We start from the raw sequence: 72,089 nt of genomic DNA on the forward strand, positions 1-72,089 counted from the left end.
TGTGTTCTCAACTCCACCTGTATTATCACCATGCCATACCTCCATCTGACTGCTTTCTTCTGACTCTCAAAAAGTGTACTTTGTGTTAGGTGAGAGTTTGAAATGTTACATATTGTTTCAATAAGGTGAAAAGCAAAAGAAATAAAGTGATTGATTTTTCCAGCTGAGAGGAATGGAGGAAAGGCTTAGCCCCAATAGGAAATAAAATATGAAATACGTTCCTAAATTGGAAAATGAAAAGACCATGTTTCTGCAAAACATCAATGAAAGCTTATAGTATTTAGCAAAACTTTGGGTTATCACAGTTGGTTTATTTTATTTTTATATCTTATGTATTTTAATTTATTGTTATATTGGATGCAAAATAATATTTCATCTGATGTTTTATTGAATGAAACTTTATTATCATCAATGAGTTGCTCCACTTGGGTTTATTTATTTGTTTTAATCACATCACTCATTTTGTTGATAATACAACCAATCTGATATATTTGATGGGTACATTTGAGTATCCTTATGAAACATGTAGTGATGGATTTATTTACTTGCTTATTTATTGGCTTTTTAGATATGCATGACAAAAAAATCTCTTTTGACGTAATTATAAAATATGGAATATGTTTTCTTCTAATTCAGTTCCCAGTACCTTTCCTCCCCCTTCCCTCCCCTACACCCTTTGCTCTCTACTCTACTGATCTTTCTGCCATTTAGCCATAGTTCTTTTTATTTTTTAAAATTTCTTTTGAGTGTACACAATGGCAAGATTCACTGGTATATTCATATATATTCATAGGACAGTTATGTCCCATTTATTCCACTGTCTTTCCTATACCTATCACCCCCTTCCCTTCATTCCTCTGTGTCTAATCTACTGAAGTTTTTTATTCTTGTCACCTTTTTACTCATATCCCTACCCTATTGTGGATCAGCTTCTACATTTCAAAACATTCGATCTTTGGTTTTGGGGGATTGGGGGATTGACTTATTTTAGTTAGCACGACAGTCTCCAGATTCATCCATTTACTGATAAATGCCATAATGTGATATACATTATAACTAATAAAAACCATATAGATTCTTAATCTGTGGTAATGACTATTTCCCTTAATTAGGGTGCAGACTGGTATTTGGAAGATTAAAAACATTAGCAGAAAAAGAAGACAAAAATGAAAACATTTTATTATTATAATTTATTGAAAGTAACATTGAGTGAATATTGACTCTCTATATTATTTGCCCATATGCACACTTTCAATGCTATGGATATCAGTTCTTTGTTTGTTTGTTTTTTCTCCACCTTTTGGATTTCTATTATTACTTTTTTCATTTGCATCATTTATTTTTTTCTTGAATCTTTTCCTTCAATTTATTTGCTCAGTTTGATCTGAACTAGATGCGCTTCCAGTTTTTCTGTTCATTTCTCTCTTTAGGTTTTGCATTTTTTACTATAGACATTTTATCATCTGAAATGTAATAATTTACATTTCTGTTTTTTTCTTTCAGTACAGTAGAACAGAGGTGATTGAGTTTTGTCTGTTTTTTTTTTTTTTTTTCTTTTTCTATGCCTTTTTGGAACAACCTTTTGTTTTCAAAAGTGACTCTTTGGTCTGTATAGTAAAGTATGATCTTACAGTAGACAACATTGGCTGTAGGTCGCGGAAGTGTAGTTTGACCTGTCTTGTTCTTTTATACTTCATCAGAAAGTTTAAGTTTTCCCTTAGTTTCTTCATTTCCTTCACCCTTCTCTGCTATTTTTTTCTGTATTTGTGTGATTATATCTCAGAGTCACTTTTTATCAGGCTGCTGCCTTCAGTCAAGCACAATGATATACCCTTTTCCTGAATACCAAGACACAGAATATGCACACTTTGACTTTTAGTCTTGAACTTTTTCCTTCAAGAAGTGAATTTTCCTATCCTTTTCCAAATACTCATCCCTTGCCCTTTATAACTGTGTCTTAGTCTTTCATTTACATCCTTCCTTGTAGTTATAGCTGAAGCTATCATTTCCCTTAGTGTTACTGCTCAGATTTCTTTTTAAATAAGTATATAAATTTCCTCAAAGCTTTTTATCATATTTAATTAAGGATTTTTAAAAATAATTGATTTTGGATTAATATATTTCTCTAAATCATTTTCCTATCTTAGGTAATGTAAAGTAAAAGAAGAAATTTTTAAAAATGCTCTGATAAAATGGAAGTTCTGATGGATTCTTTAAGGTTTTCATGAGAGAAAATGTTCCAAGTTATCATATCCTTCCTACCATAAGCTATAGCTAATCTTGAGAGATTAGAGAGAGAGAATAGATCTTTTCTAGTAGGTGTCTTCCTTGGGCCTGTCCTCAACCTGTTTAGTCCAGTTTTGACAAGACTCCTGTTAGATCAGATTAGGGAAAATCTTGTCATTCTCAATGTGAGATCAAATTCCTTACCTATGCCCTTAATATCTGATAACCCTAGCCTCCTTCAACTAAGAACCCTTTAAATCCATTTAACAAGAAATTCTCTGCTCTTCATGTCTCCACTGATCCTCTTCACTCTGCTTATTGGTTATTCAGAGTTGATCCTAAACTCTTCCCTATTATGTACCTATTATAATAGTCTTGAAAAGAGGCTTTCCTAAGCATTTTAGTAAGTGTTAGAAAGACTTTTCTTCTGCTATCTTTTCCATTACTTTAAATTCAACATCTATTATAGTACCTGGCATGTATAAAAGTACAAAGAGTATTTCCTGAAGAAACAAATAAATCCATTAGCATCCAAGGGCGTTAAAGTTTGAACATATATGTACACATAGAACATTTTGGGGAGATGTATACAGGTAAGAGAATACAACAAAGACATCAAGACCTCGGGATCTGGAGCCTAAGTGCAACAGTTTGACTCATGATAGTGGCACTGACCAGTTGTGTGATTTTTTTGGATAAGTTATCAATCCCTTGAAGCCCCAGATTTCTCAGTGGTAAAATGTGGCTCATAGTAATAATTATATCATGCAGTTATTTAGGCAATAAAAAGATGAAATATGTGAATCCTTGAAAAATAATGGACAAAATATTAAGTCAATATAAATAACAATATAAATAATGTCATTTTTATGTGCCTTGGCTCTCGTTAAACTACTAAGTGCATATTGCCTGCACTGAAGTTTCTATTCCATTTTTTTTTCACATTTTTTAAATTGGTCATTGTAGTTGTGCGTATTGATAGTATTTGTTGTTACATATTCATATGCACACACAATATAACAATATAATTTGTCCAACATCACTCCCAGGATTTCCCCCCTCCCTCTCCCTCCCCTCCCTCTTGCCCCTTTCCGCTACTGATCTCCCTTTGATTTTTTAGGAGATCTACCCCAGACTTTGTTTTCCTTTTTTTGCTCTAGCTTCCTCATATGAGAGAAAACATCCAACTCTTAACTTTCTAAGCTTGACTTATTTTGTTTAACATGATGGTCTCTGGTTTTATCAATTTTCCTGAAAATGCCATAATTTTATTTTTCTTTATGGCTGAATAAAACTCCATTGTGTATGTACACAATATTTTCTTTATTCATTTATGCCTTGATGAACTCCATCATTTTCATTGTATCTTTCCATTTGCAATTAAATTTTGTTGCAGTGAAGATTTCTAAGATCTGTTACCTTGCTATTTTATATCTTCTTGCTTACATAGTAACCCAGATTAAGCCTAGAGGAACACAACAACATTCTCATGTTAGGCATTGCTGTTATCATGGTTTTCTTACATGGTAGTTTTTTGATAAGTGGAGCTTTAATGTGTTTTAATTAAGAGATAGTTGATGCATATTTATTGTCAGTGAATAATAAAAAGAAAACCATTGTATCAGCTCAGCTTAGCTCTAATATTTTGATACTTCCCTGCATACCTTGCATTTATCAGTGCAATTAGAAATATTTCATGCCAGAAAACATGTGAGGAGGTCACAGCAGTTAACCAGGCTCTCTGTTCAAGATTCAGAAATCTTTAACAGATTAATCTTTAAACTTGACAAAGAATTATTTCCACGCCATTCACTAACTTAATTTTGGCATATCAAAATTAAAATATATATTTCTATACTTATTTTGATTACCACAGAAACGTCTTCAAAGTCAGTGATTCAGGCTTTCATTTATTTATTTACTTACTTACTTATTTATTCTGGTAATGGGGATTGAACCTAGAGGCACCCTACTATTAAGCTACATCTCCAGCACTTTTATTCTGAGACAGGGTCTTTCGAATTTGCTGAGGCTGGCCTGGAGCATGCAATCCAGCTGCCTCAACCTCAGTAGTAGCTGGGGTTAGAGGAGTGGACCATTCCACCCACCTGAGCTTTTTTCTTCAATTCTCTCTTTTCAAAGTTTAAATTTAATAACAGGATTAAATTGCTTAGAAATGTTATTAAAGTAATAGTAAGGTATTTTTGATTGGGAGAGAAAATCATTTTATTAGTGATTTAGTTATATAATATTGTAGAATGAAAGACATCTTTTCAAATGGATACAGTTCTATATTTAATTAAAATAGCAAATTATTATAGCAATAAAAGTTATAGTTATAAGATTTAATTGAAGTGACAGTATATAGTCTAGTGTAATTTTTTAAAATTATGCCATTTATACTTGATATTTTAAGAAAATGAATTTCACTTCATTGATTAACTGCATAATATACAAACTATATCTATGCAATCTACTATCTTTAAATCTCTATTTGACTTGAGGTAGCTAGCATCAATGGGTTAATTATGCCAAGGTACAAAAATGTTTTATAGTATTAACAGTTTTAATCGTTAGCTTATAGGACAGCTTTACAGAGTTTTATTAAATTTCTAACCCTCAATGCAATTTGTTTTTACAGATTCTATACTTATAATATTATATCTCAAAAGATGCAATGAATTGCTTATTATTGTTGGAAATGGAGTTTAGCACAGAATACACATTTTAAATCCAAGTTATAAAAGTCTATTACACTTCTTGGATGAGGTTGCAGAACATTACAAGTCAAAGAGCATTCACTGGGAAAGTCACAAATTCCATTAGTTGTATGTTTCTGGAAAGAAATCAGCAAATTTCATTTAGCTATAGTTTCTGCATTAATAGAAAATTAATATTATATTAGTTCACTTTGTGCTACTCTAGTAAAATATATCAGACAGGGCAATTTGTAAAGAATAAAAATTTACTTTCTTGGTTCTAGCAGCTGGGGAATTCAAGATCAAGTCACTAAAAAAGAAGTTTGAATTTTTTTTTTTTTTTTTAAAGAGAGAGTGAGAGAGGAGAGAGAGAATTTTTAACATTTATTTTTTTTAGTTCTCGGTGGACACAACATCTTTGTTGGTATGTGGTGCTGAGGATCGAACCCGGGCCTCACGCATGCCAGGCGAGCGCGCTACCGCTGAGCCACATCTCCAGCCCAAAAGAAGTTTGAATATTATTCTATATCCATTAATTAAAACAATATTTTGGCAATTATTGCTATAAATTTTGAAATCACTGTGCAGTCCTTAAATACTTTCTACATATTTTGTTTTTGTTAAGGTCTGTAAACAAGTAAAAAATAACACCTGGTACTTTGCCAGAGAAATGTTAGAGTTCGTAAACAAGTCTGGATGGTGCCTGGCAAAATGTCAGAGGGAGTAGTTTGAGAAGTAACAAAAGCGAGCCATTAAGTGTGGAGATTCCTTATTGGTTGATTGATGTATCTAGTTTATGCTAATTAAGATAAGCTGTGCAAAATGTATAAATAGCTCTGTTGTCCTACAATAAACGGCTCCCATTCCTGCTGTATCAACGTGCACAAGTTATTCGTCACCCCCCGGTTATTTTGCTGCAGCCGGACTGCGGCAGTTTTACAATAATTGAAGTGATAGTCCCTTCCTTAGAGCAAATCTATTTCTATGTCTAAATATTTCTGCAGTTCAAAAATGAGGATGGCATTTTCACTATTTTAGAACATAATAGTGAATATCATCAATCATCAGTCACATAAATCAAAAAGAAAAATATTTGAATTCTAAAATAGTAAAAATGGATGCATCCTATTCATAGACAGTTCACAGAATTTCCCTAGGACATTATTGTTGTTAATAGAGTTGATGCTTTTTTTTTTTTTAAACAAAGTTTTGTTTTAGGTTCTAGATTTTCTTATACTAAAATATATGGTACTTTAAATGTTTAATATACTCTTTTTTTAAGATCACATTTGTTTTTATTAAAGTAACCCAATTTCTGCTATAATTGTGCCAGTTATAGAAAGTAAATGTTTAAATTATAAAGTCATTCACACATCCTTCAGAAATGTCATGTATAATAGCATCTCTCAGTACATTATGACCTAGCAGTTTCTAAAAGAGCTGTACAAATCCTAGAAATGTAGTATTTACATTAACATTGCATGCAATGCTAAAAAAATGTATTGCTATTAAACCCATGAATCATTTATTCCTATTCTTCTCATTTGCATTTTCTAACTTGTTCTTTGTTAGGGGTCTCAAGAATATTTAGACAATGCCTTAAATAATTCTTAAGGAGAATGCAGTCTAGGCCCAATGGACATTTGAAATACTTGATTCTTCTGCGATTATACCTGCATTCACAGTGCCATGATTTTGACTAAGTGGTAGTTACTTATTTTTGTTTTTCCATAGTATTAATGAGTATTTGGATTAGTTGAATTATTTCATAATGTGAGTACTTAAATCTGAAATGGTGACGCAATAAGCAGACATGCACACCTGTAATCCCAGGGGTTTGGGAAGCAGAAGGAGGAGTATCTCGAGTTCAAAGCCAGCCTTAGTAACTTATCCACGCCCTTAGCAACTCAGTGAGACTCTGTCTCTAGATAAAATCCAAAAAAGGGTTTGGGAAGTGGCTCAGTGGTTAAGCACCACTGGGTATAGTCCCCAGTACCAAATGAAACACTAGAGCAAAACAAAAAGTATTGGAAATGTAAATTGATGATTTTAATTACAATGTTTTGCTATTAAGTTACTTATGCATAATATTTGTATTAGGATTATTATTAAATTCTACAAATAAAATTCTCTCAGTCTTTTAAATTGTTGACATAATTCCAAAACCACTTTCAAAGATTAGATTATATATCTACACATTTGAAACATATTATGAGATGTTTAAATTATGATAAGGTAAAAATGTATAAACATTCAAAGTTTAAGGCAATGCAGAAAGTGATATAAAAACACGTGTCATACCTTTTTTATGACAAAATCTGTGAAAATACAGAATCACATAGCACACCTTCAGTTATGATATAAATCCTGAAAGCTGAGATAGGGTTGTATCAGAAAAAAAATCCTTGAAACCCACATAATGGTTTTAAATATATAAATCTATAGGCGCTACAGTTAGTCCCATGTATAAAAGCAACTGTTGCTTGACAAATAATTATATTCTAAATTATAAGTCATATGTAATTTTTTAAATATTTTTCCATAAAACCATTGATTGGTTTTTGCAAAATTCCCTCTTTAAAATAAAAACCTTCTTTCATAATGGACCAGTATTATAGTGTTTATAACTCATCTTATCCAAAACAAGAATTGTTAATTCTATTTTCTCTTTTACTTTTGAAAGCTGTACAGTCTTTAAAAAACTGCTCAAGATACTCAGAAGACTTCATAAAAAAAAGAATAATATTTTAAGAGGAAATCAACTTTATTATCTGGATAGATCTCTCATTATAGGTTCACATAAATTTTCATTGTGTATATATCTTAATATAGTATGATAGATAGGTTTGTAATTTTTTAAAATTATTTTGAACAGTTTGGTTTTAGGAATATAAGTAGAACACCTTCTCAATTCAATTAAATCAAATTGTCTGAGAAATTAATCCTATGAGCTGTTTAGGTCCAGGTAACTTTATATTTATTCTTAGAATAAAACTAAAGGTGAAATCAAGCTGAAATAAAACATTTTTCATAACTACTACTTGTTGCTCTGTGTCATTTGTTCCTCAGCCCAAAAATACCCAACCTCTGTAATTCTTCCTTTTGAAATCTCATTCATGTCTCATGACTCCCCTGCAAGCATCTTCCTTTAGAAAGTCCTTTCCATCCTGTATTCAAGAAGTTGATTTTCCATTCTTTGTGCCATCATTTCACTTTGTACTTCTATTTATCAGTCATTTATTTAAACATTGCTACTCCTTAAATTGTAACTGTTGATAAAACCATCTCCTTTATACTACTATTTACTTGGTAAGAATAAGACCTGTTATAATAATCTATATACATTATGATATATATTTAATATTTATAATGGTCAAAATTATAATACTAATCAATTTTAATATTTAGGAATATTCATAATATTAATATACTACTGGAATGTATCACAATATTCAACAAAACTAATACATTCATGTTCTATTGCTACTGTAGTAAATTACTTCAAATTGGTACTGCAAAAGATACAAATTTATCATTTTACAGATATATAAGTAAAGAGTCTAACAATTGGCCTAAAATATAAGATTGTCCTAAGGGCTTTATTTCTTTCTTGAGCCTCTAGGGGAGAATCTATTTCCCAGTGTTTTAGTCATCTTTTTTGCTGCTGTGACCCAAAGACATGAGAAGAACAATGAGAGAAGAAAAAGCTGATTTGGGGGCTCACAGTTTTAGAGGTCTCCGGCCACAACAGCTGGCTCTAATCCTTGGGGCCCAAGATGAGACATCATGGTGGAAGTGTGTGGATGAAAAAGCAGCAGGGAGCATGGCTCCAACAAGGAGAGAGAGAGAGAGAGAGAGAGAGAGATCTCCCCTCACTGACACCATTAAATACCAAGGTTTGTCCCCATAAACTTACCTCCTCCATCCACAACTTACCTGCCTGCAGTCACCACTCAGTTAATTCCTATCAGGGGATTAACACACTGATTAAATGTAGGCTCTGATAACCAAATCATTTTCCTCTAAATTTTCCTGCATTATTTCACACATGAGTTTTTTTTTTTTTAGGGGGAGACCTATTATCTAAACCATAAAACCTAGTTTTCTCCCAACTTCTTGAAACTATGGTCCTTTCTTTCATTTTCAAACCCTGCAATGTAGCATCTTGACCACAGTTCTTTCATAGTTACCTTTCCTTCTGACTACAGCCAAGAAAGGTCCTCTTTTTTTCTTTCTTCTTTCTTTCTTTCTTTCTTTCTTTCTTTCTTTCTTTCTTTCTTTCTTTCCTTCCTTCCTTCTTTCTTTCTTTTTAATAATTCATGTAATTAGATTGAATCCACACAACTAATTCAGGATAATTATTCTTTGTCAATGTCCTTAAACTTAATCACATCTTCCATGCAAGGTAATATAGTCACAGGTTCAAGGATTAGGCAGTAGACATCTTTGAGAGGTTGGTATTTTGCCTATCACGATTAGATTTCTTCACAGTATAACAATTGATGTAAAAATCAGTGAAAATGAAAACACAAGTAAAACCAAATATGATATTTTTAAAAGACCAAAGGAATTAATTCATTAAAAATGTTTCAGGGCTCTAGGTTTCAGTTTTATTAAGATATGGATATAATAACAATGAATAAATAGACTCTTTTCATGAAGACTTTATTAAATGGACACTATGAATGTGAATCATAAATGAAAAAAGTGCATATTGTGATTATAAGTATTGAAAAATGCTATGAAGAAATACAAAGCTGTTTTAGGATATGAAGACTGGTGTATCTAAAGGAAGCATCTTTGATAAAGTCTTTATAAGAAATTAATTTTTTCTTAATTTTTAAAATTTGTTTTAATTAGTTATACATGACAGTAGAATGCATTTATGCACTTTGATGGGATATAATTTCTCATTTTTCTGAGTGTACATGTTGTAGAATCATATTGGTCATGTAGTCACATATACACATACAGTAATAATGTCTGTTTCATTCTACTGTCTTTTCTATCCCCACATCCCCTCCCCTTTCCTCCCATCACTTCCCTCTACCCAATTTCAGGTAATGCTATTCTTTTCTAGTTCCCCCCACCTTACTGCCTTGTTGTGAATTAGCATCCTCTTATTAGAGAAAACATCCGGCCTTTGGTTTTGTGGGATTGGCTTATTTTGCTTAGCATAATATTCTCCAACTCCAACCATTTACTGGCAAATGCCATAATTTTTCTCTTCTTTAAAGCTAAGGAATATTCCACTGAGTATACATACAACATTTTCTTTATCTACTCATCTATTGAGGGACACCTAGTTGGTTTCATAGTCTAATTATTGTGAATTGAGCTGCTATCAACATTGATGTGGCTGAATCACTATAGTATGATAATTTTAAGTCCTTTGGATATAAACCAAGGAGTGGGTTAGCTGGGTCAAATGGTGGTTTTATTCCCAATATTCTGAGGAATCTCTATACTGCTTTCCATAGTAGTTGCACCAATTTACAGTCCCACCAGCAATGTATAAGGATATTCACCACATCCTCACCACTATTTATTGTTGCCTTTATTCTTGATGTTTGCTATTCTGACAGAAGTGAGATGAAATCTTAGAGTAGTTTTTATTTGCATTTCTCTAGTTACTAGAGATGTTGAACATTTTTCATGTATTTGTTGATCAATTGTATTTTTTCCTTGGTGAAGTGTCTGTTCAGTTGCTTAGCCCATTTATTGATTGGGTTATCTGTTATTTATTTATTTTTGTGTGTGTGTGTGTGTGTGTTAAGTTTTCTTTTTTTTTTTTGAGTTCTTTATATATCCTAGAGATTAATGCTTTATTGGAGATGCAAGTGGTAAAGATTTTTTCCCAATCCGTAGGCTCTCTCCTCACTTTATTAATTATTTCCTTTGCTGAGAAGAAGCTTTTTAATTTGAATCTATCCCATTTATTAATTCTTGATTTTACTTCTTGCATTTTAGGAATCTTATTAAGGAAGTCGGATGCTAGGCTGATGTAGTGAAGATTTGGGCCTACTTTTTCTTCTAATAGTTATAGGGTCTCTTGTTCAAATGCTTAAGTCTGTGATCCACTTTGAGTTGGTTTTTGTGCAGGGTGAGAGACAGACAAGGATGGTCTTTCTTTAGTGTTCTGTAGTTTTCATTATAGAGGTCTTTTACCTCTTTTGTTAGATTGATTCCCTGTTTTTTTGTTTGTTTGTTTTGTTTGAGGCTATTGTGAATGGAGTAGTTTTCCTAATTTCTCTATCAGTGTATTTATCACTGATGTATAGGAATGTGTTTGATTTATGGGTGTTGATTTTATATCCTGTCTACTTTGCTAAATTAATTTATTAATTCTAGAAATTTTCTGGTGGAATTTTTTTTTGATCTTCTAAATACAGAATTATGGCATCAACAAATAGTGATAATTTGAGTTCTTCTTTACCTATTTGTATCCCTTTAATTTCTTTCTTTTTTTCTAATTGCTCTGGCTAGAGTTTCAAGGATGATGTTGAATAGAAGTGATGAAAGAGGACATCCCTGTCTTGTTCCAGTTTTTAATGGGAATGCTTTCAATTTTTCTCCACTTAGAATGATGCTGGCCCTAGGTTTAGAATATATAGCTTTTACAATGTTGAGGCATGTTCCTACTATCCCTAGTTTTTCTAATGTTTTGAACATGAAGGTGTGCTGTATTTTGTCAAGTGTTTCTTCTACATGTATTGAGATGATCATATGATTTTTGTTTTACAGTCTATTAATATGATGAATTATATTTATTATTTCTGTATGTTGAACCAACCCTGCTTCCCTGGGATGAATCCCACTTGATTGTGGTGCACTATCTATTTTTAATATTTTTGTACACGATTTGCCAGAATGTCATTGAGAACTTTTGTATCTATGTTCCTCAGGGATATTGGTCTGAAGTTTTTTTTTCCTTGATGTGTCTTTGTCTGGTTTTGGTAACAGGGTGATATTAGCCTCAAAGAATGAATTTGGAAGGCTTTCTCCTTTTCTATTTCATGGAATACTTTGAAGAGTATTGGTGTTATTTCTTCTTTGAAAGTCTTGTAGAACTTGGCTAAGAATCCATCTGGTCCTGGGCTTTTCTTAATTGGTAGGCTTTTGATGGCATTTTCCATTTCCTTACTTGAAATTGATTTGTTTAAGTCATGTATGACCTCCTCATTCAGTTTGAGTAGGTCATATGTTCTATAAATTTGTTGATGTCTTTGATATTTTCTATTTTATTAGAATATAATTTTTCAACATAGTTTCTATTTATTTTATATATTTCAGACATGTCTGTTGTGATATTTCCTTCTTCATTTTGTATTTTAATAATTTAAGTTTTCTCTCTTTATTTCTTTTTTAGCATGGCCAGGGTTTATTTATTTTATTTATTTTTTTTCAAAGAGCCAAATTTTTGTTTTGTGAATTTTAATAAATTGAAATTTAAACAGAAAATTTAATTGATTCAAATGAGGATTGAGAAAATCTGGAAATAATATTCTTCAAAGTATTAGGATGCCAGTAAGATTTTTAAAAGGAAGAGGAGGAGGAAGAAGAGGAGAGAGAATATGTTTAAGGAGGCAAAAAAGTAAAAGTGTGCCTGGAATATTGTGAACTAGGAGAAAAGGTCAATTTTGTACATCTGAAATTCAAAATCCAAATGAAGATATTAGGTCAGATTTTATGGACATTCTGGAATAGAGTTGGAAATACTCTTTAGCAAAGGTTAATATATTAAACCCTGGGATTTAGTGTAGAGGAGCAAATGTAGAAGTTATGATGAGATAATAAACAGGTAAATGTCACATCCATAAAACAAAGAGAAAAATTGATTAATTTTATAAGTATACTTAATTAACCAGCAAGAGCAATTAAAGCAGTAGAGTCTAAAAATGGATATGAGTTCATTTTAAATGTGTAAGTATTCATATATTGGAACATTAATGTAGTAGATAAGTCTTTTGCTTCAGTATGGTCTCATTAATAGAAGTGATATAGAAGTAAAAAAAATGAGTCATTTTTCAAAAAAAAGACCTACTCTACCATTTACAGTTTTTTTTCCCACATCAAATGTGTTTAAATTCAGTAACTTGCAGACTATTTTGTTTAAATACAAAACTATCCCTTTACAGTCTTACTTAAATAATAGATGTCATATTCAATTAGGTAATATAATCATAAGTATAACTGGCAAAAGCACTTATAGAGATAAACACGGTATTTGAAGTAGAAGTATAGGAAGACTAAGTTGTTAAAGTGCAGTGTATCAATGAAAAATATTCAGTAATCTGTAGGGTTTTTTTGTAGAAAGAATTAAAAGCATCAATTTAAAAAAATGAGTAGGATGAAGGATAAAATAATTTCTAATGTATGACAAAATGTTAATTTTAAATGACTATGGCATATATTACATGATATTTTAAAGACATTGTACCTAATTATCACCTAAAACTAATGAGGTCCATTAGGTGATAATTAAGAAAATTATTGAATAAAAAAGATAAATATATTGTTAAAGATACACAATTAGTAATATAGCAAATATTTGAACATCAGAATTGTAGAACTCAAAATTCCATATTGTTCCCTATGAAATGACTCTATAAAATGTAATGTAAATGAAAATGTAAAGCCTTACAAGTAAAGACTTGTAAGGCTTAAACAAAGTTTTGTGTAATTTTAAGATCCTATTGCTTCCTATTAGTTTGCCTTTTAATTTCTGTAATCAATTATTCCAAACTTATAATACCCTGATTTTTAACTTAGAATATAACAACTTTGGGGAAAGATTATTAGTTAGGTTTTTTTTTGAGATAAGAAACAAGACTAAAATTATTCTTCAGCCTTTAACTCTAACAAAAAATAAAGATGTTATTTTTCAGAAAGCATCTAGTTTGACATCCTGTGATCTTCTAGGGTAAGCTTCACACAATCATCATGACTATATAGCCACAGTATTTTAGTAATTTGAGTTTTCACTCTTTTTCTCTTTGTTAGCATGGCCAGGGTTTATCTATTTTATTTATTTTTTCAAAGAACCAACTTTTTGTTTTGTGAATTTTAATAAATTGAAATTTAAAGAGAAAATTTTGAAGTTGAGAACTGGCACTTATTTGAATCACAGTTGTTGCTGTGTTATGCAATGAAATAGTGGAATTGCATGTCTATCATGAGAAAAAGAAAACAAATGTCACAAATATAGGCAGTCAGCTTTCAGTTTTGACCCCCCCCCCAAAAAAAAAAAAAACTGTGATGATAAGGAGGTTCCTCTCTTTTAAAAACATTTCTTTGCAAATTTTAAAATTAACTAGTTTGGAGAATCATTAAATGCCATATGAATTTTTCTGCTGACTTCTGATAATCTCTAGTTGTTTTTTTGAATTGCTGGTAATAAGTAGAAAGGTTTCCATTTTCACCTAAAAGCTTTTTAGTTCTTATACCATGTGGGAGGTGTTTTGCTAGTCACGTTGCTGTTGGCCCAGCTCTATAACTTGTTTTTGCTTTCTCTGTACAAATAATGCAATTTATCATGGACAGCCATTTTACAATGCTGTTCAAACACTGCCACAGATTCTTTGATGTTCCAGCAAGGTGATAGGGCTGTGATTTGCGATCCCATGTTAGATGAGCTGTTGAGATGGAAATAACACATACACACAAAACAAAACAAAAACAAACAACAACAACAACAAAACATACACAGGCAATACATGCAAAACTAGAAAACGTACGAAAATAGTCAATACATGACTGGCCCATACAATTCCATCAACTAACAGTTTTATAGATAATAGGAAAAAAAGAGAGAATGACAAAAGAATTGTCATATAAGCAAACAATTCACAGCAAAGAAAACCCAAATCACTAACAAATATGTGAATAGATAATCAATCCAGTTGTAATTAGAAAAATAAAAAGAAAAATGAAACTATAAGACATCACTTTATTTAAAAAAGTTTATAGATATTAAGAAAATGGTCAGTATGAGCCTTGGAAAAGATATGATAGGGGTGCATGAAAAATCATGATAATGGGAATTTAGGACAACAGAACTTTCCTGGAAGACTAATCTAATCAACATATTGTTACTCATTATTTTAAATAAGATGCTCTTATATCAATTAAGAATAAAATTGTTTTTATTTACCTATACATTCATTTTCTAGTACTATTTATTTCTCCGTATAGATCCTATTCTTTGACCTTCATTAATTTTATTTTCTCTAAAAAAGCTTCTTTAACATTTGTTGTAAGACATGCTTACCGGGGCTGGGGTTGTCGCTCAGTGGTAGAGCGCTTGCCTAGCACATGCAAGGCGCTGGGTTTGATCCTCAGTACCACATAAAATTAAATAAAATAAAGGCATTCTATCCAACTACAACTAAAAAGATATTTTTTTTAAAAAAAGACATGCTTACTGGTAAAGTGTTTGAATACAGAAGTATAAATCCTCAAACTTCATCTTTTGTCCCTATGAAATGTGCAAAGTACAAGCTTTGCATTAACATGAAGTTGTAAGGAACATTTTTAATAATATTGAAATTTTCTTATGGACCAAGTATAAATACAGTTTAACAAATATTAAAGTATGGGTTAATGTGAATTGACTGAAAATATTCTTTGATGAATCATATCTAAATTAATGGAATACTCCAGATGCAATAAAGTCAGGTACTTGAATTGTTTAATGACTTCCTTTCTAATATCTCTATTTCCATTAAATTATTTTCAGAAAGAAGTAATGTAATATGTAGACTCATAAAATGTACTCCAATGATTTTTTCGTTCATACAGCTTTATTAAATTGCTGTGCCATCATCATTTAAAAAGTTTTTAACTGAAGACTAAAAATGATTTGATAACAGTTAGCAAAGAGAAAAATCAATGAAGTAGAAAAAACAGGAAGAATGTTAATTATGGTCAAACATATTTCCATTAAACAAAGTCATTACATTATAATGAATCATGTTAATTTTCCTCCATAATCTTTTTAGAGAATATTAAAAGTCATATAAAATCCCAGGTTCTATTCTTCCATTTTTTTAAAGTATAAATTCATTACTAACTCCATCAAAAATATTTTTTTCTTTCTCATTTTTCTCACATTTATCCTGTTATTTCTCACTTTTCTTCTTCCTGTGTTTTACTAATAATCTATTCTTTTTCGTGAATTAATGTATAGTACTGACCCAATTCAAGACCATGTGTGCTGATATTTTCTTTCAAATGTTGTTTTGAGCCTACTATTCCTAGTTATTTTCTATAACTTACATACAGTAAACTACATATATTTAAAGTACAAAAGTAAGTTTGGACACAATTGTATCTCCTGAAGCCATCACCAGGATTAATATAATTAATATATCCTTCATTTATAAAATTTATCTTGTTCCATTTTTAATCCTCCTGGTCTATTTTCATTTTATCTCTATTACACAAGGGCTAATCTGTTCTTGCCATATTATATTACTTTTCTCTTCTGAGAATATATAAATAAAATCATATATTGTATACGCTATATTCTTCTTATTTTCATTAGCACAATTATGTTAAGAATCATCTATGTCATAGCATATATAAGTAGTTTGTCACTTTTAGTTGATTAATTAAATTATGAATATATCCAAATTTCTTTAATCATTTACCTGTGATAAACATTTAAGGTAGTTTCCCTGTTTTTAAATAGAAGCAAATCTGTTATGAAAATGATACATTAATTATAATTACAGTTGAGGTCTTTAACGATACCTGTGTTACAAACTGATAGACACCTGGCATAAAATCAACAAGGATGTTGATTTAAACAAGTCAAGATCTGAATGAGATAATCAATTGGCACTATATAATTTACAGCTATGACACTACACAGAGCAAATCAGAATCAGCTTATTTATATATTTATTTATAATAATTATATTTTAACATACATTGACCACTCACCAAGAGAAACCATATAAAGAACATAAACCCCAATTTTTAAAAAATGCAGTACAATCTCTGAAAAAAAAGAATTAAACCAAACATGGATCAAGAATCACAAGTTTTCTAACCATCTAAATAATATGTATGTCAAAGAAGTAAAAAATGATCTAAAAATAACTAAATATAAATGAAGACACAACATAAGAAATACATGACTTTTTTCAAGAAGTGATTTCAGAGAAATTTCTGCTTTATCATTATATTGGAATAGAGAAAAAAAACTCCAAATATATAAAAATACAAGCTCATGACTAAGAATCCATCTAAATAGAAGCAAGATGAGCTGAAAGAAAACAGAATGACAAAAATAATATATTTAACAGCAGAAATAAACAACACTGAAAAACAAACAATAAAGAAAACCATTGAAACATAAAGCTCTTAATAAAAGTCAAAGTTGGTGTCTCTAGCAAAATTGACTAAAGTAAAAACATTAGTCTTCAATATCAGGATTAAAATAGTAGACTACCTTACAAATATCATAATCATAAAAAAATAAGAAAATACTATGAAGAATATTGTAGTCAAAATTAAATAGCTTAGAAAAAATGGACCAATCCCTTAAAAAAAGAAGAAGAAGAAGAAAATAAATAGCAAACAGAAAAACAGAGTGCCAATTTAACTAAAAGGAAGTAGACATTTTGAATAAGCCTAGCCTAAAATACTAAATAAATCAAATTATTTTTATTGATTTTTTTAAAAACAATAAATGACAGCAGAATGCATTATAATTCTTATTACATATATACAGCACAACTTTTCATGTCTCTGTATATAAAGCATGTTGACACCAATTCTTGTCTTCATACATGTGCTTTGGATAATGATGTTCATCACATTCCACCATTTTGCTAATCTCCTGCTCCCTCCCTTTCCCTTCCACCCCTCTGCACCATCTAGAATTCATCTATTTCTCCCATGCTCCCCATCCCTATCCCAATATGAGTCAGCCTCCTTATATCAGAGAAAACATTTGGCATTTGTTTTTGGGGGATTGGCTAACTTCACTTAGTATTCCCTTCTCCAATGCCATGATTTTGTTCTCTTTTATTGCTGAGTAAAATTCCAATGTGTATATATGCTACATTTTTAATCCATTCATCCACTTGTGTGATCCTTGATGTGACAGGTCCTGCAGGTGGGAACTGCTAAGTGAGAGGGGATGGAACTAAAGTTTGGAGCCTAACAGAGAGACCAGGAGCTGGGAAATCTCCAGGCAAGAGAGGAAACAACACCAGGCACCCAAGTCAGATGAGCAGTCCCAAAAAGAGACCCATGTGGTGAAGTCTTCCTGTGGGGATTGGAGGGTGGCACGCCCTGCTTCCAGATGCCCTACAACAGGACTAGTTTTCCCACCCTGATTACCTACACCATCCTGAGGGCAGAGACACCAGCTTAAAACAGACAACTCCACCTATCAGATGAGAAGAGAATCAGAAAAGATACACATCTATAAAACTAGCAATAATCCTGGTTTCTTCTTTTGAGTATTTTTTCCTCTCTTTCTCTTCTATCCCTCTATCCTCCAGCCCTCACATCCCCAATATATGTGAAATCAAGACCTTTGCATGAAATAGGATTTTGAGGACAGAGTCATCTGAATAATATAATATAGAAGTGCTGTATATGCCCTTTTTCTTCTCTTTTTCCTTTTTTCATTTTTCTTCCCCCTCCAAATTTTACTAGCTTAAAATCCTATATTTTTAATATACATATGTGTGTTCATTTTATGTACTCCACTGTCCTCCCATGTACTTGTCTACTCCAAGTTACTTCCTGTCTATTCTCTTGCTACTAACCCTCTTCATTAGATTTTGCTTTCACATTTCCTAAGATATATTATATATACCCTCACATCTTTCCCCTTCAGCATATCATCTTACACACAACCCCCAGTTCATTGTCCACTATCAGAAATTGTAAACCTTTTTATGAAATTATTAATTATATTTTAGATAATAATTGAATCCAACATTTCTGTACATTGAGACTAAACTGTAAATGTCTTAATAACAACAAATTGTTCATAGGAGATATATTGTTGATATTAGGATCTCTTAACATTGTCCTTCCCCACAAAGGAGGGATCTTGGAATCCTACAAGAGCACCACAAACCTATAGGGTAAAAACAATATGACCCCAGTACCACAGAACTGGAAAGGAAGACACATGAGCAACATGAAAAGACAGGGGAAGAAAGTATCACAAACAAATCAAGACACCACATCATTAGAATCATTGGCAGCCACAGCAGAAAAAATTACAGAGAAAGAGTTCAGGATATAATTAAAAAAAAAATTCTGGGGAAATAAAAAGGTTCTGGTCTCAAGTATTCACAGAAAATTTAAGGACAAACTTACAGCAAATTTGTATAGTCACTTCCAAAATATTAGAGAGAATGGAATACAAACCAACTGATGTTATGATGATAATATTATTCTTATAGCAAGACCAGAAAAAAGAAAGCTGTCACTATTTATAAAAGTCATAGTTTTCTTCAGTGAAAATCATCAGAAATCTACAAAACACTGAAATTAAAAGTGCAGTTCAAAAATTTTGCAAGACAATTTCAAACACATTAAAATCAGTCCCATTTCTACAACCTAAAAATGAGCATGCAGAAACCCAAATTCATTTACAATCACTGAAAGAAAAGGAAATACTTTAATATCCAGTTAACAGCATGCATAAGACTATTTTTCTGATAAAATTCCAATAAAATAAATCAATTAGGGCTGGGGATGTGGCTCAAGCGGTAGCGTGCTCGCCTGGCATGCGTGCAGCCTGGGTTCGATCCTCAGCATTGCAAACAAACAAAGATGTTGTGTCCGCCGAAAACTAAAAATAAATAGATAAATATTAAAAGATTCTCTCTCTCTCTCTAAATAAATAAATAAATGAATAAAAAATAAATAAAATTAATTAACACATGAACAAATGGAGAGACACTGAATACCTGAATAAAAAAGCTTAAAATAGTAAAGATGTCAATTTTCTCTATGCTGACCTTTGAATTTAATTAAAGTTCTACCAAAACATGACACATTTTGTAGAATTAAAGAAGCTTACTGTAAATTTTATAATCAAAGGTTTAGGACTTAGAATATCTAAATCAGTTATGACAATAAAATAATAAAGTGGAAAAAATTACTCTAGTCAGGCTTACTGCATAAATGCAGAAATCAGTATTATTATTGGAAATAGGCAACGAGTGCAATGAAAAATAATATTAAAAACCTATACATGAGTTCCTACCCTCCTCCTAAATTACTTTTAAAGAATATGAGCAAGCAATTTAGTAAAGGAAGAATAGTCTTTTCAGCTTTGGCAATATAATACTCATAAGCAAAAATAAACTCTACCTAAACCTCACAGCTTTTGAAAAATCAGCTCAAAGTGGATAATATACTGGGATATGAACATAAAACTATAAAACATATAATAAATAAAAAAGTCTTTGGGATCCAGATTTATGCAAAGTGTTCTTAGACTTGAAATCCAGACCACAATCAGTAAAAGAAAAACTTTGACTTCATCAAAATCAAATTATTTTAATTCATGAACGTTCTTGTGAAAAGACTGAAAAATCAAGCTTCACAATTGAGAAAACACTTGCAATCCATGTTTGACAAGAGATAATTACTGAGAATTCAGAAAGAACTCTCAAAACTGTCAAAGAAAAACACAATCCAATTAGAAAACCCACAAACTATATGAACAGGCTTTTCAAGGAAAAAGATATATAGAAGGCAAAGAAGCCATAAAATTATGTTCCCCGTCAGTAGACATTAGGAAAATACATGTGCAAACCACAATGATGAACAATATAATTTATTATGTATTATCTATCATCTATCTATCTATCTATCTATCATCTATCATCTATCCCTTTAGATGCAAGAGCCAGGTAAAAGGCATTAAAGGCATTATGATTATTTTATTCATAAAAAGAACTCTCAGCAGGGCTCAGTGGTGCTCACCTGAAATACCAGGTGTTCGTGAGCCTGGGGGAGGAAAAGCAAGGCACTAAGCAACTCAGTGAGACTCTGTCTCTAAATAAAATATAAAACAGGGCTGGGAATGTGGCTCAGTGGTCAAATACCCTTGAGTTAAATCCCCAGAAGCCTCTACCCTCCAAAATCTCACTAATAATAATTGGTATAATGTTATTTGAAAGTGTTTTTTTAAAATTAGTTGGAAATGTATATTTTGAACAACTAAATGAAAAGTCTAACTGATACACAAATAAAAGAAAATATAGAACTGTAGAATCATATAAAATTTACAAATAAAACAACAAAAGGAAGAAAATAATTGAAGATAAAAAGAGAAATAAGGAATGAGGGCAACAGATAGAAAATAGTGAATAATAAAGTACATATTAATCTAACTGTATCCATAGTCTGTTTGAACATCAATGCTTAAAATGCACCAGTTAAAAGATAGCAACTGTCAAAATAGATCAAGAAACAAGATCCAAATAAATGTTGTCTACACAAATGACACAGTGTAAAAAAATTAATCACATGACTATTAAAATAATATTCTATAAAATATCATAGTATACCTTCTAATATATTAGCATTTATATAATGCATATATCTATTAAAAGTAAATGGAGTAACAGATACTACGAGAACTCTAATCAAAAGAAAACAGAAATAACTATATTCATATTGAAAACTGCAAAATTCAGAAGGAAATTTATCAGAGGAAAGAGAGGTATTAGATAATGATAAATGAGCAAATCTTCCAAGAAGACACAACAATCCTTAATGTCCATGCACCTAACAAGAGTGTCAAAGTATGTGAGACAAAAACTGAGAGAACTGAAAGGAAAATAGATGAATACACAATTACAGGTAGAGGCTTCAATTCTCCTCTATCAGAAATTTACAGAAATATCAGGCAGAAAATCAGTAAGGGCATAGTTGAATTCAACAAAACCATCAATCTAATGAATATAATGGACATCTTTGATTCCTTCATCTAAAAAGAAAAAGCACATTGTTCTTGAATTATGTGAAATATAAAACAATATAGACTACATTCTGAGCCATAAAACACTACTTAATAAATTAAAAAATAAAATTATACTGTACCTATTCTCAGATCCCCTTGGAAATGAACTACAAATAAATAATAAAAAATAATTCGAAAATTAAAAAAGTATCTAGAGAATAAACAACATACTTCAAAATAATACATGAGATGAGTAGTATAAAAAAATTATAAGTACCAGCACAACATGATAGTGCATGTCTGTAATTCCAGTGACTCAGGAGGCTGAGGCAGAAGGGTCAAAGTTTAAGCCCACCCTCAATAACTTAGTGAAGCCCTGCCTCAAAATACAAAATATAAAGAATTGGGGACATAGCTCAGTGTTAAAGTACCCCTGGGTTCTATCCTCAGTACCACAAACATATATAAGTATTCAATAGAATAAGTCAAACCAGAATGTATCAAAATTTATGAAATATATATATATATATATATATATATATAAATGTTTATGCATAAATAATATTTACATATACAAATATATGTAAACAGAATATATCAACATTTTTGAGATGCAAAGAAAAGCAAGGCTTAGGAGAAATTCGCAGCACTATATACTTGTATTATCAAGGAAGAAAGACTCAAAAATCAATCAACTAAGGTTCTACATTTGGAAATCATAAAATGAAGAGCAATTTACATCCAAAGGAAGAAAAAAGAAAAAGAAACAAAACAAAAATCAATTTTTGAAAACAGGAAATCAACAGAGAAGTCAGTAAAACCAAACATTGGTTCTTTGATAAGAGCAATACAATTTATAAGCCTCTAAGCTGGCTTAACTAAGAAAAAAAGAGAGATGACACGATTGATTAATATCAGAAATGAGGGAGGGATCACCGTTAGAGTGCATGGACATTAAAGGAAAAATCAATACCATGAATAATTCTATGCCCACATATTTGATATCATAGTTGAAATGAACCAATATTTTGAGAGACACAATCTGCCAAAACCCAGGTGAAAGAAAGAAAGAAAGAAAGAAAGAGAAGAAAGAAAGAATCTAAATGAGCCAATATCTTTTAAAAAATAAAATCAATAATTAATAAACTTCCAAAACAGCACTAGCACAACATGGATGCTTTGGTGAATCCAGCAAAAAAGAAGCAATTCTCCCAGTTTTCTACAATCTCATTCAGAATACAGCAGCAGAGAGACTACTTACCAGCTCACTCTATAAGACTTATATTAAAATAACACCAATTGCAGACAAAGACATTAAAAGAAAAGACAAAACTCAGTCTTTCTGATGCAAACACTGATGCAAAACTCCTTAATAAAACATTAGCAAATCATAGGCTGGGGTTATAGCTCAGTGGTAGAGCACTCACTTAGCACATGTGAGGCACTGGGTTTGATTCTCAGCACTACATAAAATAAATAAATAAAATAAAAATACTGTGTCCATCTACAAATAAAAACAATTAAAATTAGTAAATCAAAGACAATAATGTATAAAAATTATTATATACCATGACCAAGTGGGACTTATCTAGGTCATGAAATGCTGGTGCTTTTATACAAAAATTAATTAATGTAACAAATCATGTCAATTAGGCTGAAGAAGAAAAATCACATTTTATAACATTAGATACAGAAAAAAAAATTAAAAACCAACAACCATTTAAGATAAAAATCTTTTAGTCAACTAAGAATACAGACAAAAGTTCTCAACTTGATAAGGAATGTCTGCAAAACCCTACACATCACTTTATAGTAAGGGTGGGATACTCAAAACTTTCCATAAAGGTTGGAAGACAAAGATGTCCATTCTCAATATTTCTCGTCAACTAAGGTAAATCTTACCTAGTACAGTAAGAATACTATGTGTGTTTGTGTGTGTGTATGTGTGTGTGTGTGTGTGTGTATATATGTATACATGTGTGTATATATATATATATACATACTATGTGTGTTTGTGTGTGTATGTGTGTGTGTGTTTGTGTGTATATATATGTATACGTGTGTGTGTATATATATATATATATATATATAAAATGTATATATATATATATATATATATAAAATGTATGTTGAAAAGGAAGAAAAAGGAGACCCAACATGGCTGCCAGCGAAGAGGCAGCACATACAATGCCTCCATGGTAAGGGGATCAGAGAGACTCATTAGTACACCCACATGCGTCCTGCTGAGAAACTTCAAGCAAAATTCCACTGAAAGGAGACCTACCGGGAAGTAGTAAGTTTCATTGGAGGTGTCAGCTTGTCACAGACTACTGAATCTCGGCAACCCAGAGCAGGGGCACAGTCCCGCCGGGGCCACCAAATGGCCGCTGCCTACACGTTGCAGTGAACATAGGAGTGGACACTGACCGCCTGGACCCCCGCGGGCCGGCTCTGTGAACCGTAGCCGACCGCCACCCACACGCTGCAGCGTTCTTGGGAGCGGTTGCTGCCTGACTGGGCCCCCGCGAGCCGGCTCTGTGAACCGCAGCCGGCTGCAGGCCACACGCTGCAGGGAGTTTAGGAGCGGGCGCTGCCTGCCTGGGCCCACACCGCCCGGCTCTGTGATCTGCCACCGGCCACTGCCCACACTTTGCAGCGAGCTAAGGAGCGGTCGCTGCCTGCCTGGGCCCCCGCAGCCCGGCTCTGTGAACCGCCGCTGGCTACCGCCCACACGTTGCAGCGAACTTGGGAGCGGTTGCTGCCTGCCTGGGCCCCCTCAGCCAACCTGTGAACCGCTGCCAGCTACCGCCCACACGTTGCAGCAAACTTGGGAGCGGTTGCTGCCTGCCTGGGCCCACACGGGCCGGCTCTGTGAACCCCCACCGGCCGCCACCAAGCGGCCGCTGCCTACACCCTTGCAGTGAGTGGGGGAGCGGGCGCTGCCTGCCCGGCCCCAGCCGGCCCGACTCTGTGAACCTCCTCTGGCGGTTTGGAGCTGTAGACGACCACCCTCCACCTGCCAGCCCGATGCTGCAAAGGACCCCTGACCAGCTCTGCAAAGGCCCCACCCACACGGCGAACAGCAGGAATGGAGACCCGCCCAATCCAGGAGGAAGAACTGCTGCACAGTGATTGACTCCCGCCTACTGAGAGGAGAAACTTGGCCTGGTTGGCATAGCTCCATCTACTGGAAGAGCAGTTAATCGAACTCTAGGACTGCATTTATAAATTTTTTTTTTTTGCTGTCTTTTTAAATGTTTTTTTAATCCATCTTATTTTATTTTATTCTATTTTTAATTTCATTTTCCATTTCTACTATTATTATTTTTCTTTAAATTCCTTTTAATCTTCTATTTTTTTCTATCCTTCTTTTCTCCTGTTTTTACATTTCTTTTCAATTTTCTTATTGCCCCTTCCTTGAATTCTACCTGCTTACTCTCATTCTCTTTAGTGACTTCTTCCCATCTCTTCTAATACCTTTCCTCCCAAGCATCAAATATATTTATAGGAGTAAACAGTAACTCAGCAGTCAAACAGAAAAAGAAACAATATGAACAGCATGAAAAAGCAAGGAAGAAAAGGAGTGCAAACAATGCAGGGCAGCCTAAATATTCAGGAGGATATAGAGTCACCAGAAAAATGGTCATATAAAGAACTCATGGAACACCTGGGACAGATGGAACAGAACCTTAAAGAGGATACAAGACAGCAAATTCAAGCAGTGAAAGAACACAGTGAGAATGAATTACATAAACAGATAAAAGAAGAAGTTAAGCATCTTTATCAGGAGATAGAGATTATAAAAAAGAATCAAACAATAATCTTAGAAATGAAGGAAATTATAAACCAAATTAAAAACTCAAATGAGAGTATCATTAATAGAGTGGAGCAAGTAGAAGCCAGAACGTCAGATAATGAAGACAAAATATATCATCTGGAAAAGAGTCTAGCCAACTCAGATAGGCTGGTTAAAAATCATGAGAGAAACATACAAGAGATATGTGATAATATAAAAAAAACAAATTTAAGAGTCATTGGGATAGAGGAAGGGATAGAGATTCAAACAAGGGGAATGAGTAATCTACTAGATGAAATAATGACAGAAAACTTTCCAGAAATAAAAAAGGAAACAGATATACAAATTGTAGATGCATACAGGACACCGAGCATACAAAATCACAGTAGACTAACGCCAAGACACATTGTTATGAAGATATCCAATATACAGAACAAAGAGAAAATATTAAAAGCTACAAGAGAAAAGAGAAAGATTACATTCAGGGGTAAACCAATAAGGTTAACAACGGACTTCTCAACTCAGATGCTGAAAGCGAGAAGATCCTGGAACAACGTATTTCAAACACTGAAAGACAATGGATGCCAACCAAGAATTCTGTACCCAGCAAAATTAAGCTTCAGATACAACAACGAAATAAAAATCTTTCACGATAAACAAAAACTAAAAGAATTTGCAGCCAGAAAACCAGCGTTGCAAAGCATCTTGAGCAAAACACTTCACGAGGAAGAAATGGAAAACAATAATCAAAGCCAACAGTGGGAAGTACCTCAGTAAAAACAGACGGAGGGGGGAAAGCTAATCATGGTGAAACAAATGCAATTAAAAAAAATAGATAAATAATCAAACATGGCTGGAAGTACAAACCATATATCAATAGTAACTCTAAACATTAATGGTTTCAACACTCCAATAAAGCGACATAGGCTGGTAACATGGATCAAAAAAACAAATCCAACAATATGCTGCCTCCAGGAGACACACATGACTAGAAAAGACATACACAGGCTGAAGGTGAAAGGTTGGGAAAAAATATACCACGCACACGGTCCTCGAAAGCAAGCAGGGGTGGCCATCCTCATATCGAATAAAATCAACTTCAAGACTAAGTTAATCCAAAGGGATAAGGACGGACATTATATACTGTTAAAAGGAACCATTAAACAACAAGACATAACAATTATCAATATTTATGCACCAAATAATGGTGCTTCAAAGTTTATAAAACAAATTCTCCTCAAGTTCAAGAATCAAATAGACCACAACACAATAATTATGGGTGACTTCAACACACCTCTCTCACCATTGGACAGATCCTCCAAGCAAAAGTTGAATAAAGAAACTATAGAACTCAATACCACAATCAATAACCTAGACTTAACTGACATATATAGAATATACCAACCATCATCGAATGGATATACTTTTTTCTCAGCAGCACATGGATCCTTCTCAAAAATAGACCATATATTATGCCATTGGGCAACCCTCAATAAATATAAAGGGGGTGGAGATTATACCATGCATTTTATCTGATCATAATGGATTGAAACTGGAAATTAATGATAAAAGAAGGAAGGGAAAATCGAATATCACATGGAAAATGAACAATATGTTACTGAATGATCAAAGGGTTACAGAAGACATAAAGGACGAAATCAAAAAATTCTTAGAGATAAATGAAAATGCAGACACAACATATCGGAATCTATGGGACACAATGAAAGCCCTTTTAAGAGGGAAATTCATCGCCTGGAGGTCATTCCTCAAAAAAAGGAAAAACCAACAAATAAATGAGCTCACACTTCATCTCAAAGCCCTAGAAAAGGAAGAGCAAAACAATAGTAAATGCAGCAGAAAGCAAGAAATAATTAAAATCAGAGCGGAAATCAATGAAATTGAAACAAAAGAAAATATTGAAAAAATTAACAAAACTAAAAGTTGGTTCTTTGAAAAAATAAACAAGATTGACAAACCTTGCTAACAAAGAGAAGAAGGGAGAGAACTCAAATTACTAACATAAGGGATGAAAAAGGCAATATCACAACAGACGCCACAGAAATACAGAAGACAATTAGAAATTATTTTGAAAACCTATATTCCAAGAAAATAGAAGATAGTGAAGACATCGATAAATTTCTTAAGACATATGATTTGCCCAGACTGAGTCAGGAGGACACACACGATTTGAACAGACCAATATCAATGGATGAAATTGAAGAGGTAATCAAAAGCCCAGGACCGGATGGGTATACAGCAGAGTTTTACAAAACCTTTAAAGAAGAATTAATACCAATACTTTTCAAGTTATTCCAGGAAATAGAAAAAGAGGGAGTTCTTCCAAATTCATTCTATGAGGCCAACATCACATTGATTCCGAAACCAGACAAAGACACATCAAAGAAAGAAAACTACAGACCAATATCTCTGATGAACCTAGATGCAAAAATCCTCAATAAAATTCTGGCGAATTGGATACAAAGACACATCAAAAAAATTGTGCACCATGATCAAGTAGGATTCATCCCTGTGATGCAGGGATGGTTCAATATACGGAAATCAATAAATGTTATTCACCACATCAATAGACTTAAAGATAAGAACCATATGATCATCTCGATAGACGCAGAAAAAGCATTCGACAAAGTACAGCATCCCTTTATGTTCAAAACATTAGAAAAACTAGTGATAACAGGAACTTACCTTGATATTGTAAAAGCTATCTACGCTAAGCCCCAGGCTAGCATCATTCTGAATGGAGAAAAATTGAAGGCATTCCCCCTAAAATCAGGAACAAGACAGGGATGCCCTCTATCACCACTTCTATTCAATATAGTTCTCCAAACACTGGCCAGAGCAATTAGACAAACGAAAGAAATTAAAGGCATAAAAATTGGAAAGGAAGAACTTAAATTATCACTATTTGCAGATGACATGATTCTATACCTAGAAGACACAAAAGGGTCTACAAAAAAAACTACTAGAACTAATAAATGAATTCAGCAAAGTGGCAGGATATAAAACCAACACGCACAAATCAAAGGCATTTCTGTATATCAGCAACAAAACCTCTGAAATGGAAATAAGGAAAACCACTCCATTCACAGTATCCTCAAAAAAAAAAAAATACTTGGGAATCAACCTAACAAAAGAGGTGAAAGAGTTATACAATGAAAACTACAGAACCCTAAAAAGAGAAGTAGAAGAAGATCTTAGAAGATGGAAAGATATACCCTGTTCATGGATAGGCAGAACTAACATCATCAAAATGGCGATATTACCAAAAGTCCTCTATAGGTTTAATGCAATGCCAATCTAAATTCCAATGGCATTGCTTGTAGAAATAGATAAAGCAATCATGAAATTCATATGAAAAAATAAAAGACCCAGAATATCAAAAGCAATTCTAAGCAGGAAGTGTGAATCAGGTGGTATAGCAATACCAGATTTCAAACTATACTACAGAGCAATAGTAACAAAAACAGCATGGTACTGGTACCAAAACAGGCGGGTGGACCAATGGTACAGAATAGAGGATTAGAGACTAATCCACAAAGTTACAACTATCTTATATTTGATAAAGGGGCTAAAAGCATGCAATGGAGGAAGGATAGCATCTTCAACAAATGGTGTTGGGAAAACTGGAAATCCATATGCAACAAAATGAACCTGAATCCCCTCCTCTCACCATGCACAAAAATTAGCTCAAAATGGATCAAGGACCTTGATATCAAATCAGAGACTCTGCGTATGATAGAAGAAAAAGTTGGCTACGATCTACATATGTGGGATCAGGCTCCAAATTCCTTAACAGGACACCCATAGCACAAGAGTTAATAGCAAGAATCAACAAATGGGACTTACTTAAACTAAAAAGTTTTTTCACAGCAAGAGAAACAATAAGAGAAGTAAATCGGGAGCCTACATCATGGGAACAAATTTTTACCCCTCACACTTCAGATAGAGCCTTAATATCCAGAGTTTACAAAGAACTCAAAAAATTAGACAATAAGAAAACAAATAACCCAATCAACAAATGGGCCAAGGACCTGAACAGACACTTCTCAGAGGAGGACATACAATCAATCAACAAATACATGAAAAAATGCTCACCATCTCTAGCAGTCAGAGAAATGCAAATCAAAACTACCCTAAGATACCATCTCACTCCAGTAAGATTGGCAGCCATTATGAAGTCAAACAATAACAAGTGCTGGAGAGGATGTGGGGAAAAGGGTACTCTTGTACATTGCTGGTGGGACTGCAAATTGGTTCGACCAATTTGGAAAGCAGTATGGAGATTCCTGGGAAAGCTAGGAATGGAACCACCATTTGACCCAGTTATTGCCCTTCTTGGTCTATTCCCTGAACACCTTAAAAGAGCGTACTACAGGGATACTGCCACATCGATGTTCACAGCAGCACAATTCACAATAGCTAGACTATGGAACCAACCCAGATGCCCTTCAATGGATGAATGGATTAAAAAAAATGTGGCATTTATACACCATGGAGTATTACGCAGCACTAAAAAATGACAAAATCATGGAATTTGCAGGGAAATGGATGGCACTAGAGCAGATTATGCTTAGTGAAGCTAGCCAATCCCTAAAAAACAAATACCAAATGTCTTCTTTGATATAATGAGAGCAACTAAGAATAGAGCAGGGAGGAAGAGCAGGAAGAAAAGATTGACATTAAACAGAGGCACGAGATGGGAGTGAAAGAGAGAGAAAAGGGGAATTGCATGGAAATGGAAAGAGACCCTCATTGTTATAAAAAACTACATAAAAGAGGTTGTGAGGGGAATTGGAAGAAAAAATAAGGAGAGAAATGAATTACTGTAGATGGGATAGAAAGAGAAGATGGGGGGAGGGGGATAGTAGAGGATAGGAAAGGTAGCAGAATACAACAGTCACTAGTATGGCATTATGTAAAAATGTGAATGTGTAACCGATGTGATTCTGCAATCTGTATTTGGGGTAAAAATGGGAGTTCATAACTTACTTGAAACTAATGTTTGAAATATGATATGTCAAGAGCTTTGTTAGGTTTTGAACAACCAATAAAAAAAAGAAAAAAGAAAAGTAAGAAAAAATATGGCTCATTTGTAGGTAACATCTTCATGTATGTGGAAAATCTAAATGAATTGATAAAAATTCCTGAAAATAACAATAATTACATCATGGTTGCATGTTACAAGTCACTTGTTTTCTTATATACTAACAGCAAACACATAGAAATTGGAAAAACTAAAGCACAACATAATTTATATTAAATTCCCCAAAAATAAAATACTAAGTTTTAAATATAAAAAAGTAGAAAAACTACATGAGGTTAAGAACATTTCATAAGGAGAAAGATGTCACAAAATAATTATTAAAATGAAAATATTACACATTTGTAGATCAGAAGACTTATTGTTGTCAATTCTTAATCAATCAATTTAAAGAAGTCCCAACCAAAATTCCAACATGTCATTTTGGGAATATTGACAAAAACTGATTTTAAAATTCATATGATGAGGTAATAAAACATGAATAAATAGACAACAAATTATTGAGGAACAAAGTATGAGGACTGGTAATACCCAAATATAAATTATATTATGAAACTACATTAATCATAGTGGTGTGAGATTGTCAGAAGAATAGTTGAACACTGAGAGGATCTAGAAATCTAGAAATATATATCCACATTAATTGTGTCAGCTAATTCTTGACAAATAAACAAAGACTGTACACTGGAGACAGGATTCTCCTTTCAACAAATCATCCTTGAATACTTAGATATCTACAGGGAAAAATATGAAACTAAGCACAGACAGTATATTCTTTAAAAAATAACTCAAAGTGGAGCATATATCTAAATGTAAATATAGAAATATGAAGCTCCTATATAAATTTGGATTTGATAATTCTTTATATATGACACCAAAAATATTCATGAATTGAGTTGCACAACATCCTTAATACTAAAAATGTCTTCTCTCTAAATGACACTGTTAATATAATGAAAAGACAAGCCACACACCAGGAAAAAAATATTTCTCAAAAGTCTCTTCAATAAAAGACCCCAGTGTTTTAAATGCCTGTACCCACATAAAATTCATATGTTGAAATCCTAACTCTCTAGTTGATGGCATTATGAAGTTGGACTTTGGAGCTTATTCACCCTCTCCAGAATTTCATAATAGACCTAATGTCATCTACTATGAATATAGTCCTCATCAGATAGTGATTGGAGTCAGTACTTCATTTTAGACTTCAAGACTCCAAAATTGTCAGAAATTTTTAAAAAATGAAACCCACAGTTTATGATATTTTTGTTATAGCAACCTGATCATACCAAGATATGGACAGTTTTCCAAATTCACAATAAACTCTGAACCACCAAAACTCTCATTCATTGTTGGAATGAATGTAAATTGTATAGCCATTTTGGAATCCAATTAAGTATTTCTTAAAGAAAAAAACATTGTCTTATTGTATGATTTCACAAACATACTCCTTGATATTGATCCAAAGGAGTTAAAAATTTACATACACACAAAAACCTGCATTAAGATATTTATAGTAAAAGTATTTGTAATTACTAAAATATGGAAGTAACCAAGACGTCCTTCAAGAGGTGAACATATAAATAAGCTGTGCTACATCCAGACAGTGAAATATTATTTAGCACTTAAAAGAAATGAGCCATTAGAAAACCTGGAACTACACTAAAAGAACATTGCTATGTGAAAGACCATGATCTGAAAAGTCTACACACTGTGTGATCACTAGTATATGACATTCTGAAAAAGTCAAATCATATAGCATTAAAAAGATCAGTGGTGACCAGGGAGCGTGTAGAGACAAATGAACACAAGTAATTTTTAATACAATGAAATTGCTCTGTGAGATTTTCCAGTGATGGATACAAGCTATTACACATTAGTCAAAACTAAAAGACACTAAGTATAACACCAAGATACCATGAACAACCCTGATAATGAACCCTAATATAAGCTATGGACTTAGGGTGATAATATGTCAATGTAAGTTTATTAGTTGTAACAAATGTACCACTTTTGTGGGAGGTGTTTTACTAGGAATAAGTAGAAGAAATTTATCAAATAACTAAAATTTAATCTTGCTAACCTCCATGAAAATCAAGAAAAACTAATAGGATCTGCTAAATTCTTACTCTCTAAAATATTATGTTCTAAATATTTGATTTAATTAATATCATAAACTTAAATTTTAATATAATTGTATATTATAGGCATTTTGAATTTATTCCTCTCCAAAAGATATTGCAAAAATATGCCTGAAATTTTAGCTACTATACATTTACTTTAAGATCATGTCCCTATAGGGCAGTTATTTGGTCCTATGTATAATTTGAAAATAATGCCAAAGTAGTTTCTAATGTTAGTGTCTTCTATTTATTTTTCCTTATTGTACTATTTTCTTTAGGCCAATGTTCAATAGAAATGTTGCTAGTTAGCACCTTTATCTTTCTAACCTTGAGGAAAATTTATGCATTCTTTCATCTTTTATATGTTAGTATATTAAATTACATTGATTGACATTTCTATTAATAAAGTAACCTCTATTATTTATATAAATTCAATCTGACCATTATGTAGTGTATTTTTTCTTTGATTTCTTGCATCAGGTTGGGTAACTGGTATCTTATCTGAATCTTCAAATATATTAGTATAGTGTAATACATTTATTATCTGTTTAAATTCACCAACACCTGCAGTTAAGTTCTCTTGCTTATTTCTAATTCTGTTTACTTTCAATATTTTGCCAATTAATATTTCAGATGCTTGCTATTTTATTACCTCAAAAGAGAGAACTCTTTAAAAATGTATGTAGTTTGTGATTTCTCATTCATTACTTTCATCTACTTCAATTTTCTATGAATGTAGCTATTTGGGTCTTCCTTTCTTTTTTATTTATTTTCTTTTTTTATTGGTTCTTTTTATTTATACCTATCAATAGAATATACTATTGTTCATGGAAATGTTCCTTTCTGATCTAGGAGGCCTTGATTGGAGGTCCTTGCCGATGTCCTGTTTTATTCACCACTGCATTTATGTGATGCCACACGCTCTGCAGGATATTTCCAAGCCAATCAGCTTGGTGGGATACTACTGCTGACCTGATTTTTTACTTTGTGAACCTCCTCTATTGCATGACTTTGGCTTAAGAACTGTGTGAGATTTCTGGGGTTGCTATAACAATCACCAGAACCTTGGTGGCTTCAAACAATTCAAATTTTTTCTAACCAATTCTAGATTTTACAAGTCTAAAATTTGTAACACTGGACCAAAATCAGTTAGCAGAGTTGCTTTTCCTCTAAAAGCTTTAGAGAAGAATCAGATCCTTCCTTCTTCTGGATTTCAGTGGCTGCTGCTATTCCTTGACACATAGAACTGCATAAATTCAATCCTGCCCTCTGTGGTCATAGTGTAACATGAAGTGTGGATGTCAGGTGGGTTCTTTGTTTTGCAAATTAAAAGAATGAAATCCAGAGATACAAGGGTGAGAGCAAAGTAACCGTATTTATTAAGAGTAGTAGAAAGAAAGCAGAAATCCCAAAAAGGGAGGCTGTTCCAAGCAAGGGATGTCAATGGGTGTCTGTTTTCTAGGGGTTTTTATGGGTTTGGTCTGTCCCTATAGATGACTAGTGAGATGTAGGATTCAGTAAGGTGTCAATCAACTCTCTCTACATTGTTTTCTTCAGTAAATCCATAGAAAAGTGATTACTAAGCCTTACTCAGCACAAGAGTGGCTGTGAGGGTCTATTGGAAGAAGAGGAAGTACCTTTTATAGTTGGTCTTGGCTAGTGGCTAAGGAACTATCCTTGTGGCTAGGAATAGCTGGGGTCAGAAGCTTGTCTTCCAATTCTCTATTCCTTCTTATTTTTTTCTCCAAAACCCTTTGCATGGTTGCCTGTGTGTGGTCTATGTTTCTGTCTCAATATTACCCTCTCCTCTTCTGTGAGTTCTCCTTTTTCTGTCTGTCTTAAATATCTCTTGTGGTGATGTATCTGATTTCATATGACAGATAATCACTTCCATCCCAAATTGAATCACACCCTTTACAATATAAGGAATTGTACTTTGTTTCTGGAAACTACACGATGGTATCCTTGGGGACATTTTTAAGCCTACTACAAGATTCCCTTTTAACCTGGCCACAATCTTCTCTAAGATACAATCACTTCCATTTATTAATATTTTACTTAAATAGACTCTCCTGTCCTTCACCATTGACCAGCTACAAAACTACTATAATGAGTCCATTAATGGAGTGACCATAATTGCAGAGGCAGAAATTAGACATGGCCAAAAGCATGGACTCATGACTGTCAAGTTTAGTGTGGCTGCTGCTCCTTCTCAATACCCAGCTAGTCAGACACAAACGAAACCCTAAGTAACTGGTATGGCATTATTACTCCAGTAGATGAAAACATCCACTTAGTAACAAGTTGATAGCATTGTGAAGGCCCAGAATTTTCTTTTCATGAGATCTATCTCTCTTCTGGGTCCCAGTTTGCATTTTCAGCCCAGAAGGCTCACCCAACATCATTTTCCAGGTACTTAACAAATATCTAATTCACCAGAATGAAACCTGCAATATAGTATCTAACCAAGTAGCTCCTGGACCATTAGAAATATAAGATAGTAATAATTTACATAGTGTCTGAAAAAATAAACGTTCAAAATATTTGAAAAATAAATCAAATATGTGTCTTACATTCTTATGATGTAATGTTATCCAGATTGTGTCAACAGAGACCAAAAAAAAAAGTTCATATTTATTATTTCCAGGCTATAGATGAGAAAAATTAGGCTCAAAAATCGTACTTAAGTCCCTAATTTTACACAGTCACTATGCTGCTGAGTAGGTTTATAACACAAGTTTACTCAAAAGCCTGTCCTTTACCAACACTTCTTGAAAATATAATGAGCATTTTTTCAAATAGAAATGCAGATCACTTTTAAGGTAACATATGATTTGTGTGAATGATCCCATTCCAACATATTTTCTTAAACTCCAGGCTTTATAATTATAATAAATAATGGAACCAATAGTAGTGATGTTTCTCAAATCATAAAAGAATATTTATTGGTAATACAAAAATTCATAAGTAATTATAGATGTCTAATCATGAAGTTTTAAATCTCTGGCTCAGAGATGTGGACTTAGCATAATATTCTATACTAATAAATTGTAACTATGCTTTGAAAGTAAGCCTATTTTCCAAACAACAAAAATTATTTTATGTAGCAGAGAAATTTTTCCTGTAAGATTTTCAATTTAGCAATTTTCCTATGACAATCACTAAAGAAGGCTTACCTATAACATGATCACATTATTTTACTTAATGTTCTTTCAAGTAGTATTATAGTCAGTGTTTCATTACTGTGACAAAAGTAGCTGACAGGAACAACTTAGAAGGGAAAATGTTTATTTTGCTTATGGTTTCAGAGGTTCAGTCCACCATAGATTGACTACTGAGCTCTAGGCCCGAGCTGAGGAAGAACATCATGGAAGAATGATGTAGAATCAATCAGCTTCGGATGTGACAGCCAGAAAGAAGAGAAAGAGTTCTATTTACCAAAGACAAATATAAACCCCAAAGTCCCACCTGCAACAACCTACTTCCTCCAGCCATACTTATCTAAATATAGTTACCACTCAGTTATTCCATATCAGTGGATTAATCCACTGATATGTTTTTAACTTTTTAGTCTTATCATTTCACCTATGTACAATTTTGCATGGTCTCACACATAAATTGTTGGAGACAATTTATATTTAAACCATTACATGTAGCATATACTTACTATACATTTATATATTTTCTAAACAAACTACAGCATCTGTAATGGTTAATTTGAATTATCAACTTAATAGAATTAAGAGATGCCAAGGATTAAGAGGATTATGGGTTTGTCAGTGAGGGTGTGTCTAAGAATGATTTGCATGCATGTGGATAGTCAGCTGAACTGGAGATCCTCCCAAAGTATGGACAGCACCAACAAATAGGATGATGGCTTCAATGGAATACAAGTTGGAAGAACAAGGAAGCAGCAGCAGATGCAAGCTTGATTCTTTTTGAATGGGTTCTTAGTTGCTGCTATGCTTCTCTGAGGATATCATACTCTCACTTCTTTACACTTCCAAAGTGGATTCTCCAGAAGCCTTTGGGCTCAGACTGGGGTAGCACCATTGAACCCTCTTATTCTGGGGCTTCAGCCTCCTCTTGGACTGTGCAGTTACTGGTTCTTCCAGCTCTCCAGCCTGAAGATGGCCATTGTGGATATCCAGCTTCTGGTCATGTAAGCCAACCTAATAAGTCCCCCTTTTATACTTATACTTCCTGTTGATTCTGTTCCTGTAGAGAATCCTGACGAATATAGCATCTATAATTTTTCATAAATAAGAATGCAATTGAGAACACTATTTATTGTCTAACAATCTATTTCAAATGATGTTTGTAATTCGTTAAAAGTTTAGTTAATAAGTTGTTGATGTTATTATTATTATTTTAGTACTGGAGATTGAATCCAGAGGAGCTTTACAACTGAGCCAGATCTTCAACCATATTTCTTTCTTTCTTTCTTTCTTTCTTTCTTTCTTTCTTTCTTTCTTTCTTTCTTTCTTTCTTTCTTTTTTTATTTATTTTATTTTGAGACAGGGTCTCACTAAGTTGCTGAACATGTGGCTTCTAATTTGTAATCCTCCTGCCTCAGGCTGCCAAGTGTTTAGGAAAACATGGTGTGCACCACCATGCCTGGCTAAAGTTTTTCTTTACCACAGTGTTATGGTTTAAATATGGTGTGCCCCAAAACCTCACATGTGAGACAATGCAAGGAGGTTTGGAGGAGAAATAGTTGGGTTATAGCCTTAACCTAATCAGTGAATTAATTCCTATGGGATTAATGGAGCGGTAACTGGACAAAGGTGAATTATGATTGGAGGAAATGTTATCTTGGGGGTGTGTCTATGGTGTATATATTTTGTAACTAGAGAATGAAGTCTCTCTCTGTCTCTCTCATTCATTCATTCTCTCTCTCTCTCTCTCTCTCTCTCTCTCTCTCTCTCTCTCTCATCCCTGATCGTCATGTGAGCTGCTTCCCTCTGCCATACTCTTCTGCCATGATGGAGCCAGCTGTATACAAACTAAGACTTCTGAAACCATGATATCTCAAATAAACTTTTCATCCACTACATTTTTTATGGTTGGATCTGTTAGTCACAGCAGCCAAAGAACTGACTAAAACACATAATAAATTACAGAACCTACAAAATGGGAGAATGTGTGTTTGTGTATGTGTCTGTACAACATGCAAACATATACAACCATAAAGATATAGTTATGATTATATAACCATGTATCTATATATATATATATTGCATATACAGTAGTCAGATATTAAAAATTCTATGTAAATTCCATGAAGTAATATCTGTACTGTCAGTAAGAGATCAAAAAGACAATTGTATTATAATTCAAATTTTTTTAAATGTTATGTTTTATATTAATATTTTTTAATAATTATGACATACTCAGTTAAGCAAAATTCTCTCATAAGAGTAAAAAAAATAATCTCACCCAAATTCACTTTATGTTATGGAACAATGTGTACTTCTTGGCTTCTTTCCTATTGTCAATACTATGAGAAAACTTTTCTATTTTCACATTTAGATTGTGCAGGTTTTAACAGCAATTTTAGACCTAGGCCTTTTTCTCTGTTCTACTGAGGCATCTGTAGGCTCTCCTTGCTGACAACAAATATATTTGATAGCAACAAGTTTGCAGTTTCCAGTAAGTTCAGCTGACAAACTTCTGGGCAGATAACTGTTGAAAACATGCCAGTGACCCAGTGATGCCATGCTCCAGGGAGTTCTGCTGGTCCCCGAGAGTTAAACTACTCTGTTTTCCAGTTAAACAAGACCCTCATTTTACAATGAGTTCTGAATCATAGCCATGGTTAGGCATCTTCCAATTGTCTTTCTACACTTACTCTTCCTTCATTGTAGAGTTCATAGCTTCCCCTACATTTGTTGTCCTTTGATTCCTTAGAGTTTAAATGGCTTCTTTACGTAGTCAATTCCTTTAAAAAAATTATTCTGACTTGTTATATATGACAGGAGAATGCACTACAACTTATATTACACATATAGAGCACAATTTTTCATATCTTTGATTGTATAAAAAGTATATTCACACCATTCATATCTTCATACATGTACTTAGGGTAATAAAGTCCATCTCATTCCAACATCTTTTTTACCCACCTTGCCTCCTTTCTTCCCCTCCCTCCCTTTGGCACTATGTAGAGTTAGTCTATTCCTCCCATGCTCCTTCTCCCTACCCCACTATGAATCAGCCTCCTTATATCAGAGAAAACATTTGGCATTTTTATTTATTTATTTATTTATTGGAATTGGCTAACTTTACTTAGCATTATCTTCTCCATCTCCATCCACTTACCTGAAAATGCCATAATTTTATTCTCTTTTATTGCTGAGTAACATTCCATTGTGTATATATGACACATTTTTTATGCATTCATCTACTGAAGAGCATCTAGGTTGGTTCCACAGTTTAGCTATTATGAATTATGCTTCAATAAACATTGATATGGCTGTGTTCCTATAGTATACTGTTTTAAGTCCTTTGGATATAGACTGAGGAGTGGGACAGTTGGGTCAAATAGTGGTTCCATTCCCAGCTTTCCAAGGAATCTCCTTACTGCTTTTCATACTGGCTGCACTATAAAGCACAGAATATTACATTTATATATAAAATATTCATAGGATTTAAATGAATGTTCAATAATTTTATTCTTGTACTAAAACACAATTACATTATTCCTAAAATATTTATTGTGATGTGATGTGCAACATCTTTCCCACCTTTCCCACATGAGAATATAATATAGCTCACTCACTGGATCAATCCTCAAGGATGTTTTTGGTCTCTGCTTTCTCCGTATCAAGATATTCCACAGTGCCACCTGAAACGCAGGTTGTCTTAGTCCCTCTGTCTGCTTTAGCCCAGGGAGGATCTATTCTGATGGCTGCTGGTGCCAGCTACGGGTTTTATTTTCTTCTTCTTCTTCTTCCTTCTCCCTTCTTCTTTTTAAATTTTATTGTATCCAAGTTTCTGAGTCCCGAAACTGCTCTGAAAATGCAGTAGTAAGCCCAGGAAGTTCCTCCTTTTAGCTGATCTCACTGAGAAGTTACTTATCTGCTTTCCTGTTCTCAGGTCATGGAGCTGCCAGGAAAGCAACCTCTTCGACTCTGCCATCTTTTTCCAGGCTGGGATTATTTTCTTAATTTTCTAATAGAATTGATTATTTTTAATGTATAGGTACACAGTTTTTGCGTGTGTGGTGTATGTTTTGTACCTTCAAATTTGCTGAATTTATTAGTTCTGACTTTTTGTTTAGGATTTTTTTTTTTTAAAAAAGCATAATTAAGGTTTTCTACTTAAAAAGAAAGGTCATCTATGAGCAAAGATAATTTTTTTTTTCCAATTTGGCTACTTTGTTTTTTCCCCTCTAATTGCTTTGGCTAGAGTTTCTAGTACTATGCTGAGTAGAAATGGTGAAAGCTGGCATTTTTATTGTGTTCTGGATCTCACAGGAAGCTTGCAGCCTTTTATTATTCGATTTAATATAATATTCAACATGAAATTTTCTTTTATGACCTTTTCATTTCTAATAACGTTGAGTCACTTTCCTTCCATTCCTAGTTTGCTGAGTGTTTTGAAAGTGAAATAATGTTAAAGTTAGTCTTAAAGGAGTTAATATCTGTAAAGTTGATTTTGAAATTAGTAAACATGTAATTTGAGTGGGATGTTATTATTCCATTATGCAATTTTCAAAATAAAATATTCTATATTCAAGCTGTATACATTAATAATGAATATGTTGTTGTAGTATACACAGACGAGAAATTAAACATTTAAAAGTAAACATTTTAGAGCAAATGAAAAGCTGACAGTTCAGTTTTGGGGGTTTGTATTAGAAATTTCTATTATGTTATATAGATGGCAAGATGTTTAATTTTGTTAATTGTATATAAACTTGCCATTAATTTTTTAAAACTAAATTTTCACATTTTTATGTGAACTTTAAAAGAGTAGAGCATCCATTAGTTTTAAACAAAAATATGTTTCGTGTTAAAATGCTAAAGACTATCAAATAACTTTTGAAAACAGCTCAGAGAGTAATGTTGTTATTAAGCAATTTACTATTTCCTTTGTCTCAGTATCAGTTACACTGACTTCATAGAGAAAAAATGTTTTGTAAACTAAATATTTTATTTCACTGATTAAACCATATTTTATTAATTAAAATCCATAATATTATAAAATGATTGAGATGTTATCTAATAGCTACTAATACCACATCATTAATCAATACTTCAAATGTTAATATGGAAAAAAATCTTGCCTCTAATATTCACTAAGTGAAAGCCTTTTTTATCTCTAACTACTATAGTGATTAAAACAAAGATTGTCAGAGACATTGTTCAATAAAAAACTTACATTAAAAAATTTACATGACACTATTCTTATAATAATAGTTTTTGCTAATTCCAAGAATACCTTCAGAATTGGAATTTTTAAGCCTGTATATAAGTGTTAGAAATAATTTTCTGCAATGAACTCGATGGCACTTAATTAGCCAAGAAACTATATATGCATATATTGAGGTAGGTCAACATGGAGGGAGGACAAGCTCATGGCAAGAATGATCCTAATGAGTTCTCTTGATAGCTTGGATGATATAAATAGTTACCTTCCACTGTTATTTTTGCTTTAAGGTCCAAAATAAACTTAGACCATATAAAAATGACATACAAAAAAAAAATTTGATTTGATCGAGGTATCTTTAACCTTTCATTTCAAATCTAACAATCATTTCACTTATAAAATGCAAAATTAATGTTACAAGGCACTGGTTAGAATATGCCAATCAATCAAAATATGCTAACTAGTAAAGATGCAGCACTTGGGCAAGCTTTCTATTATCCTATTATTATATCTTAAATTTCATTGACAGGAAGTCATTAGCTTATATTTAAAGCTTTCCCTCTATGAAGGAAAAAAGTCTCTATGTTACAAAATTGACTGAAGTGACAGATGCTATGATAGGCACTTAGTATAATACAAAGCAAATGTTACATGATTTGGGTTGGTAATTGCCAAAATTCCATTGATTTTTGAGAGAATAACCCCAAACAAACGTGATCAAACATACAAATTAAAATTCAAATTTATGACCCAAAACTTCAAGTGGATCTTTATTTCCAGTAAATAATGTAGCTGGTACCTTTGTATTGTATTCTCCTCTTTTCCTTGACAACCATTTCAAACTTGTAGCTCCTTAAACGTTCCCCTTTCCCTTTATGCATTATATAAATATATATATATACACACACACACACACACACACACACACACACACACATACATATGTGTGTGTTTAGTTATTCATAAAAGCAGAGTCTATTTTGATATAGTTATATAGTATGGAATATATCTTATTCTAGTTAAAATCCCATTCTTATGGATGCACATGGTGGTGGGATCCACTGTATTATTTTTATATATGTACATGGGAAAAAATAGGTCAGCTTCATTCTCCCATCTTTCCTTTGCCTATCTCCCCTTCTTACCTCCATTCTCCACTGTCTAATCTACTGCAGTTCTATTCTTCTCCTTGACCCCACCCCCTTATTGTAGGTTAGTTTCCAAATATTAGACAAAACATTCATGTATTATTAATTCATATACTTGCTCCATGAACTCATAAAAATGGAGAAATTAGAAGGGAATTTCACATATTTCCCAAACCCAGTTACTAGGCTACCAGGATCTATTCCTTACTTTTCTGTCTCCTTAACTTTTTCGACAGCTTAACTGTTCACATTTTTGTCTCAATTATGTACTGTCAAATATATATGTAAGTACTTTCATTGCATTTTGCCTAAGGCCATCAGTCTTACAATTCTCCTATAGTTCATATTATCATATTTTCTGTCTCTACTAAATTATTCAAATTAGCATCCAAATACCTATTATTTTAATAAATACCTGATATTTTAATAAAACCTTTACAAAATTTTAATTGTCTCCTTCCATTTACCACCCTACAAGTCTTTCTCAGCTCTTCTCTCCCAAAAAGTTTTGAAAATGATGTTTGAGGTTAGTTTCTTCAAAGTGTGTTTTTCCATACTCTGTTTTGTCCAATGAAGCTTTTTGTCTAATTCATACGGATTCACAAAAATTGCTTTTTCAAGCTTATCAAAGACCCTATAACACACAGGGATCACCTCACTTTTTTCTGAACACTTTCCCTTTTACTTCCAGTATCCTCTTGTCCTGCCTTCTTGGATTCTCTTTTCTCTCAACCCATTTTAATTGGAATATTCCAGATGCAGTCCTCATTTCTCTCTCTATTTTTTCTTTGTTTTCTCTCTCACTTGGAGATTACATCTCCTGCTTGGATCTTACATCTTCCACTTGGATTTAAATACCTTCCACAAATTGATTTCCCACAACATATAATGTCAAATTCTAGCTTAATCTCCTGACCTTTGAATTTGTTTAAGAATATAAAGGTCCTCTACATGTACATGGTGGTATAATTAAATTCTCAAAATTCACTTTTCATGAAACTAAGCATACCTTCCACCATCTTGACCTAAAATACAGTTCATCTGAACTTTCCTTTTTATAACTTTCAATTACACCATCTTCTAGTTGGTCATTTGGAATGATCTTGAATGTCTCTCTCACAGCTTATATATTTGGACAATTATCATGATTTATATCTAAATCACCTCAATTGTAATTATCTTGATCTAAGGGATATGAACTTACTACAATAGTCTTTAAACTTGTGCTCTAGCTTCTTCTTATTCTTTACAACACACCCATCTTTTTAAATGAAAATCATTTCTCTCCCTAAACTTTCCAGTAGCTTTCCATTTCACTCAAAGCAAAGACCAAGGCTTTGTGGCTGAATGCCCCCACTTCTGATGTTCCTCAGAACCTACTTTCTCCCCCTCTCCCTCTGTCATAGCAATGCTGGACTTCTGGCAGATTGTGAAACATACCAGGTATCATTGTGCCTGATAAACCTTGCTCTGTCTCTTGACTCTTTCTAGAATGTTCTTTCCATACATATACTACTCCAACTCCTTCACAGAGTAATGAAATTACTCTGAATTTCATTTCAATGTTTTAGTTATGAAGTATTAATAGCTTAAAATTCATAGTCAATTATGCATCCACTTTTTAGAATTTTTTTTAAAAAGCCGTCACAAACCCTTTTGAGTGTTTTTTGTTTGTTTGTTTTGTAAGCACACACTCTCCTACTAAAAAAAAAAAAAAAAAAAACAAATAAAACAAACTTTAAAGTTAATGGAGTTTTTCCTTATAAGGTTCTATTCATTTTGCCAACCTGAGAGAAATTTTGAGCACAGATCCTAGTATCTTTAAGAAATGTCAATAAAAAAAAAACTATACTGAGGAGAGGAGATAAGGTCACTACTTCTCTCTTATTGAAAATACTAAACCTGGACACATGGTTTCTTTTTCAAAGATAAAAAGACTGAAAAACACCCAAACAAGAATAGGTCAGATAATCTGTGATCCTGGCTGCTGTTTTTCAGTACATGGTCAGTTCACCAATATTTAGTAACAAAATATGGAAAACAATATAGATCTTTAAATATTTCACCTTCCTGAAAACTTATTAAATAGAACAGTTTTAAATATCTGACATGGTTGAAAAGACACTATTAGTGTTAGCATTTTGATTGCTATAAAAATGTTTTGGATCTATTTTCTCCTAAACTTTCTGTTCTTTTGTATTCCTAAAACATACTATAGAATTAATTTACAAATTATGAAACATTGATAGCATTCTTAATGTAATAAATTATACTTTTTTCTACATATAAATTTAAATTAACAAATATAACTCATCTACTCTTATTCAATATGATAGAATTTTTTTTTTTAATTTTTTTTTGAGAGAGAGAATTTTTTAATATTTAATTAAATTTTTGGCGGACACAACATCTTTGTTGGTATGTGGTGCTGAGGATCGAACCCGGGCCTCATGCATGCCAGGCGAGCGCGCTACGGCTTGAGCCACATCTCCAGCCCCAATATGATAGAATTTATAAATGTTAAAGCACATTTGAATAAGTAGTGATGACATAAGAAATTTAAGTTAGATAGCTTTATAATGCACAGAAAAAAAAATTATCCAGTAATAAATATTATTATAAATTCTTAATCAGCACCATGAAACCTGTTTAAAAATAAAGTCCAACTTTGTAGATTTTAATTTTTAAATTTAATGAACTATGAAAAATGTCTGAAAGTTTTGACTCATCAAATTTAAAGTGGTTGAGGACACTTTTTGCTTTTCAACAGGATACTAATAACACCCAGGATCAAATATTTGTATTTTTAAAAAATATTTTCAATTCAAATATTTAATTGTAAAAATAAAAAAAGACATATTTCAAGATTTATATTTATATTTCTCTTTCTACTTGCTAAACTTTGTTCTTTCTTTACCACTTATCTTCTATCTTCTCATCCTCAACTTATCAATAATAGTGCCAAGAGAGTCCTTGAAATGTCAGATTCTTGCAGTCTGTCACAGTGGTTATATATCATAAATACATAGACAGTTTCTGTAAAAGGGTAGGAAGCTTGATGGCTTCTAAAATGAGACTGTAATAATTTTGAGAGAATTTTTACTTTGATAAAAATAAATTATAATCATACTTCTGTTAAAAGAGTAAGTATATAGTATGTTCTGTCTATAGATATTAAAATTGAGGAAGCTATAATTTTGAATTGTGGTTTATCCATAGTGTTTATTGTAGATTTTCCTAAGGAATTGCCATTATCCTGTCATGAATGTTTAGCTCTGTTGTGATAGGCATATTGGTAACATTATTAAAACTACTTGTTCTGACATTTCACATCGTAATATATCTTCCTACTTATGAAGGGTATTTAGGATTCCCAGAAATCTGTATTCTTTTTTTCAGTAACACCTATGTTATTGGGATATATATCCCAATATGGGAGATATATATATAACTTAAGATACTACTTTAGCAGAAGAAAAGGGGAGACAAGGAAATTTATCATTGTTCTTTAATGACTTGGGAATAATAAAAATGTAGACAGAAAATATTAAGGTAACTGAACAGCTAATACTTTGTAGTATCTTTTCTGGTCTCCTAAAAGGCAAATGCATTGTGAATATCAAAAAGATCTAAAAAAAAAAAAAAAATGCCACCTTAGAAAGTGACTAGTGAAAATAATGTGACAACAAATCTTAAACTAAAATTCCTTCTATTTGTTGTACACTCATGATTGATTACATACCAGGGACAACTGAAACGAATTCAGTGGTTTCCTAACAAATTGAAAGCAAGAAATCTTCTTTTTTCTTTATTTTCTTTTATTTTCCTACTATATACCATTAAGATTAATTTTATCTGGATAACAAATGACAAATAGACCAAGGTAAGTACAGGTTTTAAATTTTGAGACTGCTGATATTTTTCTCTATATAGAGCTATAATTCACATATTATAAAAGTCACTCTTTGGAAAGTTTTAGTATACTCTTAAAATTGTACAATAATTACTGCTGTCTGCTATATAAAACTTTTATCACCCCAAAAGGAAATCCTATATTCAAAAGCAAACAATCTTATATCTTCTCTGCTCCCAATTCTGGGAAACTATCAATTTTCTGGTCTATTAATGTTTCTTGGTAATTTCTTAGATATATATTATTATCAGTAATTAAATAATTGGCTTTGAGGTGTCCATATTTTATTTGTATATCAATATCAGAATTTCTCATCAATACTACTTTTCCTAATTGACTTATTGGAATATTTTTTTAAAAATTATGTCCAAGAGATATTAGAATTGGATTCATCTAATTCATAAGATCTGAATGATATCAGTGATGGAGCTACCAAATTGTCGATTAGAAAATGAAAGAAAAATGGTTAGGATCTATGCTTTTCTCTCCTGTCCTTAGAGAATGAGCATGCGTACTTTGATTACACCAGAGACTCAGAAACCTAGAATAGTGAGTCTTTGGGTTTGTTTTAACCAAAGATAATTCTATTTGAACAATATGGGTCAGATATATATTGAGAGAGCATCAGGACAGGTATAGTGGACTACATGAAGCTGGCTAAAATGTTAAGAGTTACAACAATGATTTGGTGTTACCCTACCAATTTTTACAGCAAAAAAGATACAAAAGCAGAGAAAAAAAATAAGTGTGCAGTGTGAAAACATTTAGCAGTTTAAGTGTTTGAAGATGCAGCCACAAAGCAGATTATAGTGTGAAACTACAGATATAGATAGGGTGGAAAGAAAGTATACTTGGGGGCTTGTTAACAACTACTTGCTAATAATGCAATCAGGATCTGACTATTTTTATACTCTTTGAGTTCGAATGTAATAGAAACAAGAAAAAAAATAAATTTTATAAATAATGTCATTGACATAGGAATATGATGGATTGTTAAGCTTTCGAGATGCAATTTTTTGAGTTTAAAGAAAGAATATATTTTTACTGAAATGCAGCTGACATGAGATATTTGAAAATCATCACATGTTCAATTTGATCTAAATAAATAAATAAACATTTGATATAAGCAAAAGTGACTACTGAGTGTCCTTTTACCACATTCTGAACTTAGCTTTTTTTAAAATTGTCTGGGTAATTAAATATGAAATGAGAACATTTAATATGCAGGCTATAGCATGCTACTGGGAACAAATTTAACATCTCATTGTTTCACTCACTAGTTAGTAAGGAAAATAGTTTGCATATTTTATGTTTAAGACATTATCACCACCTGAAAATTAAAATTTAGCAACTTTTGAGATTCTACCATATAATCCTTGTGGAAGCATCTTGTGGAACCATGTAAACTATATTGCCAGGAAAAGATATCCAGTTGATTGAAAGACTCATCCACTACTGGCTATCAGATTAGAACAAACAGCCTTAAAACTATAATATTTTAGGGAATGCAGTTTACTTTTTCATGCTGGCTTTATGAATTTTGTGATTTGGCTTTCATATTGTTGAAATGTGACTTGTACTTACTTGTTGCAACAATAATTGAGAAACTGACTTTGTTGTCTGAATTTACTGATTTCTGTCACAGAGAGTTCTTTTAACTCATGGATGACAAATAATAGAGAGTCCTGCATATTACAGTTCTGTTTTTATTTTTTTCCTGAACTTTAATTAACTAAGAATTCCATTAACATTGGGAAGAATGGCTTTTTAACATCAGAACTTATGGAGTTTCTTTATTGTGTTTTATGAACCTAGTTATAAACTAGTTATAATTGCTCTAAGTGTCTGTGTGCCTTTTATAAAAGACTTTATCTTTTACATTGAGAGTGCAAAATGTTTCTATGCCCACATTATATTAATATGCTAAAATATAAAATGTACTAAACAGTATTTCTTCTGGAAACTTTGAACTTAGAAATACCCTAAAAACCTTAGATCACTTACGTAAGATGAGCCGTTGAACAAAGTAAGTTGATTTAAACGTTTTGATTCAAAACCAAAAAATAACGTATGTGAAATTGAAAAGCTATGTTAGAGCCAGACTGACAAAAAAGTAAAAAATACAAACTGTCAAAAGTAGTGGAATTGGTTTTTGTTTTTTTTTTTTAAATAGGTAGTCAAGTATTGTTTATCAGGCATTCATGCTACTACCTTAATAAACTTGGTAGCTTTCACAATGCTTTTCATTCTTCCATTCAATCAGCAAATACTAAATGTATAAAAAGTAAAACAAAATCTCAGAATATTTTTCAAACCTAAATTGTCTTTGTCTTAGAGGGTACTAGGAAAAACCACAGAGATTTGACATTACACTTATAAAAAGAAATACAAAATATAATTAAATTTGGTTAATTTTTGGTAATTTCAATTTCTTAACTAGTTGAACATTAGAGAGAGAGTTGTATTCATATGATATAGCATAAACATTTTGGACATTATTCAATTTCTGGAAAAAAATTTTGTGACCTTTGTTTTCATGTGTTATCGCCCACAGAAAGGAAACACTGAAGAACAGAGCTGATGCTGTGATTTGGACATAGTTTGTATGTGTTCCCTAAAAGTTCACGGGCTGGAGGCATTGTCTCTTATATAACAGAGTTGACAATGAGTGAACTCTAAGAGATGAGGACAAACAAGTAGCAATTAAGTCAAAGGGGAACCACCTTTGAAGGGGATTCATACTTGTCTCATGGCATGGATTAGTCCTCAAAAAAATGGATTGTCATAAAAAACAAAACTGGCCCCACCTTGGTCTCATGCTTCCACTCTAGTCATATATTTCTTTCATAACATGTATCTGCTATGATAACATTTGTAATTAAGTCCTCAAAAAAGAAGAAAATGCTAGTAACATGCTCTTAAATCTTCAAAACTAGAAGCTAAATAAATCTGTTTTATTTATAAAACACCCAATCTCAGACATTCTTGTTATAGCAACACAAAACAGGCTAAGACAGATGACATCACATAGACAAGTTTTACACTTTGCTAGTATACTGACACAGTTTTTCTTTTTCTTTTCTTTTTTTTTTTAATCTAAAAAGTAGATGCAATTCATGAGAATAGAGCTGGTGAATCAAAGACTAATTATGTAAGAATGAATAAAAAAACTAATGAAATTTTATTGTGGTTAGTTTAAAAAAACATTCTTATGTTATTTTTAATGTTCTATTTGTATGGATATGTGAGGAAACCCTTTATTTTACATTTTTAGATATCACTTTCAATTTAGTAAATTATGGTCCTGTAAATCAAGTGAGACAGAAAATATTTTGATTTGGTAAACTGCATGTAACATAAAATTAACTGTTTCAATCATTACCCTCTACCTCTTCCTAGCCAATTGCATTTTTCTTTCATTCACTGTGACTTGAACTAATGAGTTAATTAATTATTTAATGTAAGTTAAATAATTCAGAATTTGTCCTTCTGTCACTCATTTCATTTAGACTACAATAATGTAGGATGGATTCAGCCATGTTGTAGTATGTACCAAATCTTCTTTCTTTTAAAACTAAATAATATTCTATTTTGTGTATAGACTATATTTTGTCCAAACATTTTTCTGTAGGTTGCTTAAACTTTTTGGCTATTGTTAATAATACTGTTATGAACATAAGTGTATAAATATTTTTTTCAGTTAATATTTAAATGTGGTATTAAGTAAGAATACAAAAGTCATTCTTTAGCATGTGCATATTCTATTCTTTCAGAAACATTCATTGTAAAAAATATTCCTTCTCAGTTGAAAAGCCCTGGTACTTCTGAATAAACAGTATGGCCACATATATAAGGGTTTACCTCTAGGCTTTCTATTTTAATACAGTAGTCTACAGTCATTTATGTAAAGATGCTATATATCTGAAATAAATTTTGAACTTAAGAAATATGAGTCCTCTTTTTTAAAAAAAAATTTGAGTATATTTAATTGCTTTAGATTTTGTATAAAATTCAGAATGTATTGCTCTATTTCTGCTAAGAATATGGGCCTATTTCATATGGATTATAATAGAATGTGTAGATCAATTTAGGTTTTAGAGTCATATTGACAATATTAGGTCAGCCATTCCATGAACATGGGATGTCTTTTTATTAAACACTTTTAAAGATATCATCTTCTTATGGAAATTTGAAATTTAGAAATAATACTTTAATTCAATTTCTCCACTTTTACTCCAGTGCAGTCATTCATGGGTTAATATTGTTGTTATTTTTTAAGATGTGTTGCATAACTAACTATAACTATAATATATGTTTATATCATTTTTATTTAACTAGGTTGTGAGGAAAAAAATTACATTTTTATAGGAAGTTTTTATCTGAAACTCCCCTCTCGAGAATTGGGAATTTACTTTCAAAAATTGTAATAAATATTTCTCACTGGAAGGTCTGATATTACAGGAATATTGAAATTCAAGAAGAAAGAAATTCACTTGATTTAGTAGGTACTAATTTTGCAATCTGATGAAGAGTGGGTCTTGTCTATGCTTTCAAAGATGTATAAGATAAACATAAATTACATGAGCTTTCAGAATTATAAAATTCTTTATGAATATTAAAGAGATAATTATAAGGCATAAAAGTGCTTAATATTGTGAGACATTATGTGCAAAATGAACTATAACGTCCATAAGGTATTAGTGCACATAGTGCCCAAATGCAAAAAATCAACCCAAATTTATGCTAGCCTTTCTGGGATGAGAATTGCTGTTGAAAATTGCTTATGTGACAGGGAGAAACTATGAGAAGCAAACAAAACTTGCAAAGAAGAAAAAGCAAATATTTATGTTCTTTTAATCCAATGTTGTGTTTGAATTATTTTCTGAGATATTTACAACAATGCATGAACAGAGATGAATAGGTAGACTTTTGTTTGGTAGAGGTGCAAACAATTTCTGTTTAGTAAAATGGATAATGGCCCAAATAGATGTTAAAACTTTATCTATAAGTATATAAATGAAATTTATAATTGACATTCTCATGTACAGAAACAGTACTGGAAATAATGTTATTTCAAAAGTTTTCCCTTTGGTCTAGGGTTGTAGCTAAGTGGTAGAGTGCTCACCTTGCATGTGGAAAGTGCTGATCCTCAGCACCACATAAAAATAAAATAAAGGTGTTGTGTCCATCTAGAACTAAAAAAACTAAAATTAAAATTAAAATTAAAAGTGTTCCATTTTATTTTTTAATTGACACATAAAAGTAATCTATATTTATGAGTTCCATGTAATGTTTTTATACTTATATAAGTATAAATATACACACATATATGTATATGTAATATTTAATTCAAAATTATAATGAGAGCTTGATAAAAATTTAAAAATATTAATTATAAAAAATATTTCAATTAAGCAATATAAAAGCTTATTTTTTAAAAAAATTCAAGATGGCAGGACAGAGGCAGCATTCTATGTTGCTCCATGACCTGGGTTTCAACTAGTGGGGAATACTGCTTTGCTGAGAGAGATAGACTACCCCTCCACAGCTGATTCTGCACAGGAATTATGGCTGCCATGCTGCAGAGGGCCCCAGAACTCAGCATTAGAAAAGGACTCCTGACTCTCAACTATTCACCCATGAAGGTCTTATTGGTGCCTCAGTGGGACCACCAGCATCAGAACAAGCACAGAATTCCCAGATGCTGCTCCTCCAAAGGACTGTCAGCCGCTACCCATACACAGGAACTCCAGTCCCACTTTCCTGTGGACCCCCATCAACTAATGTAGGGCTCCTCAGTCACCTCCATCTAGGGCATTGGCAGCAGTCCTGTAATCCCACCTAGGGACATCACAGGCTTGAAGAAAGCTGACAACCACAACACTGCATGCCACATAGCTCATCTCTGAACACATCACACAACACCATTTCCCGGCTCCCCCCACCCAAACTGACACCCCTTTGCTAAAAGCAGTTGCCTCCACCTTGGGTCACCTCTATCACCATCTTTAGATGGGGCAACTACCAGTTTGGAACACTGGATAGCCAGGTACCCATAGTTTTCTAATTCCCCCCAATCCCCAGCAGCCACTAACTCTGCAGAGTGACTGCACAATTCAAAACAGCCCTCCACAACAGGTGCACAACCATCAGAGTGCAACATACAAGACCCCTGGAGAGAAACATTCCTGATTAGGAAGTAGAAAGGGAGAGGGTGAGGGAGATACACTTTAGAGACTAATTTAGAGGACAGGAACTGTGAGGTCTACAGGGGGAAATGAGGAGATAAGACCCAGTAACCATATCACAGGAGCAGACCACAAAGGGGATCCTTGAGGTGAAATCTCCCAATGGGATGAGGGGGTGTCATACTTCACTTCCAGGTGCCCTGCACCCAAGAACACTATCACACCCTGGTAACCCCTACCATCCTGAGGGTGGAAATACCAACAAAGAATAGACAACCTATTCTCTGAGAAGGGAAACAGAAAAGATACTGATCTCCAACCAAAACAATCCTTGTTTCTACTTTTAACATTTTTTTCTATTTCCTCTTTATTATTCTGCCCTCACTTTCCCAACATATGTGAAATCAAGTGCTTTGCATGAATTAGGATATTGAGGACTGAGATGACTGAACAGTATATTACAGTTGTGTTGTATATATATTTTCTCTTTTTTTGTTTTTTTTCTCTCCAATTTTTTACTATTTTCACATTTTTTTCTCAATATATATGTGTATTCGTCTTATGCACTCATCTGTTTTCACTCTTACTACCCAAAATACTACCTCTCTATTCTCTTGCTATTAACCTCCTTCTTTAGATTTCTCTTTCATACTTCCTATGGTATAATAACTCTATATCTTCATCTCATACCTCCTCAGCATATTTTCCTATACCTCACTCCCAGTTCTTTGTCCACCATCAAAACTATCAACCCATTTACAAACCTACTACTATTTATATTGTAGAAAATAATTGAATTCACCATTTCTGTACATTGTGACCAAATGGTAAATATTTTGATAACAACTATTTGTTTTTAGGTGATATCTCTTATCTCTCTCTCTCTCTCTCTCTCTCTCTCTCTCTCGATATATATATATATATATATATATATATATATATAGATATATATATATAGATATAGATATAGATATATAGAGAGAGAGAGATATGGATAGATAGATAGATATGTAGATATTGATAGATAGAGATAGAGATATAAATATATCTACCAATCAAAAGACATAGGTTAGCTGATTGGATTAAAAAAGCCCCAACAATATGTTACCTCAAAGAGACTCATCTCATAGGAAAAGACATGTACAGACTGAAGGTGAAAGGTTGAAAAAAATCATACCACTAACATGGACTGTGGAAGCAAGCATGTGTTTCCATGCTCGTATCAAATAAAGTAGACTTTAAGATAAAGTTAATCAAAAGGGACAAAGAAGAACATTTCATATTGCTTAATGGTACCATACACCAATGACATAATAATTAAAAATATATATGGCCCAAACAATGAAGCACTTATGTTCACCAAATAAACTCTTCTCAAGTTCAAAAGTCAAATTGACCACAACACAATAATTCTGGTTGACTTTAAGACACCTCTTTTACCACTGGATAGATTTTCCAAACAATACCTGAACAAAGATACTATAGAACTCAATAATACAATCAATAACTTAGACTTAACTAACATATATGGCATATTTCATCCTTCAACAAGCAAATATACTTTCTCCTCAGCAGCACATGGATCCTTCTCTAAAATAGATCATATCGTATGCCACAAAGTAACTCTTAACAAATACAAAAAGTAGAGATACTATCTGCATTCTATCGGATCACAATGGAATAAAATTAAAAATCAATGATAAAATAAAAAATAAAAAAATAAAAACTAGAAGGTACTCCAACACCTGGAGACTAAACAATATGCTACTGAATGAACAATGGATTGCAAAAGATATCAAGGAGGAGATTAAAAATTTTAGATGTATATAAGAACACTGATACAACACATGAAAATCTCTGGGACACTGTAAATGCAGTACTGAGAGGAAAGTATATTGCATGGAGTTCATTCCTTAAAAGAAGGAAAATTCAACAATAAATGACCTAAAATTATATCTAAAACCCTGAGATAAAGAAGAACAAATCAACCAAAAGTAGCAAAATATAGGAAATAATTAAAATCAGAGCTGAAATCAATGAAATTGAAACAAAAGAAATAATTTTAAAAAATGACAAAACAGAAAGTTGGTTTTTTGAATAAGTAAATAAATAAGACAAACTCTTAGCCATGATAACAAAGAAAAGGACAGAGAAACTCAAATAACTAACATATGTAATGAAAAAGGAAATATCACGACAGACACTATAGAAATACCAAAGATGATCAGAAATTATTTTGAAAACTTGTACTCTAATAAAATAGAGAATACTGAAGCCATCATTACTAAAGGCATATGAGTTGCCCAAATTGAATCAAGATGACATACGCAATTAAAACAGATAAATTTCAAGCAAGGAAATAGAAGATGCCATCAAAAGCCCAGGACCAGATGCATACATATCCAAGTTCTCCAAGACCTTTCAGGAAGAAATAATACCAATACTCTTCAATTTATTTTAGGAAATTAAACAGGGAGCACTTCCAAACTCATTCTATGAGGTCAATATCATCCTGATTCCAAAACCAGGCAAAGATACATCAAAAAAATAAAAATGAATAAAAGAAAGAAAGGAAACTTCAAACCAATATCTCTAATGAACATAGATGCAAAAATTCTCAATAAAATTCTGAAAAATTGAATAAAAAACATGTCAAAAAGATAATGCACCACAATCAAGTGGGATTCATTCCAGGGATGCAAAGTTGGTTCAACACAGGGAAATCAATAAACATAATTCACCACATCAATATGATCATCTCAATTTATGCAGAAAAAGCATTTAACAAAATACAGCACCCCTTCATGTTCAAAACACTAGAAAATCTAAGGATAACAGGAACATATCTCAACATCATAAAAGCTATGTATGCTAAGCCTCAGGCCAACATCACTTTAAATGGAGAAAAATTGAAATCATTCTTTCTGAAAACTGGAACAAGACAGGGATGCCCTCTTTCACCACTTCTATTTAACATAGTTTTTGTAACACTGGCCAGAGCAATTAGACAGATGAAAAAAATTAAAGGGATATGGATAGGAAATGAAGAACTCAAATTAGCACTATTTGCTGATGATATTATTCTATACCTAGAAGACCAAAAAAAAAAAATCCAGTTCTAGAAGAAATTTCTAGAACTAATAAATGAATTCAGCAAAGTAGCAGGATACAAAGTCAACACCCATAAATCAAAGGAATTTCTTAATATTAGTGACAAATTCTCTGAAAGGAAATGGAGAAAACTATAGCCACAAAAATAATGGGGATCAACTTAATGAAAGAAGTGAAAGACCTCTACAAGAAAAACTACAGAATGCTAAAGAAAGAAATTAAAGACCTTAGATGATGGAAAGATTTCCCTTGTTCTTGGATAGGAAGAATTAATATTGTCAAAATGGCCATACTACCAAAGCACTATACAGATTTAATGCAATTTCAATCAAAATTCCAATGAAATTCCTCACAGACATAGAAAAAGCAGCCATGAAATTCATATGGAAAAATAAAAAACCCAGATTAGCTAAAGCAATCCTTTGCAAGAAGAGTGAAACAGGTGGCATCATAAACCAGACCTTAAATTATACTACAGAGCAATAGCAACAAAAACAGCACAGTATTGGCAACAAAATAGACTGGTAGGACAATGGAACAGAATAGAGGACACTGAGACTAACCCACATAATTACAGTTATCTTATATTAAACTCAGGTGCCAAAAAAATACATAGCCTCTTCAAACAATGGTGCTGGGAAAACTGGAAATCCTTATGCAACAAAATAAAATTGAACTCCTATCTCTCATCACGCATAAAACTCAGTTCAAAGTGGAACAAAAAATCTAGAAATTAAACCAGAGACACTGCATCTATTAGAAGAAAAGGTAGGCCCAAATCTCCATCATGTCAGATTAGGCCCCAACTTTCTTAATATGACTCCTACAGCACAAGAATTAAATAAAATAAAATGGGCCAAGGAACTGAACAGACACCTCTCAAAAGATGATATACAATCAATCAACAAATATTTGAAAATATGTTCAACATCTCTAGCAATTAGAGAAATGAAAATCAAAACTACTCTAAGATTTCATCTCACTCCAGTCAGAATGGCAGCTATTAAGATCACAAACAACAATAAGTGTTGGTGAGAATGTGGGGAAAAAGGCACACTCACACATTGCTGTGGGACTGCAAATTGGTGCAGCCAATAAAGAATGCAGTATGGAGATTCTTTGGAAAGCTGAAAATGAAACTACCATATATGACCCAGCTATCCCACTCCTCAGTCTATACCCAAAGGACTTAAAAACAGCATACTATAGAGACACAGGCACATCAGTGTTTATAGCAGCTCAATTCACAATAGCTAAACTGTGGAACCAACCTAGATGCCCCTCAGTAGATGAATGGATAAAGAAAATGTGTTATATATACACAATGGAATATTACTCAGCAATAAAAGAGAATGAAATCATGGCATTTGTAGGTAAATGGATGGAGTTGGAGAATATAATGCTAAGAGAATTTAGCTAATTCCAAAACACCAAATGCCAGATGTTTTCTCTGATATGAGAAGGCTGAGTCATAGTGGGGTTGGGAGTGCAAAGGAGTGGTAGGGAAAAGAAGGGGAAATGGGGGTAAAAAAGATGGTGGAACGAGGTGGATATCATTTCTCTAAGTAGATATATGAAGACATGAATGGTGTGAATAAACCTTATATACAATCAGAGATATAAAAAAGTGTGTATAATATGAATTACAATGCATTCTTCTGTCATATATAACAAATTAGAATAAAACAATTATCAACATGTAGGCTAGATTTAGAAATCACTGTTTTACATGACTATATATTATTTTCTACCTAACATAGATGTTATACTCAAGATTGAAAGTTAAAAGTGTAAATTTCAATTATCTTCTTAGATTGTGGGATTAGTTAAAATATCTGAAAAATAGTGAGGACACTTCTAAACTATATAAAAAAACACAGATTTTAAATTGTTTTTATCACCTGTCATTGCTCTTAGTTAACTACATTTTAAAGTATAACATTTATTTTAGAAAGTATGTCTCATAAAAGTCATGATTCTCCAGTTTACAAAGGCAAGCTTAATTTTGGCTTATGATAGAACAAAACTTATCTTCTGCTTGACTTCTTTTAGCAACCTCAATATCTAAAGCTTTGATGAAATCTGTATGCATTTAGAAGGTTTGTTTTGCTTTCTCTGGGATTGTAAATAATGGATTAGTAATATATAATGTATTCCTAAAAGCTACTACTGCCTTGTTTAATACTGTCTGTCAGTTATAATGATGATGAAACAGGACTCTGTGAAAGGGAACATTAGAGAGTACACTGCCGGGCAAGGTGAATGTGAATGAATCTGTAACAATTTCCCAATTGCTTCATATTTTAGATATAATTATGTTTTGTTCATACCTCAAAAAGGTAGCCAAGAATATAAATTATTTTTCTTTGATACTTTTTTGGATATCTTTATATAGAGATGGATTTTATGAGGTTATTTTAGATAACATCAAAGAAAATTTACTACAATTTTCATAATCAAAAATCCTAAAAGAATATTTTAGGCTACATATTGTATGTGAACATCTTGTGTCTGATTACATGAATTCTTAAGTGAAAAACTATCTGAATTATTTGATTGTGAGTAGTTCTAAAATCTTTTTCAGCACAGAAATTCTGTTGGAACTACAGAATATTCAGTTGGAACTACAAAATAAGTTAAATATATTTGTTTTACTGATCAACTTCTTAAAATCAGATTGAGTAATATATTTGGATAGATGTACAGTGTCCATTAATTAATTGAGAAATCATAGTTCAATTACTTTAAATCCATTTAGGCTCTCAGAATACAATTCCAATCATAGATTTTTTTTCTTTAATCATGAAAGGAAGAAAAAAAGAGGGCCACTTTGGTGAATCTTCCCCTACTGATTGGTAAAGTAAAAAGTGAATTATAATAAGTTAATTAAATTATAATAAGTTATTAGGGTGATAATGCATCCTATTTATTTCATTTGGGTCAATATTGCCAAATACTTATAAATTTTTGGTTTATTCATCCATCAATTATAATATTATAATAGTGCCACAACTAATATATTTCTTCCTTTTTTTTTCAATCCATGGGTTCAAGTGTTTTTGTGTAAATTCAATCATTTTTAAAATAATACTTTTTTGTTAAATATGCCTCATTATTACTTGATTTTAAATTCACTAGGTAAAAATGACATTTTCAGAAGAAAATAATTTTTAAGACTATTCTCATTAAAAAGTGTTAATGACTGAATACATATACTAGTAAATCTAAATACTTTGGATTTTAGTTTTACAAATTTAAGTTGAAAATATCCATATGTATAGACAGATATTTATCAGATATTTTAGTAAGACATTCAAATATATAAGCATAGTTTTCTCCTAAATATTCATACTTATACTCAGATTTTTTACTAAGAATTCTTAATGTAGAAGAACTCTTTGGGGTCTTTAAGTGATTTTTATGGCTCATTTCATTAAAAGGGTAGCAATACAAACAATAACAATGATAGTGATAATAATACTAACCATATTGTTATTGGTGTTTTCAATGTGTGTTCAAATTGTTTTACTTGAATCAGTTCATTACATAATTTAGTTAAGTTCTAGGCATAGATCAAAGGCATAGGTAAAGATTCTAATTTTTATTTTAAAAAAAGAATCCTCATTATGTAACAATAATATAGTTTGCCTATGTTGCTGGAAAAAAAATGGGTTAACTTAGCAAGACATTCTTTTTTGAAACCTATAGATTCTAATTTAATGAATGTCTAGGCCAGGTCCTTGGACATAACCCCTAAGCTCTTAGAATAGTCTAAGACTGTTTTTTGTGTGTCTGAGACTTTGAACCACATTTTATCATTTGACCAGATAAGATTGTTCTAAGAATGTGATTTACCTATGCTAGTTGACATTAGGAAAGCAGACATAATGTGTGGGCTAGTTTTTCTGGCTCATAAAACTAACATGCGTTGTCATTCATCATTACTGAATTAAGAGTATCTTCATACAACTCCCCTTGATGGTTATAACTGGAGGCTTATTCTTGGATTTTTCCAAGAATGACACAGATATGATTTTTCTGGATTTCACCTCAAGCACCTTTTCCCTTACAGGTCTTCACTGTAATAAGCCCTACCCATGAGTATAACATGTTTTGTGGCTACTGTCAGCTCATCCCATGACTAAACTAGCTAAGAGTGGTCTTACAGATAGTCAACACAGTTGCATATTCAGAAAATGTTAAAACCAGAATTTTGTCAGACTTTAAAATGGGGAATTAAAGTAATAGATGTAATTGAGGTTGCTAATCAAGTAACCTTAAAAATAGAGATTACCATGGAGTATCTGGGTAGGCTCAATGTAATCATAAGGATCCTTTAATCAGAAAGAGAATGGTAGAAGAGAAGGTCCTAGGAATGTGATTGGGGAAGACTGTCTACTCTAGCTGAGTTTGAAGATGGAGGAAGTGAGCCGTAAGCCAACAAATGTGATAAGGGACACAAAATTATTTCTCCCTTAAGTTTTAGGTGCACACAATATCTTTATTTTACATTTATGTAGTGCTGAGAATCGAACTTAGTGCCTCGTGCATGCGAGGTGAGCACTCTACCACAGAGCCACAACCCCAGCCTATTATTTCTCCCTTAAAATTCCACAAAATATTTCAGCCCCATTGACACCTTGATTTTTGACTTATGAGACCAATTTCAGACTTCTGAACTAGAGAAGTGTAGGATAGTCAATGCATGCTGATTCAAGATATACATTTAGGGTGTTTCTCCTTTTTTTTTTTAACATAGAAACTACAGAAGCATGTCCAATGGAAATTAATTTGTTTATAAATTGTATCAGAAAGTTTCAAATGGTTATAGTAAGATAGCAATTTTACTTTGACTTCCACTAATTTTTATCTTATGGGAATGACTTACCCCCATGGAATTCAGTTAATTTAGATTCCCATATATGTTAGTTTGAATATGAGTTGTCCCTCAAAAACTTCTTTATTAAAGCAGGAATATTCAGAGATAAAGTGATTATGTTATGAGAGCTTTATCCTAATTGATCTAGTAGAGAGTGGCAGTTTCTCAGAAAACTAAAAACAGTGTAACATATGATATAAAATACTTCTGGGTATATATCACAATGAATTGAAAATGGTATGTTGAAGAGATATCTGTAGTCCCACGTTCATTTCACCATTATTTACAATAGCCAAGATACAGAAGCAGTCTAACTGATCACCAACAAATAGAGAAAAGGTATACACACACACACGCGCACACACACACACACACACACACACACACACACACACACACCATGGAATAATATATGGCCTTAAGAAAGAAATAATTTTAATTTGTGACAACTTGCACAGAACTGAAAAAAAAATCAGGTGCAGGAAGAAAAACACTGTAGGAGCTCACATATATGTGAAATCTAAAACATTTGATCTCATAGAAACAGCCAGTAGAAAAGTAATTATGAGATTCTGGAGGTGGTGGATAGAAGAAGAAAGGGAAGATATTTACCAAAGCATGCACAGTCTTAGTTAGACTTGAGAAATAAATTTTAGTGATCTACTTCTCTGAATGCTGGCCACAGTTAAAAGCAATGTAGTGAACATTTTGAAATTTTCATAATGGATGTGTCACATTGTCACCACAAAATTGTTGAGATGACAGATATGTTAATTAGTTTGAAGGAATCTATAATATATACATAAATCAAAGCATCAGATTATAACCCACAAATGCATGATTATTATTTTTTAAATAAAAATAGATTAATACAAAAACAATATATATAGAGAGAAGATAGTTTACCTTTCTTCCTAGTATTAGATCCATATAACACCTCAATATATTAGATGATTCTGGTCCTTACTGTGAGCATGAATCTTTTTATTCATTTTATAGATTCAAATGCTTATCTCTTCAGGAAGCACCCCAACAAACACACCCAGAAATAATGACTTTCTTGCTATATGGCACCCATTAGTCCAATCAAGTTGATACATAATATTAGATATCACATGCTTCATTGTTTCTCATATAATATTTATTATGATTTAATTCACAAACCACCAACATATATTTGCCAAATTTTGAAAAAAATCACAATTATCTAGTTCTAGTATTTTTATCACTTCCCCCCAAAACCCATATCCAAGAGCAACTAATATTCCATTTCACTCCTGGTAATAATTAATTCACTTTTTGTCACTACAGATTCACATATTATGAACATTTCTTAGAAATAGAATATTATATTATGTTGTTTATTTTTTCTGGCATCTTTCACATACCATATCTTTTCAAGGTTCATCCCATTATGTAATATATAAGTACTCTATTCTTTTTTATGCAAGAATAATATTACTTTTTATGAACAGTGCCATATTTTATCATTCGGTTGATAAAAATTTGGGATCTTTCTACATTTTTTGGCTACTTGTGTTTTGAACATCATACCTAAGGAATAATAATGCAAGATCACAAGACCTATGTTTTCTTATAAGAACTGTATGGTTTTAGTGCTTAAATTGAGGCCTATTATCTATTTTGAGTGAAGTTTTGAACATTGTAAAAAAGATGTCAAACTCCATCATTTGGCATATGAAAATCTGGTTTGATTTACCACATTTATTGAATTAACTAATCTTTGTGCCATGGAAGACTTTATTGTGAATAATCCATTTATAAAAAAAATAAACAGTGAATGTTTTGAAGTATTTATTAGAACTGATGCTGTATGTCATTATACCCCATTGGCATATTTACCATATACATGTATGACTATCCACAAGTGAACATTGGTTTAAGTATCCTAGTAAGTATTTGGTAAAATTTTTATAATTTGGAAACTGATTAGAGACTCCAGATATTAGTTAAGAGAAATCACTTATTTTCTACCAAATAACAGGCCTCTTTCTATTTCACTAAGTACCCATAATAAGCCCTCAAAACACTAAAGTCAATGTAGAATACATCTAGCTAAATATGAAAACCTCAATAAATTTATAGATAATAAAATATATTTTCTTCATATATAAAATAGTTAATTTACAAATTATGATACAAAATAAGATTCTTTGTATATTGTGGCAGAAATGAGACATAATTTCTAGAAGAAACAAGAATGCTAATTAAGAATAGAACATTTTTTATTATTTTTGCAACTTTTTGTTATGATTTGAATTCACTGAAAAATGTAGCAAAAAGGAAACTATATACATATTTTCACATTATACAAAGACAATAAATAATCAGAAGGTACTTCTCACAGAGAACAACTTGTGTTGTCTAAAAATTTATTTTCTATTGATATTATTTTTATATTAAAATGATTTGTTACAATTAGTGTTAAATCACTGTCTTTTGTCATATTAGTATTTTTCCTAAGAAAATCTTTCTCTCTATCTGTACATTATTATATGTATAATCATTGACTATAATTTCATGTAAATCTATATTAAGAATGGAAAGGAAGATAAAATAAAATCCATTTCATTCTTTTTCTATGTCATCATTTAAATATTTGATTTCAATATTAAATTGTCCTACATTATATATAGTTGTGATTTTCTTATTTTATTTATGACAGTTGTCTCCACTAATGCTTTTGGTGTTGCTACAAATTATGATAAGTTTGGAAAAACCACTTAGAAAGTAAAAGTACTTTTAAACATTATACAGGTTTTCCAGATTTCTGAGCATACTTAACAAAAAAGAAACATTAACTGCTATATTTAAATTTCTATGTAGGGATTTATGAAACCTGGACACATAATTATATATAATACCCAATTGCTCAAAAAGTAAGAGTAATTAGTTCAGTAAAGTGTTGGTCCAAAATCCACATTCACATTCCCTTTTTTGAGGGGGAGAAGGATGGGACTAGAGATTGAACTCAGGGATACTCAACCACTGAGCCACATCCTCAGGCCTATTTTGTATTTTATTTAGAAACAGGATCTCACTGAGTTACTTAGCACCTCCCTATTTCTGAGGCTGGCTTCGAACCCACAATCCTCCTATCTCAGCCTCCTGAGCTTCTGGGATTACAGGTTTGTACCACTGCGCCCAGCCACACACACTTTTTTCTGAGTGTAAGGTGTATTCTGAACACCAAATTAGCTTGCTAAATCACTTCTTCTACTCAATCTTTTTACATTTCTAATTTTCAAAACCTCTCTGTTAACATGTGTGGATGTTCACATTTCTTCTCTTGGGTATACAGATGCCTTATATAAGGATAGCCACTTTTTCTTAAACTTCTGTTGAGATTCTGTTTGTTTTCCTTTTCATTCAATTGGTAAATGTCTACAAATTATAAAATATGGAATTTCGTTTACTCTAAGATATAGGGAAAGAGAAACATTTTGATTAACCCAGGGAAAACTAGAAAATGTAAGAAACCATAAAAAATAATAAGTCATTACATACTTCAGGAAAAAGTATGATCCAAAGTGACAAGACAGTAATTTTCCCAAGCATCCTGAAACCTTAGATTTCTTAGCTTGAATACCTCTCTTGGGATAGGAATCTGAGATATGGATAAGGTGTATATATGGACAAAAGATACTACTGTAATCTAACTAATGTATATTTATTTACACAGGAAAGAAAGAAGGGAGGAGTTAAAGCAGGGAAAGGAGAGAGAACGTATTTTCAGTATTTTTCATAAGCAAAATTTCCTTGAGTGACTCATTGTGTTTTATCTCTGCTTTTGTGACTATTCTTAACTACTTGAAGCACTAAGAAAATAAGGATAGATGTAAAATTGAAGAAAATGAAACAATTTTCTATAAAGATCAAAGAGAAAGAATTGTATATATTACCACTGTCTAGTTTGGAATGTCCAACAATAACCAAGTCCTATTGAGTGTAAGTACCTGGTTTCAAGAAGTAGTGCACTTTTCTGCAGCATAGTTAAGAGCTAAAACTCTTAAAATATTTATTCTATGTCAGACACGATGCTAAGGATTTTACATAAATAATTTTTTTTCTCCTTGAAATAAGTCTTTAGGACAGGGGCTAAAGTTATCTTCTGTTCACATACAAACACAATAGAGCTTACATAAATCAGATAAATTATCCAAGATCATAGAACTTGTCAAAAAATGTGTGGGTACTTTTTCTCAAGATTTTTTTTTAATGAAGACATTTCTCTTCAATTCCATATTCATGTACATCTTTTCTCCATAAATGACCTTAGTTTGGATCTTTGACCTTATTTTAAAAGAAAAATTTGGGTTGTTTTATAATGAATATTGCTTGATAAATAAGGAAAAAATCACATTTATAAACATCACCTAAAGCATGTCAAAATGTTGAACATTTGTTTTCAAACATAGGTATAATTACATAAAATATATAAACCAGAATCTAATACTGTATGTGCTAAAACAACAAGAGTTTCTTAAAACATTGATCTGCTTATTTATTGAGATAATTTCCTGTTTCTACTAGGTTTTATTACTTAGAGAAACTAAGTCTAAAAAGAATTGGTTTTCATATCTCTCTTGTTTTAAAATCTTTTAAATGATTGCTTTATAACTCTTTCTAAGTAAACACCTATATTATAGATTCTAAATTTCATTGTAAAAGTAAAAGATAAGTTAATATGCACATGACATCTTTATAATTGTGGTGCAAATTATTACTGGCTTCTTTATATATTAGATTTATTCATGTTCTTCAAGTATACAAGTCTTTTAAAATATAAAGTGTTGGAGTGCACTTTATCAAGATAGTGCTTTCCAAATTAAGGTTGTTTGAAACAATAAAAAAAGGATATAATTCAAACATGTAGATATTTTAACTTCAATTAGCCCAGATTTTGATATTTTAACTTTGGATTTTCTTTTGTTTCTCAAAAATAATTATCCTGTTTTGATTTTACTTAACTTTGGAAGTGATCAACATGTGAAAAATACTTTTATTGCAAACCAGCCTATTTTCTGTCATGTGTTTGAATATGTTATGTAAAATAAATATAGAAAAATTTCAAAAATATACCCATGTTTACATAAATATGATGCAATGATTTGATAAGGTGGTAGAATCAAGGAGAATACTAGCATATATTTCTTATTTTAACGAGAAGGTAGTCACACACTAATTGATCACTGACAATTATTGCCAAAGGGAGTAGAGTCCTGCATCTTCTCCATTAATAGCAGAATCAGTATCCACACCATCTTCTTCCTCTATATCTTTCTTTCTATCTATCTATCTATCTATCTATCTATCTATCTATCTCTATCTCTATCTCATCCCTGTCTCTGTTTCTTTTTCTTCCTGGCATTGCATATGTATTGATCTGTTCTAAGGCATGTTTTTCTACATACAATTTTCTATCCCTTATCCAAATTAGAGTATATATTTCATTAATGTAAAATCTTGTCTTTGATTACTTTGAGTGTTAATATAGTAACATGTCCTTAATTGGTAATAGGATAAGTCAGGATAAGTTATATTTTTGCTCAGATTTAAATAACCTTGTCTTTTCCAGTTAGATTAACTGTCCAACATCTTACAACTACTAAATAAATTGTAATTAACTTTAATGTTGTAGTCAGAATCAGTTAGATCTTTTTGAATCCACATTTAAATTGTTACAACATGAAGGTATAATTTAATATACTTAATCTGTAGCAAGCTATATTAGGGAACTGATAACCTTAGAAAGACCACTATATTAGGGAACGAATAATCTCAACAATACTGACTAGAATCTTAAAATATATTAACAGGATTACTTTTTAAATGAAATATTTTAAATAAAATATAACATTATATTGGTAGAGAGATAATCATGAGTTTGAATAAAACGATTTTAGTTTGTGATATAATTGTAAATATTGAACATGAATTATTTTCAACTTATATTTTCTCAAAGTGCATCTAAAGTGACAAAATGGTACTAATTTATGATGCACAGTCTTATGTATTTTTTTCTCTTGCTGTTTTTCTATTCTTCATTATTATTCTTTGTTTATTAATCCCAAGACTTAGTTTTACTCTAATGTGTTTACTGTAACTACATCTACTTCTTGTTTCTATTCTACACATGTTTTCCAATGTCATTTTAAAAATGTCCTTTCATGGAAAATTCATATCCTTTGAGGGAAGGAGAAAAACAATGCCTTTAATTTTGCCCTAGAGTGATTGGGATGAAAAAAAAAAAAAAAAAAGACTGCCTGTGTAATGACTGTTACACCAGTCAATGGGAAATAAAAACAGAAACTTACATAGTAAGTTCTTGACTGTACAAAAAGTGTTGAATTTTAAAGAGAAAGTTGAATCTCCTTGTTGATATTTTAAAAAATTCAACATGGGCTGTGGTTGTGACTCAGTGGAAGAGCACTCGCCTAGCTCATGCGAGGCCCTGGGTTCAATCCTCAGCACCACATAAAAATAAATAAATAAAATAAAGATATTATGTCCAACTACCACTAAAAAAATAAATAGATAAATAAAAAGTCCCATTAAAAAAATTCAACATGGGAAAAATGAAATAAATAAAGATCAAGGAGAATTCTTTATTTCAAAAAATCAGATTTAAAATGGTCATGCAGCATAGGAATTCATTCTAATTCAATCTATCATACCTGCACTAAATGGCAAAGAGAATTATCTCTTAAGCAATGTGAATATACAAAATTAATAGCCAAGAGAGATATATAAACAGTATCATCATGTCCAAGAGACACTGAAACTTTCACAGTAATTAAATAAGAAGACTATGACCTTCCTATCATCGAAAGAGGGATTGAGAGAAAGGTGTGTGCATACATATATAGGCAAAATATTTTTTTTTCCTAGATAAGGAGATAATAAATAAAGGTGTGAGTTGTGAGACACCAGATACCAGATTTTAATATTTAGTGTAACATTTAGTTCAGTGCTAATACTCCAGAACAGATAAGTCATTACAGTTTGCAATAATTCTGCAGACCCATTTGTGCCATTAAGTGCAACAATGCTCTGTAAAGCGATAAAAGCAGGTCAGTTATTAGAGTAATCAACAGTGTGCATTAGATTGCCTAAAACATTTTGTTGAAAGAAAACCAGAGCCTGGCAGCTGTCAAAGCAATAGGAACATATTTCAGAAGAAATATTGTAAAAAAGGAAAATAAATAGTGTAGAACTGGGCTCAATTTCTAATACAAGAACAAGTGGGGATTTATAGCTAGTAGCTGATGGTGGGGGTGTTGTCAGTGGATGGAAAAATCACTGAGAGAAGATATCAAGTAGGAGGATTCCTGATAAACCGAACTAACAAGATTCTTTCTTAAAGCAGGCCAGTATGATTAAATTATCAAGTGTTGAAATTTTCTTTATTCACATTTAGGAAAATTCCTGACAAACTGGAATGATGGAAGCTCAGCAAGGACAAGGGAATGTCCTAGTCGAAAATTGGGCTCAGAGAAGCCTACCTCATTTTCTCATATTTGGCTAAGGATAGAGTCTTTGTCAATATGTGTTAATGAAGCACACCTATGCATTAATATGTAAACAAATGAAACTACGGTGACAAAATTAAATCACACCTAAACATTTTTCAAGTAAAATTTAAAAATATATATGTGTGTATATACTCAAAAATATTTAGAATCTACCCACTTTCAGAATAGACAGATAAAATGGAAATAATCAAATAAAATAAAGTTTTTCAGAAGACAAAAAAACTATATTCTTTCTCATTTGTATTAAACAAAATATTTTATTTCTGGATAAATGATATCATGCTATATACTTACACATGGAGGAAGGTAAGGGAAATTTTAAAGAAAATGATGCTGTATTATAGAATTTTCATAATAATTGAACATGCTTATTTACTTTTGTCTAACCAGTAACTTAACTTTTCTTTTTTCAGGTTAGTTTTTGTATTTATAATCTGAGATCTGTTTGTGAAACAGTTGTTTCCTAGATTTTTTTATAGCTTTTAAAATGGGATTTTCTTTAATTTTATAGTTCTTGATTCTTGATATATCAGGTCTATTTTTTCATGTTGTATAAAACTAAAATGTCCTGCACAAATTTATTTTCTTCATCTGAACTTCTAGTTTAGTTTGTATACATCTATATTCAAGGTCATCTCTAAAAAAGTAATAGATATTGTAACCTCATCTCTGTTTATAAATAGATTAAATAATATTGACCATCTTGAGGATTTTCTATTTTATGTTTAATCTCTTTCACTTTATTACCTTTGTGACAGTTCCAATAATTATAAAATAAATGAAATTTAAAGCGCATAAAAAGCAAATCTGAGGCTGCAGTTTTATTTTTTTTTTCCCTAAAGTTTCAGGCACATGGATTTCTTTATAGCATTAAGACTGAGAAGCATTAGGCTCCTAAGTACTTAGAGTAGCACCAATGAAGGAAAATATTCAGGAGATTATTGGAAAAGGATTAGTGGTAAAATTAGGCAAAACTCTGTGCCTCTGTATTTGCTTGATTACTCCGCACTTTTGACTGCCTGAATCACAAAGATAACCCAAGCTCTGTGCTGTGTTTTATGAAACCATTGAGTGAATCATAGTTCTTTTTTTTCCAACAGCAGTGAATGAATAATAAAGAGAATGATTACTTTATGGATTTTTTCACCTGCACAAAAATTTTGTGAAAAATAGATCAGTATTTATAATCCTGTTTTAGTGTGTTCAGCAGTTTTACAAAGATAGTTATAGGGTTGTAAACTTTTAAAACAGCAATGCTATTTAATAGAGCTGCCATTTAAATCCAGTATCTGGAAATATTTCACATCATTCTACTTTTATCTCTCCAGAAAAGAATTCTCAAACATCTGCTACCAAAAGCAAAACTATTATTAGATGAGAAGAAACAACTTCTTGTGTGGTAGAAAGGGGGAAAAACTCTAGTTTACATCATATACAGAAAACAGAGCACAATTTATGGTATTGATTTTCTTAATCTGGCCCTGCTACTATAACAAAATATCACAGACTGTGTAATTTACAAAAAAAAAAAAAAAAAAAGAAAGAAAAGAAATGTTTCTCACCATTCTAGAGGCTGGGAAGTCAAAGATCAAGTCACCAGCATTTTCAGTGTTTCTTCTTCCAAAATGGCACCGTGAATGCTGCTTTTTCTGCAGGAAATGAATGCTTAGTTCTCCTGTAGCAAAAAGTGAAAGAGTAGCTGGGCCTACTTAGTGCTTTCTAGCCCTTTTATAAGGGAAGAGAACCCAAGGGCCAGTTTTCTTCCTAAGGCCTCACCTTTTAATTCTGTAACACTGGGAATTAAGTTTCAATATCAATTTTGGAGGGGGCAAAAACTTGTAAACCATAACAATGATTAACTTATATCTGCATTTTTTTTTCCATATTGGGGATTAGCCCAGTGTTGCCTTACTACTGAGCTACATAACCCAATCCTTTTTAGTTTTTGTTTGGAGACAAGGTCTCAATATGTGGCTAAGGTTGTTTTTGAATTTGGGATCTCCTGTATCAGCATCTTGAGTAGCTGAGATTGCAGGAATGTACCACTGTACCTGGTCTATACATATTATTTAGTTGTGATAATTGGTATTAATATTCAAGATAGTTTAATAGCATGTGTGTGTTACTTTTTCATTGCTAATACAAAAATACCTGACATAAACAAACTAAAGGACAGAAAGTTTATTTTGGCTCATGGTTTAGGGTGTTTCATTGTACAGTCAAATGGCTCCAAGGCAAAAACATCATGGTGGAAGGGAATGGAGAGGAAAACTACTCACTTCATGGTAGCTGGGAGGCAGAGTAAAAGAAATAAGCTGGGGTAGAAAGAAAGAAAGAAAAGAAAGAAAGAAAGAAAAAGAAAGAAAGAAAATGAAAGAAAGAAAGAAAAAGAAAGAAAGAAAGAAAGAAAGAAAGAAAGAAAGAAAGAAAGAAAGAAAGAAAGAAAGAGAAACCCTTCCAGGACATGCCCCAGTGACTTACTTCCTCCATACCTGCCCAAATACATATACTACCACTGAGTAGTCCATTCATCTATCAATGGATTCATGTAATGATCAAATCAGAGTCCTCATGATCCAATTACTTCCCCAAATCCTCACTTCTATAAATTGTTGTATTTGAAACCAAGGCTTCAAAACATGAAACTCTGGGAGACATTCCAGATCCAAACAATAATATCATATCCTTGTTACCCAACTCTGGGGGACATCCAGATCCAACCATAATATCATATCCCTGATCCCCCAAGTCTTATGCCTATCTCACAATGCAAAATACAGTCTATTTTCAAGAGTCCCTGTAGTCTTAATTTTCCCAGCATTGCCGAAAATCCAATCCCAAAGTATCCTTTAGGAGACTTTTACCTATGATTTTCTATAAATATCAAAAAGCAAATGCTATACTTCCAATGTATAATGGCAAAGTAAAATTTCCCATTTCCAAAGGGAAGAATAGAGTTATATAATGAAAATCTTGGACCATGATAAGACTGAAACTCAGCAGGAAAAACATTAAATCCCCTTGCTCATTGTCCAGTATTTGCAACATGTGGTGTTGAGTAGTAAACCCCAAAAGGCTTACAGCCCTCCTTCTCTGACCTTTTTTGTTCAGCCCTCATGAACTCTCTCTTGGGCTGGATCTGCTTTCCTTAGCACATATTACAAGTTCCTGTTCCTTGGCACTTCTTGAGGTCTCTATTGCAGCTTCAGTTGCCCTCTTGAACAGCGGCACATATTGCCCTCTCAAGAGTTGCCTGCAGGATTCCGGTCCTGCTGAAAATTGAACAGTCTCCTCTCAGGTTTTCCTTGAAATCTTAGTGGAAGCTTTCATTACTCTATAACTCTTCTTACTAAATGAAAATTGTCTCTTTGTACATATAAAATGTAGACTTACATAAATTGAATGTTATAATAAAAATCTGATACAGCATGGCATAAATAAATAAGTAAACAAAGCTAGACATCTCTCATTAAATTCTAGATATTGTCATTTGTGTTGTAGCTCATCATTATTTTAATTTTTATCAGTCAATGATACACACGTTTTACTTTGTATTTTTCCTTCATTACTGTTTTCATCTCACTCATATATTGAAAAACCAAACTTACAAAGTTTCACACAAATTACTGTTATCATTTTATGCAGCCAGAGTTCATCTACTATGAATCTAAGTTCAGCTACAGAGATTTTTTTCCAAACATTAAGAGCTAACATTAAAGATAATCAAAGCAGAAACTGTTCCTTGTGATTTACATGTTATCATTTGCTATTTATACAGCTACCCCAAACAGAAAAAAAAATGATGCTACAATAGATTTCAATGTAAGAATTTTAGGGTTTATGTCTGTTTTAATTTTCTTGAATATTGATTTGTTTTTTCTAATGGTTGTTGAAGCCTCTAGTTCTGCAAGTGTCACATCAACATTTCCCTGTGTGAAGAGCAGTCAATGTGCCTGGCATATTATTGCTTCAAACAAAATTATAAAACTTCTAATAGTGGTATAAAAAAATGGGTATATGCATTTGTGCTGAATTTGATCCTTGTTATGCCAATTGAATAACAAAGA

The sequence above is a fragment of the Urocitellus parryii genome, chromosome 10, assembly GCF_045843805.1.
Source record: "Urocitellus parryii isolate mUroPar1 chromosome 10, mUroPar1.hap1, whole genome shotgun sequence".
Classification (NCBI taxonomy): Eukaryota; Metazoa; Chordata; class Mammalia; order Rodentia; family Sciuridae; genus Urocitellus; species Urocitellus parryii.